Source organism: Muscardinus avellanarius (genome assembly GCF_963383645.1).
Source record: "Muscardinus avellanarius genome assembly, chromosome: 1".
NCBI classification, from domain to species: domain Eukaryota; kingdom Metazoa; phylum Chordata; class Mammalia; order Rodentia; family Gliridae; genus Muscardinus; species Muscardinus avellanarius.
Window position 1 is genome coordinate 135,972,334 of NC_137786.1, and position 72,089 is coordinate 136,044,422.

Here is a 72,089-nt window from a genome sequence, read left to right on the forward strand (position 1 = left end):
GGTGGCGCACGCTTGCAATCCCCGCACTTGGAAGGCGGAGACAGGAGGATCGGGTAGGTTCGCAGCCAGCTTCGCTGGCTTAAGAGACCCTGTTTCAAAATAAAAAAAATATAAAACATAGGTCTGGGAGTGTAACCCAGAGGTAGAAGGGCTTCCAGGAATCCCAGTACCACAAAAAAAAAAAAAGAATCATTCATACTTTCTCTTACTGTGAGCTATATACAATATAATACACAAAACTGTATAAGAGAACTGAAAACTGAAAATGAAAACTACTAGAGCTAGTGGTTTTAGAAACAGGACACAAAATTCTACTGTATTCTAAATATGAGAAAGAAATTAGAAATGATATTTAAAATGATGTTCATAATAGTGTAAATGTACAACATATTTGAAAATAAATTTCACTGAAATATGCAAGATTTTTAGACCAAATTCTACAAAACATTTTTGAGATTAGTTAAGGGTAAATAAATAAGAATAATAAAACAAAAAATTGGGAGATAAAACATGTCTTTGAGTTGGAATAATATATTGTTAAGATGCTAATCTCGTTTTTTTCAAAATGGCGACTGAGGGACACAGTACTCCTCAGTAGCTGAAGCAAATAAAACTTCAGATACTTAGAAAGCTGTGTCTTAATCAACAAAAAAAAAAAAAATACATACCAGGAACCAAAACAAATCCTGGTACCTCGGGGGAACTCTGAACTTGAAGAAGAAGAAGAACATAGACCCGGACACCGGACCAGCTGCAAACGCTGATCGGCGGCCGCGGGCTGCTTTCGCGGGCCCGCGGAGCTGCCTGCCCGATAGCCCCGATAGTCCCGCAGCAAGATAATCCGGGACTGAAAACAGCGAGCAGCTCCCACGTCAGAATTTTGTGTGCCCACCAGCGACTGGATCACAACAGCATAGAGACTCCCACGAATCCTGGACCAAGAAAGACAGGTACCTGCGGGCAACGGGAAGTGCGGACCCTAGCGTGCGCTGCACTCCAACCCCCCAGCACGCCCAAGCCTCAGACCCAAGCACTCCCCTCTGCGCACCTTGTAGGCGCCCCGGTTCCCTGCTAGCAGTCATTGCCTGTCCAACTCTCTCCACTAAATTGGAGCCTACCTGGGTGTCTAGCTCCCCCCCCCCCCCGCCACCTTGCCAGAGACTGCCTTCAAGGCTGCGAAAGCCCTGTGTAAACTGGAAATCTCCTTGGGGCACCCCCAGTTTCTACGTCCCGCGGGAGGCAGAGGCCTTTACTGGGCACCACGCACTGGATCCTTGAGCACCTATCCTGCACTCCTGGCCCACCGCTGGGTGTTCCCACCCTCCTGCTAGCCAGAGGCTTAATTCTAAGCGAGAACGAGAACTCAGCTCAATACACCTTGGAAGAGCATACCAGCAGCAACAGACAGCTGCATCCACTCACTCCTGGTTCCAGTAAAAGCAGCACACCCAGCCTGCACCCTTGGAATAGGCAGAGCTCTGGCAGCAAGCGTGGGCACCCAGGAACCAGCACCCATTTGCCCAGGGTACATCTTGGGACCACACCGGCTAACCCAGCTGGAATTTCCAGAGACACAGGAAAATCCATCGGGCCACAATATCTGCACAGGACCTCAGGGGGAGGTTCTAATTATACCTTGGTCATGCTCCACCCATGTCGTAGGGAAGCACAGGCTGGAGTCTAGGGTGGTGAGTGCAGAGGTACTGACCACAGGTTAGAATTTCGCAGAACCTGTGAATTGTATAGAATCAAATAACAGTGAAACCAGACATCCGGACACATAAACCTAAAGCAGCTAAAGGAGAGAAGGTGTCCAAACACCCAGAGTGACCTAAGAAGATAAAAAAATAGAGTACAAAGAAAACTAAGAGACATTGGATGGTATTCTGAAAGTTACTAAAGCAATCACATACGCACATATTATATAGGCCTGACCCCATATGCGTAAATAAGGAGGACTGTTTATTTTACTTTTAATGTGGATGTTTTGTTTTATATTGCTTTTACAGTGCTTTTGTTTTGGTATGGTTATTGCTGTGTTATTTTTTTTTTTCTTTCACCCCATACTTCTCTTACTTTCACATGTTGTTTTTTTATATATATATATATTGGATAGTTTGCCTTATTTTTTTATTTCACACAGCTGCTAGCTCCTTTTATTTTATTCTTGGTCTTTTGTCCTCTTTCTTCCTCTTTCCTTCCTTTATTTTCATTCTCCTCCTTTGATTGGTCTTCCTCCCTTTTTCTAGGATTACATAATAGTCTTGGTATCTTGTGTGGATTTTTTTTCTATTCTTTTTTTGTGTCTGTCTGCTCCTTCCATCACCCCTATTTACAAACCTTCCCACACTAACCCTACATACTTTCCCCCCCCAAAACTTTTCCACATAATATACCTCCTGGTCTAATACTCTAAGTATCTCTTACATTCATAATTACTCCACGAACGACAAGAGTCCTAGTAGTTAACTCTCTCTCATTCCTAGCAAGATTTCACCTTACGATACTCAAAGTCTTTCTCAACCTAAACATATCCTCTACCTAATCTGACTCCTTTACTAATCACCCCAGCTCCTCCCACATCACCCACCCTCAACACTGGAAAGGCTCTGCTGACTAGCCGATACCCCAACTCCTAATATTAAGATTTGACTAAGCATAATACTCACGAACGATGGGTAGAAACCAGAAAAACAGGACAGAGAACGCTACAAATATGAGAACCAGGAATTACGAAGAGACAGCAGAAATCACGAATACTGACCTACTAGAAATGCAAGAAGGGGAGTTCAGAATCTTGTTGTTCAATATGATGAAAGGATTCAAAACAAGTATAGAGGAGGTTAAAGGTGAATTAGAAACACTAAAAAAGAATCAGAAAGAGGTCTGGAATGAAATGAAAGAGGCAATAAGTGAAATGAAGACAGCAATTGAAAGAAACTCTGGAAGATTAGATGAAATGGAAAACAGAATATCAATATTAGAAGACAGTACATCCCAAACCGAAAACACAGTCAGCGATATACAGAAATCTTTACAGCAACAAAACCTAAACATCCAGCAATTATGGGATAATATGAAGCGCCCTAATCTACGGATAATAGGCATTGAGGAAGGGATAGAGGTACAGACCAAGGGCATCTGTAATATCTTCAAGGAAATAATCTCAGAGAATATTCCAAATTTGGAAAGAGACTTCGATCTTCAAGTCCAGGAGGCATACAGAACTCCACTGAGACAGGACCAAAGAAAGATCACTCCACGCCACATAATAACCAAAATGACCAATATAGAGGCCAAGGAAGGAATCTTAAAAGCAGCGAGAACAAAAGGACGGGTGACATATAGAGGCAAAACAATAAGAATCACCCCAGACTATACAACCCAGGTCATGAATGCTAGGAGAGACTGGTATGATGTGATTCAGACCCTGGAAGAAAATAACTTCCAACCAAGGCTCATCTACCCAGCAAAACTACTATTGAAGATCAATGGTGAATCCAAAGTCTTTCACGATAAACAGAATCTCAAAAAATTCATGAATTCAAAGCCAACACTAGAGAAAATTCTTAAAGAAATAAACCATAAGGAAGAAAAAAGAAGCAGACTTCAGAATCAGAGAAGAGAGGAAGTTAATAAGTGGGCCACTTAAGTAAAGAAGAATGATCACACCACCCAAGAGTAGACAGAACACAAAATGGCAGAAAACAAAAATCATATATCAATAATATCTCTTAATGTCAAAGGACTTAACTCACCAATCAAAAGACATAGATTGGCAATGTGGATTAGGAAACATAATCCAAATATATGCTGTCTGCAAGAAACACACCTCACAGCCAAAGACATTCACAGGCTGAAGGTGAAAGGATGGAAAAAGATATACCATGCCACCAGTGACCAAAAAAGAGCAGGGGTAGCAACCCTAATATCCGACAAAACAGACTTTAAACTAAAACACATCAAAAGAGACAAATCAGGGCACCTCCTTTTACTAAAAGGAACACTATACCAAGAAGATATAATGATAGTAAATATTTATGCCCCAAATATGGGTGCAACCACATTTGTAAAACAAACCCTTCTGGACATAAGATCCCAAGTAGACCCAAATACAATAATTCTGGGAGACTTTAATACGCCTCTCACACCACTGGATCGATCTTCAAGGCAAAAGATGAGTAAAGACGTTTTAGAACTAAGGGAAACCATAAACCAAATGGACCTAATAGACATTTTCAGAGTATTTCAACCAGGAACTACAGAATACACTTTCTTCTCAGCAGCCCATGGAACCTTCTCCAAAATTGATCACATCCTGGGACACAAAGAAAATACCAGCAAATTCAAAAAATGTAATATAATTCCTTGCATCTTTTCAGACCACAACGGAATAAAAGTAGAAATCAACAACAGGAAACTCGAAAGAAAGTATTCAAATTCATGGAGAATGAATGATACACTATTGAATGACGAATGGGTAAGAGCAGAAATTAGGGAAGAAATAAAGAAATTTATGGAAACAAACGAAAACAGAGACACAACCTACCAAAACCTATGGGACACCATGAAGGCAGTACTAAGAGGAAAGTTTATTGCATTGAGTGCCCACATAAAAAGGACGGAGAACCACCAAGTAAAGATCCTAATGACACAGCTCAAGGATCTAGAAATTCTGCAACAGTCTATTCCCAAAGCCAGCAGAAGGCAAGAAATCATCAAAATTAGAGCAGAAATAAATGAAATAGAGAACAAAAAAACAATTCAGAGAATCAATAAAACAAAAAGTTGGTTCTTTGAAAAGATTAATAGAATTGATAAACCCCTGGCCAACCTAACCAAAAGAAAAAGAGAATCAACTCAAATTATCAAAATTAGAAATGAAAAAGGAGATATCACCACAGATAGTGAAGAAATTCAAAATATTATTAGAAACTACTTTAAAAATTTATACTCCAATAGACTTGAAAACCTGGAAGAAATTGATAGATTTCTAAGCACAGTTAACCTTCCTACACTTAGCCAAGAGGACATAGCAAGCCTAAACCAACCAATAACAACCAAAGAAATAGAAATGGCAATAAAAATTCTTCCACCAAAGAAAAGCCCAGGCCCAGATGGGTTCCCAGCTGAATTCTACAAAACCTTCAGTGAACAACTAATACCAATACTGCATAACATGTTCCGGGAAATTGAAAGAGATGGAACTCTTCCAAATTCCTTCTATGAGGCCAGTATCACATTAATCCCCAAACCAAATAAAGATACCTCAAGAAAGGAAAACTACAGACCAATATCCTTAATGAACATAGACGCAAAAATTCTAAACAAAATACTAGCTATACGCATTCAAAACTATATCAAGAAAATAATACATCATGACCAAGTCGGTTTCATCCCAGAAAAACAAGGCTGGTTCAACATACGCAAATCAATACATGTTATTCACCACATAAATAGAACCAAGAACAAAAACCACATCATCATAGCAATAGATGCTGAAAAAGCATTCGACAAAATCCAACACCCATTTATGTTAAAAACACTGCAAAAAATTGGGATAGAAGGAAAGTACTTCAACATCATTAAGGCAATATACTGCAAACCCAAAGCCAACATTATATTGAATGGGGAAAAACTGCAAGAATTTCCGCTACAGTCAGGAACAAGACAAGGATGCCCACTATCACCACTCCTTTTCAATATAGTCCTTGAGACTCTTGCTGCAGCAATCAGACAAGAGAAGGAAATCAAAGGAATTCACATAGGAAGAGAGGAATTAAAATTATCCTTATTCGCAGATGACATGATCCTTTATCTGGAAGACCCAAAGAACTCAACCAAAAGACTTCTGGACCTGATTGACAAATTCAGCAAAGTCGCAGGTTACAAAATCAACCTAAAGAAATCAGTGGCTTTTCTTTATGCCAACAACGAATCCACAATGAAAGAAATAAAAACAACAATTCCATTCACTATAACCTCAAAACCAATAAAATACCTAGGAATAAACCTAACCCAAGATGTAAAAGACCTCTACAACAAAAACTATAAAACATTAAAGAAAGAAATTGAAGAAGACCTTGGAAGATGGAAAGATCTCCCGTGCTCATGGATAGGCAGAATAAATATCATCAAAATGGCCATTCTGCCAAAACTGATCTATAGGTTCAATGCAATTCCCATTAAAATACCAGTGACATTCTTCAGAGACCTAGAAAAATCAATCATGAATTTCATATGGAGAAAGAAAAGACCTAGAATAGCCAAAGCAATTCTCAATAACAAGAAACACGCAGGAGGCATTACAATCCCAGACTTCAAACTATACTATAGAGCAATAGTAGTAAAAACAGCATGGTACTGGCACAAAAACAGATATACTGACCAGTGGATTAGAATAGAAGATACAGAAACAAACCCACACATCTTTAGTCAATTAATCTTTGACAAAGGGGCCAAACACATACGCTGGAGAAAAGACAGCCTTTTCAACAAGTGGTGCTGGGAGAACTGGCTAACCATTTGTAAAAAGATGAATCTAAACCCCTATATCTCACCAAACACAGGAATCAACTCAAGATGGATCAAAGACTTAGAAATTAGACCTGAGACTGTGAAGCTAGTAGAGGAAAGCATAGGTTCAACACTACAACATATTGGCACAGGCAGTAACTTTCTCAACAAAACCTCCAAAGCTCAGGAAATTAAAGCAAGAATAAACAAGTGGGATAACATCAAACTAAAAAGTTTCTTCTCATCAAAGGAAACTATCAATAACCTAAAGAGGAAGCCTACAGAATGGGAAAGGATCTTTACCAGCCACCATTCTGATAGGGGGCTAATATCCAGAGTATACAAAGAGCTCAAAAGACTCTACACTAGCAAAACAAACAACCCAATCAAGAAATAGGCAAATGAACTAAATAGACACTTCACAAAAGAAGAGACACAAAGGGCTAATAGATACATGAAAAGATGTTCTTCATCACTGGCCATCAGGGAGATGCAAATCAAAACTACACTGAGATTCCATCTAACCCCAGTCAGAGTAGCAAGCATAAAGAAATCAAATAACAACAAATGCTGGCGAGGATGTGGGGAAAGAGGAACTCTTTTACACTGTTGGTGGGAATGCAAACTAGTTCAACCACTATGGAGATCTGTGTGGAGATTCCTAAGAAAGGTGGGAATAGATCCACCATATGACCCAGCTATACCACTCCTGGGTATCTTTCCAAAGGAGTTGAATTCAGAGAACTACAGCAACATATGCATACCTATGTTCATAGCAGCACAATTTGTAATAGCCAAAATATGGAACCAACCCAGATCACCATCAACAGATGAATGGATAGCAAAACTATGGGAAATACACACAATGGAATTCTATTCAGCCATAAAGAAGAACAAAATTATATCATTTGAAAGAAGATGGAAAGCCCTGGAGAACATTATGTTAAGTGAGATCAGCCAAGCACAGAAGAAGAAGATACATATGTTTCCTCTAATATGCCCAAACTAGGAAACACAAAGAATACCAGAGGGACTCCAGATATTGAAGGGGAAATACTAGCTAAGTTTGGATGGTAAGATAGGAGAGGAGGAAGGCCGGTCTCGATTAATAAGGGTCTACACTTGAACATGTGTAAAATTATGAATAAGACATGGTTAACCTGGACAACCATTGGTGTGTGTGGGGGGGAAATGTGGGCGGGGGGGGGAGGGCACCAAATATAGTGTAAATGTATACTATTTATGTTCAATAAAAAAATTGTTATATATAAAAAAAAATAAAAATAAAAAAAAAATAAAAGACACACACACACAAAACTAAATAAAATAAAATTGTAAATAAAAAAAAAAGATGCTAATCTCTTCCAAATCAACAAAAGTTTTAATGTCATATGAATTATGAATTATAATAGCAGCACCTGTTTTTTTATAGAAATCAAGAAGTTTATTTCTAATTTATAGAAGAATACAATCAAAGCAAGAAAGAAGGATCAAGTTGGCCAAGTTTTCTTTATAACCGATATACTTGATTTTAAGGCACTGTAATAAAAAATAAATTAGAGTAGATAAATAGAGCACAGAATAAAATAGTGATTTCAGAAACAGATTTACACATAGGTTCCAAGGTAGTTTAAGGGGAACAGACTTTCAGCATATGGTACAGAACCAACTGAAAACCCACACACAAAAATTATAGACTTGTTTTTCTAATCTCACACTGATGCAAAAATAAGAAATCAGAGGTGGATTACCTACTCGAGTATGAATGATAATCTCACAAAACTTCTAGAATAAAATCTAGCAAACTGCCAGGCATGGTGGTGCACGCTTGTAATCCCCGCGCTTGGGAGGCAGAGACAAGAAGATCACGCAGGTTCGAAGCCAACCGCGTGCGCTGGCTTAGGAGACCCTGTTTCCAAATAAAAATGTAAAAATAGATCTGGGAGTGTAGCCCGGAGGTAGAAGGGCTTCCAGAAACCCCAGTACCACCAAAAAAAAAAAAAAAAAAATCTAGCAAACTATTTTTGGGTCTTTTGAGCAGGCAAAAATTTTTTTAATCAAAGAACTACAAAAACAAGAATAAAAATACATTATCATTTGGATTTCAAACTTATAGATGTCTGCTCATTTACTGTTAAGAAAATGAAAAGGCAAGCCACACAATGTTAACAATGTTTCCAATGCACATATGTGACAAAGCACCAGTATCCCATGTAATAAGGACATAAAAAGGTTGTAAATAAATGGTCTAAAGGCTTACATACAAAAACATAATCAACACAATTAGTTATCAGGGATGTGCAAATTAAAATTCATATAAGATAACATCTCACATATACAAGAATAGCTAACATTTAAAAGTATGGAAATAACCAATGTGATGAAGAGACAGGGCACTGGAACTTTCATATCTTGTCAGTGTGAATATAAAATAACATAACATTTGAAAATCACATGGCACTTTCTTACATAGTTATACATTTATCTACTTTGTGGTCCAGTAATTCTTCTTCTAGATACTTATGCAAGGAGAATCAAGTCATATTTTCACAAAAAGCCTTACAGATGAATGTTTATGGCATCTTTATTCACAATAGACCTAAACTGCTAATATCTAGTTTTGTTCGAACATGTGAATAGATAAACAAATTTTGAATATGTCATAAAGGTAGTTCTAGTTAATAATAAAAGGAAATGAGCTGATAAAACACAACAACCTGAATAAATCTCAAAAAAGATGCTAAATGATATATCCTTAGAAACTGAAATGTGCATGCACCGTGGCTCTATTTGTATGAATTTTTAGGACTAGAAAAATTAAGCTAAAATGTTAGAAAGTCAGAATTGCTTGCCAAAGTGGAATAGAAGGCATTTCCTGGAAAGAAGCCCAAAGAAACATCTGGGGTGAGAGAGATGTCCTAAGTCCTGACTGTGCTACTGGTTATGTGCACCCACATTCATTAAGTTACATTAATCCCCATTCTTCAAATGTGGACATGCTATCATCTGTAAATTATACTTTGCAGTATAAAAAGTATTGAATAACCAAATGCACCAACACAAAATTTGCTTAGCAAAGTAGAGTTTACTGAAATACTTATTCATAAATAAGAATTTCTTTTATCTAAATCTATTTTTTATTTCATAGAATGAGAATTGGAATACTGAGTGATACTGTTTAGTTCTGAAGTTATTTTTTAAACATATATATATATATATATATATATATATATATATATATATATATTTCAGTTACTTATTTCAGACAGCAAGATTTTTGAGTGTGAAGGTTTGGTTATGTAAGGGCTACTTGCATTTTAGTGCATTGGATACTAATAGTGACACATTGCTATCATAGACAGCCATCTGTTTTAGTTATCTTTATGCTACTACAACTAAACATATGAACCAACTAACTTTTAAAAAGAAAACTTTTACCTAGCTTACAATTTTAGAGGTTCAAAGTACACATGAGTTAGGGCAGGCTTGGTAAGGGTGTCCCTTACCCCCATCATGTCGTGAAATAGATGCAGTGGCAGAAGCCAGTGTCTAAAACAAGCAAGTGATTTTATCTCCAGTCAGAGAAAAGAGAGAGAGAGAGAGAGAGAGAGAACAGGCTGGGGTCTGATGCTTCCCTTCTGGAGCACACCCCTAGTGATTTAAGGACATTCCACAGTACCCTACCACTTGAAGGTCCTTGGTGTGTGCCGATACCAATACTCTGGAGAATAAACCTTTACAAAGGTAGCCTTGGGTCATTCATCCAAACCATATCACCATCTGAGATTCAGAGAAGTTAAAGGATGGTGATTCCAGAGGGAGAGAAAATGCATAAGGAAATCCTAGCACGGCTCCAGCTTACCCGCTTAGGGGATTCAAAGAGCTTCGCAGACGCCATGGACTAAGGAGAAAGAACTGAGAATGCACAGTCACCAAGTGAGTGGAATTCAGAGGCAGAGCACCAGAGAGAAGAGAGATTTAAAAGTGATAGAGGATAGGAAGAGTGCAAGGGAGAGGGACAAAGAGATCAACCTGCAGAGGGTTCTTGAGTCTTCATCTGAGTACTTAGAAATTACCTGAGGTTAAGGAAAGAACAAACTAGGTAACAAGTGATCCTTACTGACAAATCAATTCAAAATAAATAAAAAATCTAATTCTAGTAGCTAAAACAATAAAATGTCTAAAACATTTAAAAGCAAATGAACACAAACAAAGGAGCTGGGCATGGTGGCACATGCTTATATCCCCAGCGTTTGGGAGGCTGAGACCACTGGACATGGTGGGCTTGTCTATAATTTTAGCTACTTAGAAAGTTGAGTGGGACAATCAAGGGTTCAAGGCCAGCCTGGGCAACATAGTGAGACTGCCTCAAAACAACAACTGTGAATTGTGCAACTATTAACATAAATATGCATTCATTAGTTGGGTATTCATTCTTTTGGGTAGATACCTAGAAATGATATTGCTGGATCATATGGTAGGTCTGTTCCCATTCTTCTGAGAATCCTCCATATTGTTTTCCAAAGTGGTTGCAGTAATTGCAATTCTACCGGCAATGTATTAGAGTTCCCACTTCTCCACATCCTCACAAGTTTTTGTTTTTTGTGTTTTTAATGATTGCCATTCTAACTGGAGTTAGGTGAAATCTCAGAGTTCTTTTGATTTGCATCTCTCTGATTGTAATAGTCACACAATTCACAATTGCCAAACTATGGAACTAGACAAGATGTTCATCAACAGATGATTAGATTACAAAACTATGGTATATGTACACAATGAAATTTTATTCAGCCATAAAGAAGAACAAAACCACATCATTTGTGAGGAAATGGATGGAACTGAAAAATATTTTGCTAACTGAGGTTAGTCAGTTACAAGAAGTATGATATCAGATGCTTTCCCTAATATACAGAAGCTAGGGAGAATATGGGTGAGAGGAAGATCTCTAGACAAGGAAGGAGAAACCATATATTAGCAAATAAGGTGACCTAAGAGAGCGGAATGGGAGGGGGAAGGGCTAAATTCCCTAATGTGCATGATGTACATTAATAAACATATCAAAGTCAATCAGTAAGCCAAATATAAGTAAGAGAGAGGAGGGAGAGAATGAGGTGGGAATTGAGGAAGGGCTAAATAAGTAATGGGTGCATGTATGCCTCTAACACCTTGTACTTTATTAAGATGCATAACTATAATGCATCAATAAAAAATTTTAAAAAATAACAAAAAAGAAAATCTTTATGACCTTGAGTTTGGCAAAGATTTCTCATATATATAGGCATAAAAATATAAATTTAAAAGAATATTCAATAAATTAGATTTCATCAAAATTGAACTTTAGTTCTTCAAAAAGGTATATGCCACTGTCAACATGATCCACATTATGATGTGAGACTATAGTGCACCAATAAAATAAAATTAAAGGTTAAAATTTGAGGACTTCCAGGAAGATGGTGACAGAGAAAAGCAGGGCTTACGAGCCCCGCTAACAACCAATCTCTATTACCACAAAATCAGCGCCTTTCATAGCCAGAAAACACCATCGGCAGAGAAACAAAAAATGTAATTACAACGCCGGGCGTGGTGGCGCACGCTTGTAATCCCTGCGCTTGGGAGGCGGAGACAGGAGGATCGCGCAGGTTCGAAGCCAGCCGCGTGCGCTGGCTTAGGAGACCCTGTTTCTAAATAAAAATATAAAAATAGGTCTGGGAGTGTAGCCCAGAGGTAGAAGGGCTTCCAGGAACCCCAGTACCACCAAAAAAAAAAAAAAATGTAATTACAAGGGACAGAGAAAAAGAGGGCTGGAAAAACGAGACTCCAGAAAGAAACCAGACTGAAGTGCTGCAGCTGGAGCCGTGGCACGAAGCGGCGGGCGCCATTTTCCCATGCAGCACCAGGCTCCAGAGAGGAGGGGCACTCAGAACAGAGCTCAGAGCCAGAGAGGAGATATGCCGGCCTCACAGCTGAGGATGCAGCAGCACCACCTTACTGCCAGCAGCAGCGGCGAGCCCACCAGACAGCACTAGACCAACACACTCAACAGCCCACCAGACTCCAGAGAGGAGCGGCAGACAGTGAGCCAAGGTGAGCCACTGCGGATCAGCCAGGAGGAATTTGGCAGATTTCTCAGTGCAGGGAGCATCTAAAGCTGCCAGAGGCTGGGCTCAGCACACCCTGCAGGGACTCAGATCGGAGCTCAAAAACAGAGAAGAAATACAACAGCCTCATGGCCAAGGGCGTAGCAGCGGCGCCATATTGCCACCGGCAGCAGCAGCAGCGAATTCACCGAGTCCACTACAGCTCCATCCGCATACTCAACAACAGTGAGTCAAATTGTGGCCCCTAGAGGAGAAATCCTAGTACTTTACTCCCAGGGACTTGACCCAGTGGGGGAGTGGTGGTGGCAGCGATATCACACCATAGGAGAACGCCCAACCTGGCACCCCCCACAGTCTAAAGCAGCCTTGATTGACTCCCTGGGTCTGAGACTCTGCAATACAACCCAGTACAGGAGTAGTGGGGACTGAGATACCACAGACTCGAGATCCAGAGCACCTTAAGTGAAGTTGTAGTGACCCAAGGGAAGAACCCAGAGAAGGCACAAACTTCCGAAATCATGGGAAAGAGGAATAACAATGGAGCAATTAATGGCCACAACCCCACAACATCAGAACCTGATAAAACAGTAATCCAGAGATTTCTAGAAGATCAAATCAGGAAAATAATTGTAGAAATAATAGAGGTGTTTCTAAAAGAATTCAGAGAGAGCCAAAAAGAGATAAAGGATGCAATTAATGAAGTAAAGGCCTCAATTCAAAGTAGGAACAACCAATTAGACCACATGGAGAATAGAATCTCGCTCTTAGAAGATGATCATTCAAAAAATGAACGCATAGTTTCTAATTTAGAAAAAAAAATCCAACAGCAGGAATCTGACACTGAAGAAATATGGGCCCATTTTAAGAGAGCTAACCTAAGAATAATTGGAATAGAGGAGGGAAAAGAAGGTAAAACCAAAGGGATCAGCAATCTCTTCAAGGAAGTAATAGCAGAAAATTTTCCAAACATAGAGCAAGAGGTCGATACACAGATCCAGGAAACTTATAGAACTCCCTTTAGACAGGATCAGAGAAGAGGATCCCCACGCCAAATAATAGTCAAAATGACCAATGTGGAAGCCAAGCAGAGAATCTTAAAGGCAACAAAAACAAAGGGCCAAGTCACACTCAGAGGCAAACCAATTAGAATCACTCCAGACTTCCCAAACCAAGTCATGAGAGCCAGAAGGGCTTGGAGTAACATATTCCAAACTCTGAAAGAAAACAACTTCCAGCTAAAAATTTCCTACCCAGCAAAACTTTCTATCAAATTAGATGAAGAAATAAGAAGCTTCCATGACAAACAGAAACTGAAGGAATTTATGTCTTCAAAACCAGTGCTAGACACCAGCCGGGGCCCAGGTCACGGGACTCTGGGCCCCGGGCCGAACTGCGCGTAGCATGCCAGACCCCTGGAGAAACCGGGCCCAGTAAGACGCTGGGTTCTGGGCAGGGGTCGCGCGGGGCACGCCAGCTGGGGCCCGGGTCATGGGACTCTGGGCCCCGGGCCAGAACATGTGTAGCATGCCAGACCCCTGGCGAAACCGGGCCCAGTACCCTGGGACCCGGACAGGGGTCAGGCGGGGCATGCCAGCCAGGGCCCGGGTCGCAAGACTCTGGGCCCCAGGCCGAACTGCACGTAACACACCAGACCCCTGGAGAAACCGGGCTCAGTACCCTGGGTTCCGAGCAGGGGTCACGTGGAGCATGCCAGCCGAGGCCCAGGTCGCGGGACCCTGGGCCCCAGGCGGAGTAGTGCGGATCACTCTGGACCCATGGGGAAACCGACCGGGTTATAGTGCTACTGAGTGAGTGCCTGATCCCACTACCTCCTCAAACCACATATACTGTCTTCTCTTATTTAAAAAAAAAAAAAAGGAACAGAAAAAGAAAAAGAAAAATATTGGAGAGGAGGTAAGAAAGCCATTATGGATCTAGGACACTGGAGATGCAGACAAAACTTATCTAAATGCACTGGAACTTATGGAAAAATTCCCCGTGAAGGAGGACTGCTATTTCTCTATATTGTTAAGAATCTCAGACATCACCTGTAAGGAGAGAGTTTAGTGGAGACCAAGGAGAAAGGCAGTGTTGAAAGAGGTCTCCGTGATGGTGGTGGAGACTTGTATTCAGGAGAAGCAGAAACGGGATCCTACCAACTTTATTTTTTTTTTGGAGAAATTACACCAAATGTCGAATGCTACCATCACGCATGTTTAGGAATACTGGACAACATTCAGAGTGGAAAAAGCCTGGGAAAGATTTGAAATGGTGGAGGCAGTGGCAATGGCAGTGGCCAGTACTCAGGGGAGGCAGATATCTGGTACATTACACCTGGAACTTTGAAATAATAACCACAGAGACAGTGATTGGAACCTGCTGAGGGGTTAGGCAGGCGCCGGGGCCATTGGCCGACATCGGAGCTTGCTGTGAGGCAATGCCACTACTGATGCCTCCGTGGCCTGGATTGGAGCCTGCCGAGGGGTTAAGCCAGTGCTGGGGCCAGCGAGGCCAGCATCAGAGCCTGCCATGAGGCAAGGCCAGTACTGGGGCCTTCGAGGCCAGGATAAGAGCCTGCCAAGTGGTTAGGCCAGTGCTGCAGTCAGCAAGGCTGGCATCGGAGCCTGCCATGAGGCAAGGCTGGTGCTGGGGCCTCCGAGGATGGGACCAGAGCCTGCTGATGGGTTAGGCCGGTGCTGGGGCCAGCGAGGCCGACATCAGAGCCTGCCATGAGGCAAGGCCGGTACTGGGGCCTCCGAGGCCAGGATAAGAGCCTGCTGAGGGGTTAGGCTGGTGCTGGGGCCAGCAAGGCCGGCATCGGAGCCTGCCACGAGGCAAGGCCGGTACTGGGGCCTCCGAGGCCAGCATAAGAGCCTGCTGAGGGGTTAGGCCGGTGCTGGGGCCAGTGAAGCCGGCATTGGAGCCTGCCGTGAGGCAAGGCCGGTACTGGGGCCTCCGAGGCCAGGATAAGAGCCTGCCGAGGGGTTAGGCTGGTGCTGGGGCCTCTGAGGCCAGGATAAGAGCCTGCTGAGGGCTTAGACCGGTGCTGGGGCCTCCAAGGCCAGGATCGGAGCCTGCCGAGGGGTTAGGCCGGTGCTGGGGTCAGCGAGGCCGGCATTGGAGCCTGCCGTGAGGCAAGGCCGGTACTGGGGCCTCCGAGGCCAGGATAAGAGCCTGCCGAGGGGTTAGGCTGGTGCTGGGGCCTCTGAGGCCAGGATAAGAGCCTGCCGAGGGTTTAGACCGGTGCTGGGGCCTCTGAGGCCAGGATCGGAACCTGCCGAGGGGTTAGGCCGGTGCTGGGGTCAGCGAGGCCGGCATTGGAGCCTGCCGTGAGGCAAGGCCGGTACTGGGGCCTCCGAGGCCAGGATAAGAGCCTGCCGAGGGGTTAGGCTGGTGCTGGGGCCTCCGAGGCCAGGATAAAAGCCTGCCGAGGGTTTAGACCGGTGCTGGGGCCTCCGAGGCCAGGATCGGAGCCTGCCGAGGGGTTAGGCCAGTGCTGGGGTCAGCGAGGCTGGCATCGGAGCCTGCCGTGAGGCAAGGCCGGTGCTGGGGCCTCCGAGACCAGGATAAGAGCCTTCCGAGGGGTTAGGCTGGAGCTGGGGCCAGTGAGACCGGCATCGGAGCCTGCCGTGAGGCAAGCCCGGTGCTGAGGCCTGCAAGGCCGGGATCAGAGCCTACCTTGAGGCAAGGCTGGTACTGGGACCTCCGAGGCCAGGATAAGAGCCTGCCGAGGGGTTAGGCCAGTGCTGGGGCCAGCGAGGCTGGCATCGGAGCCTGCCATGAGGCGAGGCCAGCATCAGAGCCTGCCATGAGGCATGGCCAGTGCTGGGGCCTCCTAGACTGGGAGCAGAACCTGCCGAGGGGTTAGGCCGGTGCTGGGGCCAGCGAGGCTGGCATCGGAGCCTGCCGTGAGGCAAGGCCACTCCTGTGGCCTCCGAGGCCGGGACCAAAGCCAGCTGAGGGGTTAGGCCTGTGTAGAGGCCAGTGAGACCAGAACCGGGGCCTCCCATGAGGCAGGGCTGCTGCTTGAGCCAGCGAGGTCTGGATCAGTCCACTGAGTAGCCAGGCCACTACTGGGGCCGTCAAGAGAGGGATCAGTACTTGCAACGCAGCATGCACAGAGAAATATCACAGAAAATATAAATCAGACGCTTCTCTTAATCAGCAATAACTAGGAGGAAAGGAGCAACAGGAAGAGGTTGAGCTATAGAAAGGGCCCTATAGTGAAGCAACTAATGTGACCAATCAGAGGGTATGTAACAGTGGAGGACGGAGCCTCTTTAAAACGCAGGAGGTACATAAACAAATGTATCAAAGTTAATCACCAAAGAAGCATGGGATGGAGGGAGGGGGAGGGAATGGGATGGGGGCTGGAGGAGGGCTAATTGGATGATGTGTGCTTGTATATCCTCTCAAGTCTTGTACTCCAATGTGATTGATATATGACTACAATGCATCAATTTAAAAAATTAATTAATTAATTAAAAAAACAGTGCTAGAGAAAATACTCAAAGAGATTAACTACAAAGAAGAACTAAGTAACACACACCAGAACCAGAGAAACAAGATTATCCATCCAACAGACAACTAAGATTGGTTATCTGTGGAGATTCATTACTTATGTTAGTCTTCTACCTATCTCTAAATTGTATTGTTTGCTTTGTTGTTAATTTTTAGGATTTCTAGTTGGAATATTAATATACCTTCAGATATAGCATTTGGAAATATTTTATCCCATTCTATCAGTAACTTTTAACTCTGTTTACATTGTCTTTGGTTATACAATATTTTTTTTTTTTTGGTAGGGAGTTTGTATACCCTTCTGTTGCCTGTGCCATTGAAATCATATCCAAGAAAACACTGCCAATTTCAATGTCATGAGGTTTCATGACCCAGATTTTCTTCTAAAAGTTTATAGTCTTAAGATTTATATTTAGGTCTTTTATCTATTTTGAGTTAATATTTATATATGGTGTTAGGTAAGGGTCCAATTCTATTCTTTTTCATGTAATTATTATTTTTCAACAATATTTAGTTAAAAGATTATTATTTCCACCACCAAATGTTCGTGGAAACCTTGTCAAAAATAATTTGACAATATAGGGAAGAATTTAGCTCTAGGCTTTTATTTAACTCCAATGGTTTATATATCTGCCTTTAGAACAGTACTACACTGTTTCAATTATTGTAGCTTTATATGGTTTGAAATCAGAAAATATACATCTTCTAGCTTTGTTCTTCTTCGAGATTGTTTTGGGTATCTAGAGTCCATATTCCATATCAGGATAGATTTTTTCTGAAAAATAAATAAATAAATGTATGATAGTTTCACCTAAAAAAAAAAAGAAAAAAATAATCTCTGGTAAGAAAGAAAGCAAAAAGAAATATTGAAATGTTATCTTTAAGTCATCAAAAGCTTGGTATCAGACAAATGAAACTGTTATGTGAGATTATCATCATTAATATTGGATAAATTGCTATAATACTATATGTCAACCACTAAGCCAAGCATGGGAAGGAGGGATGGAGAGGGAACAGGGTGGGGATCGGGTGGGGGCTAACTGGGCGATGTGCGCATGTATGTCTACAAAAGTGTTATCTTTATACTATTATGATGTATGAATACAGTGCACCAATAAAAATAAATAAATAAAAATAAAAAATAAAAAATAAAATTGATATAATGAATAGAAAAAAAATTAAAATTAAATTAAATTAAAATTTTAAAAAGGTTAAAAAGGAGATCCTATAAAGGAGCAAATAAGGGAACCTAACTGTGGGGATCGGAGGGGGAAAGAAAACTCTTTAAAGCACAAGATGTACTTATTCAATTGTAGTCAACTACTAAGCCAAGAATGGGAGGGAATGATTGGGAGGGAGCATGGAGGGGGGTGAAAATGAAAGGAAATACTTCCATTCACTTTATGTACACATGTGAAATTATCATTGCTAATCTCAGTATCATGTTTGTAAAAGAGGAGGAAGTAGGAAGGGGTTGGGGGAGGAAGCTTCCCAAGTATTGCCTGGATGTATGTCCCTATCATTCCAAACTACATTATGATGTGAGACTACAGTGTAATAAAAGTGTAATAAAAATGAAAAGAAATAGCACAGATAGGTAGCATGTACTTAACAAAACATATCTAAAATATTTTCTTTATTTTAACTTTTTTATTGGTGCATTGTAGTTATATATCTTAATGGAATACAAGATGCTACCATCTTGTATTCCATACATGCACACATCACCCAGTTAGCCTTTACCCAATTCCCACCCATTCCCTCCCCCTCCCTCCTTTCATGCTTGCCTTAGTGATTGACATTGATATATTTGTTTAAGTACATCATTTGCATTTGAGAATTTCCCTTTCCCCCCTCCCATTCCCTCAGTTAGATCACCTTATTTGCTCATCTATAGTATCTCCTTCTTCATCTAGAGTTTCTTCTATGACCTATTTTCTTCCTAGTTTCTGCATATTAGGGAGAGCATCTGATCTTATTTTTTTGTGACTGACCAATCTCACTTAGCATAATGTCCTCCAGATCCATCCATTTCCCTGTAAATGACATAATTGTGTTTTTTATGGCTGAGTAAAATTCCATTGTGTGCATATCCCATAGTTTTGTCATCCATTCATCTGTTGATGGAGATCTTGGCTTGTTCCATAGTTTAGCAATGGTGAATTGTGCAGCTATGAACATAGATATGCATGCATTAGTTTGGTAGTTTGGTTTTCTTTTTTTGGGATAGATACCCAGAAGTGATAAGGCTGGATCATATGGTAACTTTCTTCCCATTCTTCTAAGGATACTCCATACAGTTTTCGAAAGTGGTTGCACTAATTTGCAGACCAATCAACAATGTATTAGAGTTCTCACTTCTCCATATCCTCACCAGTATTTGTTGTTGTTTTGTTGTTTGTGTTTTGAATGATAGCCATATTAGTTGGAGTTAGGTGAAATCTCAGGGTAGTTTTGATTTGCATCTCTCTGATTGCTAATGATGTTGAGCATTTTTTCATACATTTATTGGTCATTTGAATTTCTTCCTTTATGCAGTGTCTATTTAGTTCCCTTGCCCATTTTTTGATTGGGTTATTTGTTTTCTTAGTACTGAGTTCCTTAAGTTCTCTGTATATTCTAGATATTGGTCCTCTATTGGAGCAGTAGCTGGCAAAAATCTCCCATTCTGTTGGCTCTCAGTTGAGGTTCTTGATAGTTGTTTTTTTTTTTTTTTTTTTTTTTTTCTGTACAGAAGCACTTCAGTTTCATGCAATCCCATGTATTGATTTGACTTTTAGTTTCTTGTGCCTTTGGGTTCTTGTTAAGAAAGTGTTTATCTGTGTCTATGTGTTGCAGTGTTTGACCTATGCCTTCTTCAAGAAGCCTTAAGTTCTCTGGTCTAATTTCCAAGTCTTTGATCCATCTTGAATTGACTCTTTTGCAGGATGAGAAAAATGGGGCTTATTTCTATTTTTTGACATATGGTTAACCAGTTTTGCCCAAACCATTTGTTGAACAGGTTATCTTTTTTTCAGTGTATGCTTTTGGCCCCTTTGTCAAAAATCATTTGACTGTGTGAATTTGTTCTGAGTCTTCTATTGTGCTCCATTGGTCAATGTATCTGTGTTTGTGCCAGTTCCATACTGTTTTTATTACTATGGCTTTGTAGTATAAAGTCAGGTATGATGATTCCTCCTGCATGGTTTCTGTTGCTGAGAACTACTTTGGCTATTCTGGGATTTTTTTTGTTCCAAATGAATTTAAAGACTGATTTTTCTGTCTGTGAGAAATGATCTTGGTAAATTAATGGGTATTGCATTGAATCTGTAGATCACTTTTGGAAGGATGGCCATTATGATAATATTTATTCTCAGTCCATGAACATGGAAGATATTTCCATCTTCTGAGGTTTTTTTAATTTCTATTTTTATGTTTTATAATTTTCTTTGTAGAGGTCTTTTAATTTTTTGGTTATGTTTATTCCTAAGTATTTTATTTTTTGTGGGAAATCCTGAGTGGAAGTGTTTTCTGGATTTCTTTTCCAGTGGATTTATGGCTGATGTACAGAAAAGCTTCTGATTTTTTTTTAAGATTGATTTTGTATTCAGACACCATGCTGCATTTGTTGATCAATTCTATAAGCCTTTTGGTTGAGTTTGTTGGGTCTTCTAAGTATAGTATCATGTCATCTGTCAAAGTTTGAGTTCTTTTCCTATTTGTATGCCTTTGATTTCGTTTTCTTGCCTTATTGCTCTGACTAGAGTCTCAAGTACTATATTGAAAAGAAGTGGTGATAATGGACATCTTTATCTTGTTCCTGTTTTTAGGGGAAATTATCACAGTTTTTCCCCATTTAATATGATGGCTGTGGTTCTATTATAGATTGCCTTTATGATGTTGTGGTATGTTCATTCTATTCTGATTCTCTGCAGTGCTTTTATCATAAATGGATGTTGGATTTTGTCAAATGCTTTTTCAGTGTCTATTGAAATGATCATGTGATTTTTGTCTTTGATTCTGTTTATATGATGAATTACATGGATTAATTTTAATATTTTAACTTGCCTTGCATCACTGGATGAAACCTACTTGGTTGTGGTGTATGATTTTCTCAATGTGGTTTTGAATACGTGTTGCTAATATTTTGTTTAGCAGTTTCGCATTCATGTTCATCAAAGATATAGGACTGCATTTTGCCTTTCTTGAGCTATCTTTATTTGGTTTAATATTAACATGATGTTGGCTTCATAAAATGTATTTGGGAGCCGGGCGTGGTGGCACACGCTTGTAATCCCCACGCTTGGGAGGCAGAGACAGGAGGATCGTGCAGGTTCGAAGCCAGCCGCATGCGCAGGCTTAGGAGACCCTGTTTCCAAATAAAAATGTAAAAATAGATCTGGGAGTGTAGCCCGGAGGTAGAAGGGCTTCCAGGAACCCCAGTACCACAAAAAAAAAAAAAATGTATTTGGGAGAGTCAATTTTTTTTTCTATTTCACAAAATGTATTGAGGAGAATTGAATTAGCTCTTCTATAAAGGCTTTTTAAATTCATTTTCATTGGTGCATTGTAATCATATAACACATTGGAATACAAGACTTGAAAGGATATGCAAGCACACATCATCCAATTAGCCCTCATCCACTCTCCATTCCATTCCCTCCGCCTCCCTCGATCCCATGCTTATTTGGTGATTAACTTTGATACATTTGTTTATGTACCTCCTGCAGTTTAAAGAGGCTCCATCTTCCCCTATTCCATACCCTCTGATTGGTCAGCTTAATTGTTTCGCTATAGGGCCCCTTCTATAACTCCACCATTTCCTGTTGCCCCTTTCCTCCTAGTTATTGCTGACTAGGGGAAGCAGCTGGTTTTTATTTTCTGCAATATTTCTCTGTGCATGCTGCATTGCAAGTACCGATCCCACTCTTGACGGCCCCAGTAGTGGCCTGGCTACCAAGTGGACTGATCCAGACCTCCTGACTCAAACAGCGGCCTTGCCTCAAGGGAGGCCCCAATTCTGGCCACGCTGGCCCCCACACCGGCCCAAACCCCTCGACAGACTCCTATCCTGGCCTCAGAGGCCCCGGCACTGGCCTTGCCTCACAGCAGATTCTGATCCCAGCCTCGCTGGCCCCCGTACTGGCCTAACCCTTAAGCAGGCCCCAATCCGGGCCTCGAAGGCCCCAGTAGTGGCCTTGCCTCAAGGCAGGCTTCAAGGCCAGCTGCTGGCCCCAGCACTGGCCTACCCCTCGGCAGGCTCCGATTCCGGCCTCAGAGGCCTCAGTAGTGGCCTTGCCTCACAGAAGGCTCCAATGTCAGCCACTGGCCCCGACACCGGCCAAACCCCTCAGCAGGCTCCAATCACGGCCTTGGATGCCCCAGCTCTGGCCTTGCCTCACGGAAGGCTCTGATCCCGGCCTCGCTGGCCCCAGCACCAGCCTAACCCCTCGGCAGGCTCCGATCTGGGCCTCAAAGGCCCCAGCAACGGCCTTGCCTCAATGCAGGCTCCGATCCCAGCCTCGCTAGCCCCATCACCAGCCTAACCCCTTGACCCAGGGCCTTGTGACCAGGGCACGGTTTCTCCAGGGGATTGGCATGCTCCACGCAATCCTGCCCGGGACCCAGAGTCCTATGACCCAGTCCCTGGCTCTTCCGGGCTCCAGTGTGCCCCGCCTGACCCCTGCCCGGGGCCCAGGGCCTTGAGACCGGGCCCCGGTTTCTCCAGGGTTCTGGCATGCTCCTCGCAATCCTGCACGGGGCCCACAGTCCTGCAACCTGGGCCCCGGCTCTTCCGGGCTCTCTATAAAGGTTTTATAAAATTCACTTGGAAAACCATATAATCCTGGGCTTTTCTTTGGTAGTAGACTCTTTATTGCTGTTTCAATCTCTTTGATTGATATTGGTTGGTATAAATTTTCTATATCTTCTTGACTCAGTTTAGGCAGGTTGTATTTATCTAGAAAATTGTCAATTTCTTCCAGATTTTTCATTTCATTTGAGTATAGTTTTTCAAAATAGTTTCTGAAAATTCTTTGGATTTCTACACTGTCAGTAGTAATATCTCATTTTTCATTTCCTATCTTGATAATTTGGGTTGATTCTCTCTTTTTTGTTAAGTTGGCTAGTGATTTATGTATCCTGTTAATTTTTTCAAGAAATCAGCTTTTGGTTCTGTTGATTTTCTGTATTTTTTATTCTCTGCTCTGATTTTAATAATTTCCTGTCTTCTACTGGATCTGGGGTTAAATTGTTCTGCTTTTTCAAGAGCTTTCAGTGTGTCATTAGGTTATTTATTTGATGATTTTCTGCTCTGCTTATGTGAGCACTCGGTACTATGAATTTTCCTCTTAATGCTGCCTTCAAAGTGTCCCAGAGGTTTTTATATTTTTGTTTGTTTCTAGAAATTTCTTGATTTCACCCCTTACTTCTTCTATGACCCATTCTTCCTTTAGCAGTGTGGTGTTTATTCTCCACATGTTTATTTGGTCTCTCTGGGTCTTCTTATGGTTAATTTCTACTTTCATTCCATTATAGCCAGAAAAGACATGGAAGTATGTCACATTTTTTGAATTTGCTAGTGCTCATTTTGTGGCCCAGGATGTTATCTATTTTGGAGAATGTTCTGTGAGCAGCTGAGAAATATGTGAACTCTGCTGTAGTTGGGTGCAATATTCTATATGTGTCTAATATGTCCATGTGGTTGATGGTGTTCTTTTAGGTCTGAGGCATCTTAACTGACCTTTTGTCTAGAAAATCAGTCTGATAGTGTAAGAGGTCTGTTGAAGTCTCCAAGTATTTTTGTATTGGGATTTATTTGGGACTTAATGTCATAAAGAGTTTGTTTTATGAAAGTAGCTGCACCTATGTTTGAGGCATAAATGTTGACTATCATTATTTCCTTTTGCTGTATTGATCCTTTTGCCAGTAAATAATGACTTGCTTTGTCTCTTCTAATAAGTTTGGGCTTGATGTATAACTTATCTGATATCATAGTTACAACTCCTGCTTATCTTTGAGTTCCATTGGCATGGATTACTTTGATCTAGCTCTTTACCTTAAGTTTGTTACTATCTTTACTTGTAAGGTGTGTTTCTTGCAGACAACAGATAAATGGATTCTGGCGTTTAATCCCTTTGCCATGTTAGGTGTTTTGATTGAGGCCATTTATGTTCTGTGTGATTATTATTGAGAGATGATTTTTAATTTCTAACATATTGTGATTTAACTTCTGTTTGAGGTACTATTTGTTCTTCTTTGCTTAGTTGTTTGCTTGATGGAAATTCTTATTTCTCTGGTTCTGTGTGTATTATTTATTTCTCTTTTGCAGTTAATTTCTCTGAGAGTTTTCTCTAGTACTGGTTAGGGAGATATAAATTCCTTTAGCTTCTGTTGTCATGGAAGATCTTTATTTACCCATCTAATTTGAGGGATAGTTTTGCTGGGTAGGAAATTTTTGGCTATAAGTTGTTTTCTTTCAGAGTTTGGAATATGCTACTCCAGGCTGTTCTGGCTTTCATGACTTCATTTGGGAAGTCTGGAGTGATTCTAATTGGTTTGCCTCTGAATATCACTTGGCCTTTTGTTTTTGTTGCCTTTAGGATTCTCTCCTTGGCTTCTACATTGATCAGTTTGACTATTATGTGGCATGATGAACTTTTCTCTAATATTTTTTAAAGGGGGTTTTATAAGTTTCCTGTCCCTGTGTATCAACCTCTTGTTCTATGTTTGGAAATTTTTCAGATATTACTTCTTTGAAAAGATTGTTGATCCCTTTTGTTTCCCCTTCTTTTCCCTCTTCTATGCCAATTATTCTTAGGTTAGCTCTTTTAAAATGTGCCCATATTTCTTCAATGTCCAATTCATGCTGTTGAATTGTTTTTTCTAAGTAACATACTATGTGTTCATTTTTGGAGTGATCATCTTCTAGGAACAAGATTCTATTCTCCATGTGGTCTAATAATTTTTTTTACAGTTTGAATTGATGCCTTTACTTCAATGATTGCATCCTTTATTTCTTTCAGACTACCTCTAAATTTTTTGGAAGTCCTGTATTATATCTACAGTTACATTCCTGATTTGACCTTCTAGAGATCTCTGCAATTCTGTATTTTCAGGTTCTGTTATTGTTGTGTTATGGGAGCTCATTTTTTCCTTCTTATTCCTCCTTTTCAAGATTTCAGAAGTTTGTATATGTTGCTTTTGGTAGATTTTTCTCAGCCTCTAGGTGTCAGCTGGTATATCCAAGGGCAAGTTGTATTGTATTCAACAGTGAAGGTTGAGTGAGGATAAAAATAAAGTCATAAATAGAAGAGTAGGGTAAAGCCTCAGATAGTATTGAATAGAATGAGAGTATGAGTTTGGCATGTTAGTATAAATTGGAGATTAGAGATAGTGAATATGTAGTAGAATTCTAATAACCAATGTAGTTTCTGGTATAGTGATATGAAGTGGATTTAATACAAGACAAGGAAGAGAGAAGAAGAGAGAAACAATAAGAAAACAGAAAAAAGGGATAGAGAGAAGAGAATAGGTATGTACAAGGGAAGAAGCTTGGGAGAGGGTTTGGGAAGAGGGTAAAAGAATAGCATACACACACACAAAAAAAAACAAGAACAAAATGTCAAAACAACACCAACAACAAATTAATACAACTCTACAAATATATGAATATTGAGCAGACTGGGTCTCTGTAGACGCTCTCTGTGCAGACACCAAGTACCACAGGCACCTTTCCCACTGCAAGCCTGGTTCTCTGAGTCTTTCTCAGTCTATGCAGATGGCCAGTATCAATGGGGCTGGATCTAGTGTTAAGCACAGGTCACCCTCCATGCTTTCCACAAATGTGGAGTCTCAGCCTCTCAATGCCTCTGTAGGGAGCAGATGCCTCTGAGACCATACTCAATATAAGATTCTGTTCTCCACAGCTAGGGCTGAATTGGGGTGTCTTCTCCCATTCACTACCATTGAGTTGTCTGTAATGATCTTGAAGATCTTACTAGTTGGGTCTAGTGTTAAGTATAGGTCTCTCCCTACACTTTCCACTGATCCAGATCCTGAGTCTGTCTAAGGCTCCGCTAGTCCAACAGCGGACTCTAACCCCACCTTCATCAGGTTGAACCATCAAGTCTTAGACAAAGGGTGTTTACTGTGGCTGCACTAGTCCCCGGGGGTGCCACACTGGGGATTCTCCCACAGGGACTGCAGCTTCACTTAGTGTTGTTGAGCACCACTCTGGATCTCTGTAAGGTATGATAAGCTCAGCCACCACTGCTGCAATTTGTAGACTCTATCCCTCCTTCACTGGTTGAACCACAAAGTCTCAGACCCAGGGAGTTTATCACAGCTGCAGGAGTCCCTAGGGGCGCTTCACTGGGTTTTCTCCCGGGGAATGCTGCTTCATTTACAGTGTTACTGCATGTCACTCTAGATCTCTGGAGAGTGTTTTTAGCTCAGCTGCCACTGATGCAAATTGTAGCTGGTGTTTGCGCAGAAGGAACTGATGACTTATAATTCCAAAGATCTGCAGCTACTTACTTCAAGTCCTTGGTTGTTTTCCTTTTTGTCTCTGGAGTCTGGTGCAATGAGGCAGATGGCGCTGTTGTGGTACCTGTGGACACAAGGCGGTAAGGGTGTGGGTTTCTTTTCTGGTGTTGTTGAGCACCACTTTGTATCCCTGGAGGGCGTGGTGAGCTCAGCTGGCACTGCTTGAAGTTGTAGCAGGTGTTTGCACAGGAAGAACTGATGGCTTACAACTCCAGTGATCTACAGCTGCATATTTCAGGTCCTTGGTTGTTTTCTGTTTGTCTCTGGAGTCGGGTACAGTGAGGCAAGATGGTGCCACTGCGGCACCTGCAGCCACAAGGCAAGCGGGTTTCTTTTCTGATTGGTCTTCTAACCTTTTTATCCCTGCCATCTTCTACCTATCATGTTATTCCTCTACTGATAATATTTTAGAATGCTGTTTTTAAGGCAATGGTGATCAGGTGTCAGCAGGACTGGTATGTGCTGCTTCCCTCATCTGCCATCTTCCCAGACTAAAATATTTTCAATGAAATAATAAATATATAAAAGAAAATAAAAAAGGAGAAGTACAGATTGGAAGCATATGTCTAACAAAAATTTTGTATCTAAAATATTTTCAATTGCCCATTTCTTGATTGGGTTGTTTGTTTTGCTAGGGTAAAGTCTTTTGAGCTCTTTGTATATTCTGGATATTAGCCCCCTATCAGAATGGTAGCTGGTAAAGATCTTTTCCCATTCTGTAGGTTTCCTCTTTAGGTTATTGATAGTTTCCTTTGATGAGAAGAAACTTTTTAGTTTGATGCTATCCCATTTGTTTATATTCTTGCTTTAATTTCCTGAGCTTTGGAGGTTTTGTTGAGAAAGTTACTACCTGTGCCAATATGTTGTAGTGTTGAACCTATGCTCTCCTCTACAAACTTCACAGTCTCAGGTCTAATTTCTAAGTTCTTGATCCATCTTGAGTTGATTACTGTGCATGGTAAGATATAGGGGTTTAGATACATCTTTTCACAAAAGACGAGATACAAAGGGCCAATTGATACATGAAAAGATGTTCTACATCACTGGCCTTCAGGGGGAGGCAAATCAAAACTACACTGAGATTCCATCTAACCCCAGTCAGAGTGGCAAGCATAAAGAAATCAAATAACAACAAATGCTGGCGAGGATGTGGGGAAAGAGGAACTCTTTTACACTGTTGGTGGGAATGCAAACTAGTTCAACCACTATGGAGATCTGTGTAGAGATTCCTAAGAAAGATGGGGATAGATCCACCATATGATCCAGCTATACCACTCCTGGGTATCTTTCCAAAGGGGTTGAATTCAGAGAACTATAGCAACATATGCATACCTATGTTCATAGCAGCACAATTTCTAATAGCCAAAATATGGAACCAACCCAGATCTCCATCAACAGATGAATGTATAGCAAAACTTTGGGAAATACACACAATGGAATTCTATTCAGCCATAAAGAAGAACAAAATTATATCATCTGCAAGAAGATGGAAAGCCCTGGAGAACATTATGTTAAGTGAGATCAGCCAAGCACAGAAGGAGAAGGTACATATGTTCCCTCTAATATGCCCAAACTAGGGAATGTAGAGGATACCAGTGGTACTCCAGGTAATGGAGGGGAAATACCAATAAAGCTTGAATGGAAAGATAGGGAAAGAGGAAGACTGAACTTGATTAATGAGGGTCTACATCCAAATATGTGTAAAATTATGAATATGGCATGGTTAACCTGGACAATCATTGGTGGGAGGGGGAAAGGGAAAACGGGCAGGGGGAGGGAAAGGGCACCAAGTATAGTTTAAGTGTATACCATTTATGTTCAATAAAAAATTAAAAAAATAAAATCTACTCTCAGTAATTTGAAAGTATATGCCATCTTATGAACTTCATTCACTGTTGTACAATAGATTTCCAGAACTTATTCCGAGCTGAAATTCTGTACCCTTTGAGCAATATCTTCCCATTACCCACCCAATTCAGCCCTTCAACCACCATTCTATTCTTTGGTACCATGAGGTCAAATTTTTAGATTTCACATACCAGTAAGATCACATAGTATTTGTCTTTCTGGGCCTTTCTTGTTTCATTTAACATAGTATCCTCCAAATTCATGCACCTTGTCACAAGTGACAAGACATTCTTTCTTTTTAAGGCTGAATAATAGTCCATAGTCATTCATACACTGATATTTAAGCTGTTTTTATATATTGACTTTTATGAATAACCATGAAACATGGAAGTACAGATGTCTCTTTCACAGAAGGAGAAGGTACATATGTTTCCTCTAATATGCCCAAACTAGGAAACACAGAGGATACCAGTGGGACTCCAGATAATGGAGGGGAAATATCAGCAAAGTTTGAATGGAAAGATAGGAGAGGAGGAAGGCTGATCTTGATTAATGAGAGTCTACATCTGAATGTGTGTAAAATTATGAATATGACATGGTTAACCTGGACACCCATTGGTGGGAGGGTAGAAGGGAAAACAGGGGTGGGAGGGAGAGGGCACCAAATATAGTTTAAATGTATACCATTTATGTTCAATAAAAATTTGTTAAAAATATTTTCAAAAGCTCCTTTAATTCCATAAATTGATAATAAGATAAGCAACTCAATGAAAAATGAGCAAATGATTTAAATAGATATTTCATCAACAAAAGGTATATGGTTGATAAATGAGCACTTGCAAAGGTGCACTTTTCTATCCCCTATATCTCCATTTTAATCTCTAAGATCTGCCTTCAAAAAGCAACTCAGTTTCCCAACTTTAAAAAATACATTTTGTGTATTTAATGTACTAGAATTTTTTAGACTGTACCAAATGCAGTTTGAAGAATTATATCTTTTTTTTGTGTGGGTCTGGGGGGTGGAACCCAGGGACATTCAACCTCTGAGCTACACCCCAGCCCTAGTTTTTATTCTTTATTTTGAAAAAGGGTCTCACTAAGTTGTAGAGGGCCTCACTAAGTAGCTAAGGCTGTCTGCGAACAGTGATCCTCCAGTCTCAGCCTCCCTAATGCGGGGATTACAAGCGTGCGCCACCATGCCTGGCATATCATATCTATTTTATCAAATATAAATGTATATATTATATATGATATAGCATATATGTCACATATATATCGAAGGTAGAGCCTAACCACTCTGAGATGTCAAGGCCTGATCTCACCTCTAACTATGCTGAAGCCCCCACTATATTCCTGTCAAGCTGCCCATCCCTCCCTGTAACAACCTCTTCACCACCTCACAGGTTCTACATTTTCAGTAAACAAGCTACTAGGTCATAAAATCACAATGGAAAACTCATTCTGACTCCTCACTCCTGGAAAGAAGTCAGGGGGCCTCCTGGGTAGGCTGTTGCTGCTGTTCTTCCTCCTCTTCTTCCTCCTCCTCTTCCTCCTCCTCCTCCTCCTCCTCTTCCTCCTCTTCCTCCTTTTTCTTTTTTTCTGGTCTGTTGACTTCTAAGGACCTACCTTGCAAGAAGCTAGGGAAGCCAGGGCTAGAGAAGCTGAGCTTTATCACTCAATGCCCCTTGAGATATCCAAGCAGCACAGTTGACTTATGCATCTGGGAAAAAGCAGTTGGCAAAAGGCATGGTGGCACACACTTGTAATCCCAGCATTTGGGAGGCTGAGACCGGAGGATCGCAGTTCACGGACAGCCTCAGCTACGTAATGAGGCCCTCTGCAACTCAGTGAGACCCTGTTTCAAAATAAAGAATAAAAAAAAATAGGGCAGGGGGTGTAGCTCGGAGGTCAAATGCCCCTGGGTTCCATCCCCAGACCCGCAAAAAAAAAAAAAAAAAAAAAAAAAAAAAAAGCTGGTGTGGTGGTGTACACCTATAACCCCAGTACTCTGGAGGCTGGGGCAGGATAAAGACAGGTTAAAGAGCAACCTCAGCAACTTAACAAGACCCGCTTCAAAAAAATATATATATATTAGCTGGTTGTGGTGGCGCACGCTTGTAATCCCCGCGCTTGGGAGGCTGAGACAGGAGGATCGCGCAGGTTTGAAGCCAGCCTCAGCTACTTAGTGAGGCTTTCAGCAACTTAGTGAGACCCTGTTTCCAAATAAAATATAAAAAAATGGGTCTGGGCATATAGCCCGGAGGTAGAAAGCCTCTGGGTTCCACCCCCAGTACCACCAAAAAAAAAAAAAAAATTATATATATATATATATATATATATATATATATATATATATGTGTGTGTGTGTGTGTGTGTGTGTGTGTGTGTGTGTGTGTGTGTATATGTGTATATATGTATATCTTTATGAAAAATATAGATGTTTCTTGTCTTACTATGGGACTATATTCTGATAAAGTCATCATAAACTGAATATATCATAAATCATAGGTAGAAAATACATTTAGTGACTCTAACCTACTGATCATCACAGTTAAGCAACACAACATGCTGTAATGTCAGTGGTTCCTGCTTGGGATTCCCAGAGTAGACTGGGAGCTGTGGCTCACTGTATCTGCCCAGCATCACAAGTGTGTCCCATACATAGCACATTGTTAGACCTGATGAAGATCAAAATTCAAAATTAGATGTCCATCCTCTACTGACTTCACGTTACTTTTGCACAATTGTAAGGTTTAAAGTTCCTAAATCCAACCCTCAACCTTCATAAGTCAGGCTGATCTGCATACTGCCCCTAGACCCTGAATCATCCATTCTCCATTCTCCCTGCTGACAGCCTGTATTGCCATGGCAGCAGAAGTTCCTCTTACCCACTTAAATTCTCCCAAGATTTTAAATGCTTCTTGCTTCCAGAAGGAGAATTAGAGGTGTTTGGGAGGCTATCTGACACCATATGATGTTTTATTCTTTTCCTGACTTGCCTTGGAGGAGGTGACAGGAGCCTTTGTTATCTAATCTATAAAAATATCTCTGATACATACATATTTTCATTAAGGTATTATCATCTTTGTCTTCTTGGCAGCTTAACAAACAGAAGAAAAAGCCATGGGAAGTCTATAAGGGGAGGTACTGTAGACATCCCTGAGACAATGTTAGAATACCTAATATCAGTATCTGACTACCGGTGCCTGTCATTAAATATAATTTTGTCTGATTTAGGGAAAGTTAATTGCCCTTTCTGAGCCTCAGTTTACATTTTTTTAACTAGAGACTGAACCCAGGAACATTCTACCTCCAACCTATATCCCCCAACCTTTTTATTATTATTTTTTTTTTAATGAGGTCTCTCTAAGTTGCTGAAACTAGTCCCCAAACCCTGTGGTCCTCCTGTTTCAGCCTCCAAAGTACTGGAATTATAGGCATGTGCCACCACATCTAGCTTCAGTCTATGTGTGTGTGTGTGTGTGTGTGTGTGTGTGTGTGTGTGTGTGTATGTGTGTGTGTGTGTTTGTATGTATGCTAATGGGAATAAAACTTAGAGGCATTCTATCTCCTAACTATACCCAGCCCTTTTTATATTTTGTTTTGAAGCAAGGTCTTCCTAGTTGCTAAGAGTCTCATTAAGTGGCTGAGGCTATCCTTGAACCTGAGATCCTACTGTCTCAGCCTCCCAAATACTGGAATGGAACTACAACTGTGTACCACCATACCCAGATGATTTTACTCTTATAAAATTGATTATGTTGAATGACCTGGGCCCTGAGGTGAGTGCTAGTTTTATAGCCCATGGTTCCGACTCAAAAGCATCATGGTCACATGGGCCTACACAGGCAAGTTGCTTAGAGACACCTCATGTCTTCTCAGTGAAAAATGTTTGACCAGCAGAGAGAGAGAAAGGAACACTTTCCTCCTTAAAGACCTCATTTCAGCATGTCCCAAGGGCTTAGTGAGCCACCTGGGACCCAGACATGGCCCGAGTTCCCCAAAATCTGATTGCTATTCCCATTTTTCTCACTGGTCCTTCTCCAGCCTAAAGCAGATGTTTGCTGACTCTCTGGTCATTATGTCGGTTTGGCTTTGGGGAAAAAGGGGCAGAGAAAAAGATGTCTAGAAGCCCAGAATGCCAGAACTCAAACTGACTGTATAGAAACTGTAAGCCAACCTGCCCACCTAGGTCGAATTGAGAATAAGGTCAGCAGGATGGGGTGAGACAGCAGGGAACAAGACTTCCCCCAGCTTTGGCCCCCACCTGCTCCCATCAGCTCCTTGTCCTTGGTTATAAGGTAAGCACAATAACACCCAATTCCTTGGGCTGTTGTAAGGCATAAGAAAGACAGTGTATTTTTAGCACCTGACTCAGAGTAGATAGTTAAATGTGATGAGCAATTTGAACATTCAAATTTTAAAACTAGGTAATGAATAGCAGGGAAGGCTTGTAATAAGAGTCCTGGTCTCCTGATTACCAATCTCATCTTTTCTTTCAAAAAGAAATTATCCTGAAAAACATACATACACACACACACACACACACACACACACACACACACACACACACCACTGCTATGGAGAGCATTAAGTAGACCAAATGCATTATCTGACCTAGAATTTGAGTGAGGGAGGCAGGGCGTGCCCTGGACCAGGAATATGAAGGCCTGGCTTTAGTGTCAGCACCAAGGAAAACCAGAATGTGGAGAATGCTGACACCATCGCCACTTCCTGCTCTCGACCATCCTACAGAAAGAACATGGGCCTCACTAGCATCACAGAGGTATATGTATTTCAACATATAAAATGTACAAAAATGCTGATCCATTGGAAAAGTCTGATAATACAATTATTTTTTGTGTGTTGTGTTTCTCAACTGCTGTGTTGAGGATCAAAAAATGTATAAAAGAAGATTTTTGGTTTTTTTTCATTTTTTTTTATTGGTGCACTGTATTCATACATCATAGTGGGATACAAACTTTTGTAGACATACATGTACACTTCACCCAGTCAGCCCCCACCCGATTCCCACCCCATTCTCTCCCCATCCCTCGCTCCCATGCTTGGCTTAGTGGTTGACATCTAGTATCATAGCAATTTATCCAAAATTAAAAATGATAATCTCACATAACAGTTTCATTTGTCTGATACCAAGCTTTTGATGACTTAAAGATAACATTTCAATATTTCTTTTTACTTTCTTACCAGAGAATATTTTTTTTCTATTTTTTTTTAGGTGAAACTATCATATATTTATATATTTATTTTTCAGAAAAAAAATCTATCCTAATATGGAATATGGACTCTAGATACCCAAAACGATCTTGAAAAAGAACAAAGCTAGAAGATATATATTTTCTGATTTCAAATCATATAAAGCTACAATAATTGAAACAGTGTAGTACTATTCTAAAGGCAGATATATAAACCATTGGAGTTAAATAAAAGCCTAGAGCTATATTCTTCCCTATATTGTCAAATTATTTTTGACAAGGTTTCCACGAACATTTGGTGGTGGAAATAATAATCTTTTAACTAAATATTGTTGAAACATAATAATTACGTGGAAAAGAATAAAGTTGGACCCTTACCTAATCCCATATACAAATATTAACTCAAAATAGATAAAAGACCTAAATATAAATCTTAAGACTATAAACTTTTAGGAGAAAATCTGGGTCATAAAACCTCACAACACTGAAATTGGCAGTGATTTCTTGGATATGATTTCAATGGCACAGGCAACAGAAGAGTATACAAACTCCCTAAAAAAAAAAATATTGTATATCCAAAGACAATGTAAACAGAGTTAACAGTTACTAATAGAATGGGATAAAATATTTCCAAATGCTATATCTGAAGGTATATTAATATTCCAACTAGAATCCTAAAAATTAACAACAATAAAGGCAAACAATACCATTTAGAGATAGGTAAAAGACTAACATAAGTAATGAATCTCCACAGATAACCAATCTTAGTTGTCTGTTGGATGGAAAATCTTGTTTCTCTGGTTCTGGTGTGTGTTACCTATTTCTTCTTTGTAGTTAATCTCTTTGAGTATTTTCTCTAGTGCTGGTTTTGAAGACATAAATTCCTTCAGTTTCTGTTTGTCATGGAAGCTTCTTATTTCTCCATCTAATTTGATAGAAAGTTTTGCTGGGTAGGAAATTTTTGGCTAGAAGTTGTTTTCTTTCAGAGTTTGGAATATGTTACTCCAAGCCCTTCTGGCTCTCATGACTTGGTTTGGGGAGTCTGGAGTGATTCTAATTGGTTTGCCTCTGAAAGTCACTTGGCCCTTTGTTTTTGTTGCCTTTAAGATTCTCTGCTTGGCTTCCACGTTGGTCATTTTGACAATTATGTGGCGTGGGGGTCCTCTTCTCTGATCCTGTCTAAAGGGAGTTCTATAAGTTTCCTGGACCTGTGTATCAACCTCTTGCTCTATGTTTGGAAAATTTTCTGCTATTACTTCCTTGAAGACATTGTTGATCCCTTTGGTTTCACTTTCTTTTCCCTTCTCTATTCCAATTATTCTTAGGTTAGCTCTCTTAAAATGGGCCCATATTTCTTCAATATCAGATTCCTGCTGTCAGATATTTTTTCCTAGATTAGAAGCTATGCGTTCATTTTTGGAATGATCCTCTTCTAAGAGCGAGATTCTGTTCTCCATGTGGTCTAATCGGTTGTTTGTGCTTTGAATTGAAGCCTTTACTTCATTAATTGCATCCTTTATCTCTTTTTGGCTCTCTCTGAATTCTTTTCGAAGCACCTCTATTATTTCTACAGTTATTTTCCTGATTTGATCTTCTAGAAACCTCTGAATTTCTGTTTTATCGGGTTCTGATGCTGTGGGGTTGTGGGCATTCATTGCTCCAGTATTATTCCTCTTTCCCATGATTTCGGAAGTTTGTGCCTTCTCTGGGTTCTTCCCTTGGGTCACTATGACTTCACTTAAGGTGTTCTGGATCTCGAGTCAGTAGTATCTCAGACCTCACTACTCCTTTACTGGGTTGTATCACAGAGTCTCCGGCCCAGGGAGTCGATAGAGGCTGCTTTAGACTGTGGGGGGTGCCAGGTTGCATGTTCTCCTATGGTGTGATATCTCTGACACCGCCCCTCCCCCACTGGGTCAAGTCCCAGGGAGTACAGTACTGGGAAATCTCCTCTGTGGCCCGCAATTTGACTCACTGTTCTTGAGTACGCAGATGTAGCTGTACTGGATTCGGTGAATTCTCTGCTGCTGCTGCCGGTGGCAATATGGCGCTGCTACTACGCCCTCGGCCGTGAGGCTGGCGTATTTCTTCTTGGTTTTGATTTCCACTCTGAATCCCTGCGGCGTGTGCTGAGCTCAGCCACTGAGTGCTTTAGATTTTACCTGCGGTGAGAAATCCCACCTGGCTGTTCCGCAGCGGCTCACCTCGGCTTGCTGTAGCCGCCCGGTGAACTTGCCACTGTCGCCGCCAGTATGGCGCTGCTGCCGCGTCCTCAGGCGTGACGTCGGTGTATCTCCTCTGTGGCTCTGAGCTCTGTTCTCAGTCCGCTTTCTGTCTGGAGCCTGGTGGTTTTTTTGTTTCTCTGGTGATGGTGTTTTCTGGCTATGAAAGGCGCTGATTTTGTGGTAATGGAGATTGGTTGTTAGCGGGGCTCTTAAGCCCCGCTTTTCTCGGTCGCCATCTTCCCGGAAGTCCAAAAGAAGATTTTTGTGAATGTTAAAGTGCTGATCAAATATTACGAGTCTTTTTTTTTTTTTTTTTTTTTGAGAGAAGACTTACTATCCACAGAAGGAGGACAAGTTCAAAATTCACAGCAGAGTCCTTTGGAGACCAGATCACAAGATTCTGGCTTTCCCCCTTGGGTGACTTCCTAAAATCTATGCCCAGAGATGAGAGAGCTAGAGAGCAAGAGCCTAGGACTGTGCACTTCTACCTCTTTTGTTGCAACCCATGTATCCAGGCAACTTCCATTTGCAGAAAAGGCAACTTTACAGTAATAAATCACAGGCCTAATCAATATCTTAATCTTCAGATTGTTTTTAATTTGCTGTGATTTTTCCTCCTGACAGCACAGACCTTCCTTTTTGCCTCTCTCATGTCAGATACTTAGAAACCATGCCTGGAACACACACATGGTCTTGCTGACCCTCAATGCTGGCTGGTCACAGAGGAAGCACAGTGCAGCACTGGTGTAGAAAAGATTATGCTGGATAAACTCTTCACATAACCAACTTGGCTGCTGGTTGTTACAATGAGGTCCATACTACATCCTTTTTAATGCAAATAGAACACACTGTTCTGTGTATGTGCCATAATTTTTTTTTATGGGTTCTTCCCTGAGGATTGAGACCAGCTTCTGATCTGCAGAGTGAACTTGGACAAACCATTTAAATCATGAGTTTCAGTTTCTTCATCTAAGAACTGGGATGATGATCCTCTGCTCACCTCATAGAACAAGTGCCAGACCTGATAAAATAACAAATAACAACATTGACGTCAATGATTGCTTTTTATAGACAAATTTCAAGAGACAGGCACTGTAATGAGTGCCCTACACAAATCAAATTACAGAGATCCCTCAGCAATGCTGTTAGTTACAGAGGAGGAAACCAAGGCACAGAAAGCTTGAATAGCTTGTCCAGAATTACATAGCTGGGGAGTAAGGTGGCTGGGCCAGTAGCAGTGGAGGTGAAAATTCCTTATCAGACATGGTTTTGTAGGTCAGAGATAGCACAGGTGGAGCTGGGGCTACCCAGTGACTCATTGCAGATGCCCTGCTCTACTGAGTAGAGAAGCAGCCCCGGTGACTGGAAGCTAAATGAAAGAGAGACTCATAAGAGCTCTCTTAATCCCTGGGCCCAGAAGCTATGGCATTTATCAATGTAGACCATTCAGGGGAAGATACTACTAGCCGGGCCTGGTCCAAGACAGAAGTCAACCACATGCTTCTGTGCTCTCAGCTTTCATAAACACCTAACTTACCCGCCTACAGCATCTCCACTACCTGTCCACAAGCACCTTGGACATTAAACCCAAAGCATGTAGGGTAAAATTTCTCTACTTCCCAGTTAGGCCCTGTCTTAATCTGTTTTATGTCATGGTAACAGAAAGCCACAAACTTGGTGGCTCTGGTCAGACTTTCTTGCAGGTTATCAATTGGTAGAAGGCATCAGGTAGAGAGAGAGAGAGAGAGAGAGAGAGAGAGAGAGAGAGAGAGAGAGAGAGAGAGATCAAACATGTATTAACAGTGCTTTTATAATTAGCATTACTCTAGGAGGTGAAACCCTCATGAACTAAAGCCTCCCATTAAGCACCACCTCCCACTATTGCATTGGGAATCAAGTTTACAAAAAAAGCTTTGGAGGAAATACATTCAAATCATAATGGCCCTCATGCAGTTTCACACCTGTATCAATAAATAGGTGTTACAAAGAAAACGTGCAAATCTACCTGTGGACTGACTGGGGAAATACATATGGTAAAGAAGAGATGAAGATTCCTCTCTATAGTACTGAAATGTTTGGCAATGCAGCCCCCTGGAATCTCCTGTTAAGATGGGGATAAGTCACCTAATAGGGTCAAGTCAAAAAGTAAGATGCAGGCTCAAGAGGAGGTTCTGCCAGGGAGTCAAGTTGCTGTTCTATACTGGCCCTGATACCTCACAGAGCTGGAACAAAGACATGAGACTCCCAATTTTATGTCAGGCTTGATCCTTCTCTTTTTCTCTCAGAGACAATGAGCCTGGAGGGCACTGAGGAGGGGAAGAGCTGGACCATGGGGACTTCAACTTCTGCTGTCAGTGGCCCTAGGCTCACCCTTTCTTCTTTTTTTCTGCTACTGTGAGCCTTGAAACAAGGGCAGACCAGGGCACAGGGGTCATTTTTACTATATCTAACACAGGAATAGCAAGGCCAGTCACAGAAATATATGCTACAAAAAGCTATGGCACAATGATTTTGTCACATTGAATTTTCTCTCGATTCTAAAGGAAAGGAAAACCTCTGAGAGAGCTTTGGCACCTTTCTGTTTGGTACTCCTCCCTGTGCCATGAAGTAAATCAATAGGTATGCATGGACAGCAATTCCATGCATTCCATGAAGTTCACAGTTCACATGGTATTTTCACATCATGGGCTCATCTGAGCTCCATGAAGACTCTGAGGGAGAAACTTGTCATTGGTGTTACCAGACTCATTTATAGAGGAGATAACTGATGCTCAGAGAAATGTTAGAAAGCCAGAAGGCAGGCCTCTTAGAACTCAAATCTTTGTACTACATCTCTCAACCTGTAGCACCATGGGGGACCAGCTGGATTGCTGTATATTTGTGCAAGTGGCAAGGTAACCTGGGATTGGATGGTGTGTGGTCTTGAGCCTTAAGACAGTTGCAGTATAATGAGGTTCCTTGGCTGGAGGGACAAGGGAAAGCTAAGCATGAATAGCACAGAAACCCATAGTGGAGAGAAGAAAGCAGAGTTGCAAGGAAGCTGGGTAAGCAAGACCTAGTGAGGGAAAGGGGAGGAGCTTCCAGACAGGAGGACATTCAAGCAAAGCCTCCCTCTGAAACTGGCCAGGGCTCTGATCCATCCCCAGAGTAAAGACTACTCCCTGGACAATGTCTGGGCCTCCAGAATTCTCTGATCTGCAGCAAGTGGCTTTGACAAAATCAAATTCAGCCATTTGCTCATTCAACCACCCAGGGAGCACTCCAGAAAGGTCAGAGAGTTGCAGCTGTGGACAGATTCCTATGCAGGGAAAGAGGCAAATTCCTTAGATGCAGTTGGCCACAGTGTATCCTAGCCCTCAGGTAACTGTGGAAGGAAGTGCACTGAGAGATCTCTGGGTACCCAGAAGGGACCCATGGACAGATGACCACCAAATGGTCACCTATGCCTTTTTGATGGCCAGTTAGCTCAGCTGGGGTCAAGCTGGAGTCTTAGGATGCAGAGCACTGAGAATAGATGAGCCCTTCCTGGCCTCCCCTGGCCCAATCTCACCAATACTTACAGGCTCCTGCACTGTACAGAAATTAAACCTCCAATGAAGAGGAGGGATTTAAAAAATAGCACTGCATAATTAAGAAGCAACTGAAATTCTCTCTAAGTTAATGAATAAATAAACCCTTGACAACTTCCCCCAACTGCTGTTGACAGGATAATTGGACCTAATGTCTTAATTTTAATGCTCTCGTGCAGTTGACTTTTGTTAATGGGACACCGTCATGCATTGCACTAGTGTGGGTTTGCTTGTTGCAGAGCAGCTGGTCTGTGATCCACAGAACTCAAGTGCACTCCAGCACTATATCCCCAGACTTTTTCATTTTTTTACTCTTAGGGAGGCTCTCTCTAAATTGCCTTGGTTGGCCTCCAATTTGCAGTCTTCCTGCCTCAGCCTCCTGAGTCACCGGGGTTACAGGTGTGCATGATCACATCTACATAAGGTTTGTCTTTTATTAACTTTTATTGTTATATTGCCCTTTGGGTCAAAGAAAGCAGACTTAGGGAGGGTTGTTCTGATATTTTTGGTTGGTGCTATTTCTGTTTTCTTATTGTCCATGGGGAACAAAAGGGATACCTGTTACTTCTGGTGGGGCTGATGTCTTGGATGTGGGGATGTAGGACAGGACTCCAGAGTTGCTGGAAGTTTCTCTCATCAACCCAGTATGTTGTCACAATCCTCATTTATCAGCTCATGGGAATAATTCTTACCTGTCTTACAGAGAACATTAAGCAGGAAGAATTGGACCTGAATGAAGGTACTGTCTGGGCAGAAGAACAGCTCCAGGTCCAGTGGCCTGTCTGAGAGACAATGATGACAGCTGGATGAGTCCAGAGAACAGCAACTCAGGAAGGAGAGGTGCCTGGGAGCAGCTGGTGTGGCAGGAGGGGTGCAGAGGAAAGCATAGCAGGTGCCTGGTGCCTACTCGCTCCAGACATGTAGCAGAGCCACCCATAGAGTGTCATCTAAGAATAGCATAAGGGCCGGGGGTAAAAAAGAAGCCAGTCATCAGTTAGGACTACCAGTGACATTTCTACCCTCACCTTCCTGGTCTGTAAATTGAACTAAGACTTCACACCTAATTTGTCGTGAAGATCAACAATATCCATGAGGTCCCACCATTTACTATCAATGCCATTTAATGTGAGAGCTGTTACTGAAAACCACACCTATCACTGTTCAGTTAGTGGGCTCTGGGCTGAGGTGTCCTCGAGTCTTGGGATGAGAGAAGGATGTCTTGTCTTCAGACATGGTTATCTTCTGAAAAGGCTGGGCCTCAGTTCAGAGACTGGGTGTCCTTCATCTGCCTTTGCAAGTCAGCCTGCAATGTATAGCAAGCCTCCTGAGAACTCTCCTCTGTTCTGCCACCAGAGCCCCAAGGTAAAGAGAATGACAGTGAGGATATGATTCTGCTTTAGGCTGCATGTTCTGGATTTAAGAACCTCCTAAGTGCTTTCCTCAACAGAGGTTTGGCAAGAAGCTCAGGTCAGAAGCCAGTAGCAGCAGGAAGCACCTTCTCTGCTTGGGTGCAGTCAACAAGCACCCAGCCTGCCAGGGCTCAGCTAAAGGCTGCCCAGCCTTCTCCTCAGGGACACATTCCTTTTCAGTGAAGGAAGGACCCTCAGGTTTGGACACCCCAAGCTGTCCAGCATATGTTCAAATCCCTTTGGTTCACAATGCCTAAAATGGCCCGAGCATTCTTTAACAAGCCTATTATATTACATTATCCCAAAGGTGTGGTTCATCTCCCCAGAGCTATATAGGGCAAAGATTTGATTAGGTCGCATAAGGTATTTACTTTAAACATCTTAATACAAACATTTAGTAGGTGTTAAATGCACACAGAAAAGTTCACAGTTTGTTGAATTTTCACAAACAGCCCAGATGGAAAAGAACACCATCCATACCCCCTGAAGTCCCTCCTGTCCTAGACTCTACAGATGTTAACCAAGCCTCAGATTTCCACTAGCATAGACTAGTATTAGTGGATTTCCAACTTCACGTAAGTGGAATCACTCAGCACTATGCTATACTAAGATAAAACACTTCACAAGAAATTCTCTACTCTCTCTTTCCAGGCAACCACTTTAACTTTTCAGTCCCAAACATTAGTGTTGTATGGCCACACCCATATATTATTGGAACTACAACATGTGCTGTTATGGACCGGCTCCTCTCAATCAGCATATTTTTTCTGAGGTAAATCTGTGAGATTGTATGTATTGTATGTATTAGCAGTGTGTTAGATTTTATTGCTAAAAATCTTTCTATTGTCTATGCCACAATTTTTTATTTATATGTTAGTAGATATTTGGGAAGTTTAAGATTTGAGATTTTCATTATAATCCTACTGATACCATAACAATACCAAAAATGTAGCAGCTTAGAATTTTTTGCAGTTCTAGAGATCAGATGTCTGAAATCAGTATGTCACAGGGTCATGCTCCCTCTCAAGGCCATAGGAAAGAATGCTTCTTGTCTGCTCCTGCTGTCAGTGGTTGAAGCCAACATTTGGCATTTGTTGGCTCATTGATGCTTCTGTCTTTGCGAAGTGTTTTCCCTGTGTGTCTCTGTGTCACAGGACATCAAACATATTTAATTTAGGGGTCACTTAATCCTATATGACCTCATTTTAACTTATCTAATAAACTGCAAAGACCCTACTTCCGAATGAGGTTAGCTTCTGAGGTTTCAGGTAAACATGTTTTTTAGAGGAACACTGTGCAACTCAGTACAGAAATTAAACGAATAGAAATTAAACTGCCATGAGCATTCTTGCACAATTTCTTTTGCAGATATGTTTTCATTCTCTCTTGGGTAAGTACCCTAAAGAGCAATTCCTTGTTATAGGTAATATCTAGGTTTAACTTTATAGAAAATAAGCAACTAAACTTTCCCTAATTGTTGTTTTGTTTTGTTTAGGCTACTGGGAATTGAATTCAGAGGTATTCTACCTTTTTGAATATTTTGAAACAGGATCTAAGTTTTTGAAGGCCTTGCTAAGTTCCTGATGCTATACTCAGACCTTCAGGGGGTCTTATATCGTTTTTTTTTTTTTTGTCAGAAAGACCTATGTCCCCTAAGCCTGGGTCCTCACTCTGCATTGGTGGCCTTGGGCCCTTTGTCTTCCTTTGTCTCAGGCATTCTTTCCTGGGCACTACAGCATATAATCTAGAACCTTTATACAAGCACATTCCTGATACGTTCCAAGTAAAGAGTTCACTCAGAGCAAAGATGCTTTAACTAAACTTATGTACAGGAGGCTAGAAATCATGCATATTAGATTTCAACCATAGAAAGGCAAAAGAAGAGAGAACCTCAGTATCTAAAGTGCTGTGTTTATGGGAAGTAGAGAACATTTCCAGCCCTTTAACACACACACACACACACACACACACACACACACACACACACACTTTCCACTTTGTTGGATAGTTTGCATGGCAGTCACAAACTCCTACCTCCCTGACTGAGCCCATCCTTTATTCCTGCCTGAATCCCACCAATTCTCAAATCTAGTTATTAGAACACTTGGTTTCTGAGAGGTCCTGTTCTAAGTACAGTTATTAGTCAGCTGCTCCCAAACAATTGGCTTAGGCCTTTATTACTAGCAAGAAGGTATGCAGTGGGTTTGGCCCTGGGGATGCTGGTCATATCCCTAAGTACAGAATACAATATGGACATCGTCAGAAACACCCCAAATGGTATTTGAGAGGCACAAGAGGGCAGGCAGTGTGCCCTAGCCCGCAGTGTGCTGGACAGTAGGCCCTGGACCGGGTTTCAGTGCATGTGCTCTGCTCCAGCCAGCTTTGTATGTGTGATTACAGTTGTCCCCTGTGCACTCCTGCCTCTGGATGCTCTGACCCCTGGAAAGGGGGTTTGGGAATAAGGTGCATGTCTCTCTGTACTCTAATGTTTGGGAAGGGACACAGTCCCTGAGAAGTACTCAGTAGGTATTTTGGACTATATAGCATGACTCTCTGCCCAGTCTCCAGCCTCCATGTGTCTTTTACCCAAGGGGCAGGTAAAGAAGCATTGATGGGGAAGAGGTGGCTTGCCAAGGCTTGTTTTAGCAGTATTCACTTCCCTAAGACTGAGAAGCCAGCGGCACTGGAGGCCTAATCACAGAGTTCAAACCAGCAGAACTCAAGGGCTTTCTGAGAACTCAAGGGCTTCGTCTTATCTTGGTCCATTTGGTATCCTAAATAAAATACCATAAATGATGTGCCTTATGAACAACAGAAAAGTCCTTTTTACAGCCCTGGGGGCTGAAGAGTTCAAAATCAGCTGGTAGATTTTGGTGTCTGGTGAGGGCCCTTTTCATGGTTTACAGCTGGTGCTTTCTCACTGTGCCCTCACATACTGGAGAGAGGAGGATGACCTCTATGATGACACTAGCTCCATCCATAAGGGCTCTGATTTTATTATCTCCCAGAGGCCTCACTTTCTAATATCACCTCATTAAGTGTTAGGATTTCAATATAGGAATCATGGAGGTGCACAAACATTCAGACCATCATATTTTGCCCCTACCTCCCCTTCAAATCCATGCCCTTCTTTCATGCAAAATGCATTCATTATATACCAATAGCTCTAAAAGTCTTACCTTGGGCTAGCATCAACTCAAAGTATGAAATTCAAAGTCTCATATAAATACCATCTAAATCAGATATAGGTGAGATGCAGAGGTGTGATTCATGCTAAGGCAAGCTACTCTCAATCCATGACCCTGTGAAATAAAGCAAGTTATATGCTTCCAAAATATAGTAATTGGACAGGAATGGGATAAACATGTCCATCCCAAAAGTGAGAAACAGGAATAAAACAGGGGTGATGATTTCCGTATTGCTTCAGGGATAATTCTTCCACTGTCTGGTACATTAGGTGTTGGCTTTTATTTTATTTTATTGGTACTTGGGGACTTAACTCAGAGGCATCTTACCTATAAGCTAGACCTCAGCCCTATTTTATTTTATTTTTATTTTTGAAACAGAATCTTGCTAAGTTGCTGAGGCTGGCCAGGAACCTGTAATCCTCCTGTCTTAGTCTCTAAAGCACGCCACCCCACCCAGCTGTTGGCTTCTCTTCAGATGGCTGGCTAACTGCACCACTGTTTAGATGGATACCACCTCACTTCCATCAGATGCTGACCCAAGTATTCAGATTGGTGATGGTTTAAATGCAATCAATCCCCAGTATAACAAAAAGTAAAGAAAAAAGAGAAAGGAAAAAAGGATGGGGAAAAGAAAAATAAATGCAGTCAAGTGAAGTGAGTGGTATACACATTCAAGGTCTTAATGGCTGGCCAGGTGGGGGCTTCACTTTAAGGAGAAAAACAGGACCACAGGACCAACCTTCTTATTAGGTTGCTAAGGTGGGCTGAGATCTGATAATTTTTTTTTTTTACTGGTCATGGGCATTATTTCAAAAGATTTTTTGTTTTAATGTACAATCATACTGGCCTTAAGAAATGGTTAATTAGTAAATGCTAAAATTTTCTTCCCCGGGCACTTCTATTCTGCACAAATATCCTGGCTTTGTGATAAGTTTGTAGCTGTGGAGAGAGCACATGAGGCTGGTGGGGAGACACATATTATGCTTTTAACAAGTAACAGATTAAGGGACAGGAACTTTTTTTCCCCTTGTCCTTACCTGGTGACCCCCAACAGTCTCATTCTCTCATTGAGTTTATATTGGAGATGTGGCGAGAGCATCCTAGGTTTAGTATGCACCTGGTGTCTGTAGCTGACAAGATTGTTTGTTTAAAAGAGGGAGGAGAAGCCGGGTGTGGTGGCGCACACTTGTAATCCCCACACTGGGGAGGCAGAGACGGGAGGATCATGCAGGTTCAAAACCAGCCGCACTGGCTTAAGAGACCCTGTTTCCAAAAACAGAAAAAAGTATAAAATAGGTCTGGGAGTGTAGTCCAGAGATAGAAGGGTTTCTAGGAACCCCAGTACCACCAAAATAAATAAATAAATAAATAAATAAATAAGTAAGGGAGGAGGTTGGGGAAGAACACATTCCATGCTTACAATGGGCAGTATGTCCTGAGGTAAGGCCTGGGAGTTCATCTTCCCATTGTCTTGATGGTGGACCCTGACAACCTCAAGGTGATTAGGCCATGAGAGTGGAGCATATGGATGGATGCCATTATCAGGAGGGTGGGTTTGTTATGAAAAGGAGTACAGTCCCCTTTAACTCTCTTTGTTCTTCCACCTTCTACCAAGAGGTAATGCAGTAAGAAGGCACTCACTAGATGCCAGTTGTGGACTTCTCAGCCTCCAGAAATAAATTTCTATTCTTTATAAATTATCCATTGTGGCCGGGCGTGGTGGCGCACACTTGTAATCCCCGTGCTTGGGAGACGGAGTCAGGAGGATTGCGCTGGTTTGGAGCCAGCCTCGCTGGCTTAAGAGACCCTGTTTCCAAATAAAAATATAAAATAGGTCTGGGAGTGTAGCCCAGAGGTAGAAAGGCTTCCATAAACCCCAGTACCACCAAAAAAAAGAAAAGAAAAGAAAAGAAAGAAAGAAAGAAAGAAAGAAAGAAAGAAAGAAAGGGGGTGTAGCTCGGAGGTTGAATGCCCCTGGGTAACATCTCCAGACCTTCAAAAAAAAAAATCTATTGTGTGGTTTTCTATTATAACACAACAAAACAGGCTAAAACAGGTATATGGCAGAGTCCATACCCATCTCTGCCCTCTGCAGACCCCTCCTCATTCTGAAAGGTCAAGCTGTGCTCTGAGGGGAGGTGCTGTTCTGAGCTAACACAAACGATGGCTCCAGAGATGGTAAAGCTCCAGATGAGAAGGGGCGATGATAGTGCTTGGTGAGAAGGAAGGAAAAACTGTCTCAAAAATACAGTTTGAAGCCAGGAATGGTGGTGCATGCTTTTAATCCCAGCATTCGGGAGACCAAGATCAGAGCATCACAGTTCACAGAGAGACTCATCTACTTAGCAAGGTCCTTTGCAACTCAGTGAGACCCTATTTCAAAATAAAGAATAAAAAATAGGGCTTGGGGTGTAGCTCGGAGGTAGAATGCCACTGGGTTCCATCACCAATACTGAAAAAAAAATACAATTTGAGCCCTCTGAGCAGCAGCAATTTACTCAATTCACCTGTGTAGAAACCCTTTTTGATGCTGAATAAAAAAGAACATTCTCCTCAGCCCCCACTGGTCCTAAGTAATGAACACGAGGGAAATGTGAGTTAAGGAGAAAACCAGTATGAGATTTTGACGTGTTCATCATTGCTCCCCATGTGTCATCACTTTCTGATTTAATGTTGCTTTCTTGAAAGATCACCAAATTCCTCCATTGACAGAAACTTGCTGGGTTGGCAATAGGGGAGCAATTAGGTGTGTATGCAATGCCACTTTCCCTTTAAAATAGAAATATAGTAGTTATCATTAGAATTATTCCTGACTCTTGAGAGCAGATGGAGAGGTAAGAAGTAGAGAGGAGGGAAGAATTGCTCACCTGGGTCTGGAAAGAAAATAATGTGGCCCCCAAGGCTCCTGCTCATTGCTCCACCTGGAGAGGTGAAATGAGTTTTGATGTCCTCACCACCTGCAGCTCCATGCAGAGAACTAAATAGCTATTACTAGCTGCAGCCAGCTCAAGACAAAGCACTGGTAGGAGGCTGGCGTCAGCTCAGGAAGCTGTATTCAATAAGCTCTAGGAATCATCAAGATTGGTCTTAACGAGCAATTCCAAGGGTACAGTCAACACTTCTACTCCCTCCCCTGACTAGGAGGATTCCCATGAAACCTACTGTGCCCTGAGTTCCAGAAGACAGAGGATTGAATTACTCCTTCAGTTCCAGATGTATCTTTGAGGCCCTCCCCACTTTCTTTTCTCCTTCCTGGAGAAGTGTTTTATTCAGCCCTCCCTCTTGTGCATGAAAATCCAACTAGAAGATGGAAACATGAGCCAGTCCAAGCATTCATCTGTTTCCTAGCGCATGCCTTCCTGCTTTGTGGTGCTTTTGAGAAGGCAGTAGGGCCCTCCCCAGTGAATAACTGGGTGCCTAAACATCTGACAGATAGATAGACTTTGCCCTCTAGGTTTCCTTATTCTGATCTCCACAGCCCAGCTCCTCACTCCTGGGCAGACAGAGAACCTGTGACCATGAGAGAGGGTTGAGAGCTTCAGCCAGCCTCACATCTGAGCCCCGATGAGAGGATCAGCAAGCTGAGGCAATGGGAAGCAGACAGCCTTGGCGGAGGAGAGCCCAGCGGTCTCTAAGAGTAACCAAGGTAGGATTCTGGATCTGGGAGCTTTCCACTGTGTCCCAGCCTTACCTGCAGAATACAAGGAGTTCTTGTTTGCCTCAGCCTTGAGAACAGGGCCTGGACAGATTGAGGATGTAGTTGTTATGATACCAGATAATGGCCTTGAGTGTGGCATGAAACCTACAGATTTTAAATCCAGGCTCAGGCTTATATGCCAATTGCGTTTCTCCCTTCTCCTCCTCCCCATGATGTGTAAGGACACTTTATATATTAGGACAGAAGATATGCCCATTCTTAACTTATCATATTTGCTTAAAATACCTTCTTAATTTGTTGTTTCCCATCTCACTTCATTGATCACGTTCTTGCAGCACATATATTTAAAATATTGTCATCATATATAGAGCTTGCAAATGCTTTCTCGTGCTGCATAGGCTGCCTCTTCACTGTTGGTGTGAGAGGCTTGCAGTCTGAAGCAATTTCAGTGGTCTATTTTTCTTTCAATGCCTATGCTTTTGGTGTCATATCCAAAATATTATTGCCCAGACCGTTATCAAGAAGTGTTTTCCTTGTAGTTTCATGGTTTCAGGATTTACGTTTATGCCTTTATCCATTTTGAGTTTCTGTGTCTGGAGTGAGATTAGTGCCCCAAGCTACTCGTTTGCATATGGATAGCCAGGATTCCAACACCTTTATTTTTTTTTAATCATAGAAGCTGTTCTGTTCCTGAGATAGAAGAAATTTTTAAAAATAGGTAGAAAGGAGACCTAAAGGAAGAATGGAAAAATGTAACTTTAATATGGAAGCCCATGGCAAGATATGTTAAACTCAAAAGTTCCTAAGGAATTTATAAGTGACTCTGAGCACTGTGGACTGCCCTTAGGGAGGGATTTGTTTAGACTGCAGAGATAACACACGAAAAAGAGTCCCCTTGGGTACCCAAAAAAGAGAGTCTCCTTGGGTACCACCCAAGAGAACAATCTCTTCAATATTCTTGGTTGTCCTTGAATAGTTTAATAGAATACTTCCTAATATGATGGTGAAGGGCAGGACCAGGGACACACTAAATTACCTTGTGACTACCAGACTGAGATCATCTTTACTTACATCCCCTAGCCACTTCTCATGAAAATTCCCTGTAAAGAAAAGAGCCTGCACTCCCTAATATGCCTCTTTCATTTTGAGGGTGCCCATATTCTCCCTTGATCACTTCCTACTTTCCCCAAAAACCACAAACCATGTCTCCAACGGGTAGGTGATAAAATTATTTCCTGCCACATTAGCCAAGGATCCTGCCAATCACGAGTTTCTGAATTGAGGAAGCAACCCTGTCATCCCCTGACATTCCTGTTCTAGGCATCTGTATTAAAGATCAATTTACTATAAATTCATGAATGTATTTTGAAATCTTTATTCTACTGGCCTATATGTCATTTTCCATGACAGCTAAAATCCAAAATACATGAGGAAATCAAAAACTCCAAAACAAACAAAAAACTTGATTTAAAAAATGGGCAAGGGACCTGAATAGATATTTATCAAAAGAAGACACACAATGGCCAGGTGTGGTGGTGCACACTTGTAATCCTAGTGCTTGGGAGACTGAGACAGGAGGATGGCACAGGTTCAAAGCCAGCCTCAACTACATAGTAAGGCTTTTAGCAACTTAGTGAGACCCTATTTCCAAAAAAAGTATAAAATATGTCTGGGAGAATAGCCTGGAGGTAAAAAAGCCCCTGGGATCCACCCCCAGTATCACCAAAAAAATAAAAAAGACACACAAATTACCAACAGGTATATTTAAAATATATGCCATCATTAATCATCAGGAAAATGTAAATTAAAGCCACTGTGGAATAGTACCTCACTTGTTAGGATTACTATGATCAAAAAGATAAAATGTAATAAATGTTCATAAGATGTGAAGAAAAGTTAACCCTTTTGTACTGTTGGTAAGCATATAAATGAGTGTAGTCATTATGGAAAGAATGGATGGATATTTCTAAAAAAATTAAATAGAGTACCTACTTTGAAATATGTCCAAACAAAATGAAACCAGTATGTGAAAGAGACATCTGTACTTCCATGTTTCATGGTTATTCATAAAAGTCAATATATAAAAACAGCTTAAATATCAGTGTATGAATGACTATGGACTATTATTCAGCCTTAAAAAGAAAGAATGTCTTGTCACTTGTGACAAGGTGCATGAATTTGGAGGATACTATGTTAAATGAAACAAGAAAGGCCCAGAAAAACAAATACTATGTGATCTTACTGGTATGTGAAATCTAAAAATTTGACCTCATGGTACCAAAGAATAGAATGGTGGTTGAAGGGCTGAATTGGGTGGGTAATGGGAAGATATTGCTCAAAGGGTACAGAATTTCAGCTCGGAATAAGTTCTGGAAATCTATTGTACAACAGTGAATGAAGTTCATAAGATGGCATATACTTTCAAATTACTGAGAGTAGATTTTATTTTTTTAATTTTTTATTGAACATAAATGGTATACACTTAAACTATACTTGGTGCCCTTTCCCTCCCCCCGCCCGTTTTCCCTTTCCCCCTCCCACCAATGATTGTCCAGGTTAACCATGCCATATTCATAATTTTACACATATTTGGATGTAGACCCTCATTAATCAAGTTCAGTCTTCCTCTTCCCCTATCTTTCCATTCAAGCTTTATTGGTATTTCCCCTCCAATACCTGGAGTACCACTGGTATCCTCTACATTCCCTAGTTTGGGCATATTAGAGGGAACATATGTACCTTCTCCTTCTGTGCTTGGCTGATCTCACTTAACATAATGCTCTCCAGGACTTTCCATCTTCTTGCAGATGATATAATTTTGTTCTTCTTTATGCCTGAGTAGAATTCCTTTGTGTGTATTTCCCAGAGTTTTGCGATCCATTCATCTGTTGATGGAGACCAGGGTTGGTTCCATATTTTGGCTATTACGAACTGTGCTGCTATGAAAATAGGTATGCATATGTTGCTATAGTTCTCTGGATTCAACCCTTTTGGAAAAATACCCAGGAGTGGTAGAGCTGGATCATATGGTGGATCGATTCCTAGCTTTCTTAGGAATCTCCACAGAGATCTCCATAGTGGCTAAGCTAGATTGCACTCCCACCAACAGTGTAAAAGAGTTTCTCTTTCCCCACATCCTCATCAGCATTTGTTATTATTTGATTTCTTTATGCTTGCCACTCTGACTGGGGTTAGATGGAATCTCAGTGTAGTTTTGATTTGCATCTCCCTGATGGCCAATGATGTAGAACATCTTTTCATGTATCTATTGGCCCTTTGTATCTCTTCTTTTGTGAAGTATCTATTTAGTTCATTTGCCCATTTCTTGATTGGGTTGTTTGTTTTGCTAGTGTAGAGTCTTTTGAGCTCTTTGTATATTTTGGATATTAGCCCCTATCAGAGTGGTGGCTGGTAAAGATCTTTTCCCATTCTGTTGGCTTCCTCTTTAGGTTACTGATAGTTTCCTTTGGAGAGTAGATTTTAAATATTTCCACACACACAAAGAAAAAAAAACACATATGTGAGGTATTAGATTTCTAATTAGCATGATTATGGTAATCTTTATACAGCATATACATATATCAAATCATCACATTGTACACCATAAATATATAATTTATAGTTATCAATTATACTTTAATAAAGCTGGAAAAACATTGTATTCAAGTCTATCAGTCTTTCCTCTAATTATTTTCTTTTAATGTCGTGATAAAAACGACTTCCCCATTTTGTAATTAGTCACCTACATTTTCAAAATCTTTATTACAGGTACATTTACAGGAAGTATATGTACCATTTGCACAATGAGCATATATTACATCTCTAATAAGAAGCGTATGCTATTTGTAATCACAGTAATAAAAGGAAGTTTAATAATAAAAAGAAAAAAAACAGACAAAACCCTCAGAGTCAGCTCACATGATTTCCCTTAAACCACTGGCTGAAGTTAAGCTCCAAGTATAGCTTTTGGGATGAATTTTGGTAAAGTAACAATTTTACTGGTAGTTGTAGAGAGAGTCTACCATTCCTTGGAGTAATATCTTTTCTTCTCTCAATGCTACCCACTCATATACGATTGACAGATAAAATACAGGAAGCCTAGTACATTTTAATTTAAAATAAACAACAAAGATACCTTGATTATAAGTATGTTTCAAACATTTCATGGTACATGCTTCTACTTGTTTATATAAAACTGTCAATGGATATGATCTATGCATATCCTATACATGCATGGAAATATAATATATGTATGTATCCCCATGTATCCATGAGATACATGTATTCCACTAATATATATAACTAATATGTGTTAACAAAATGTAAAATAAAATTCAAAGTAAATTGAGGTTCCCAAGTTTTTAATAATCCTTTTATTTTAGAATAGTTTTATATTTACATAAAAATTGTGAAGATAGTATAGAGAGTTGTCATATACTCCATGCCCTCTATTCGCAGTTTAGCATAGCACATATGTCACATAATTAATGAACACATTAGCACGTTGTTATTATTGACACCATATTACTAACTAAATTCATACCTTGTCAGATTTCCTCAGTTCTTCCCCTCCTGTCTCTGCCCCAAGATCCCATCCAGGAAACACTATTGCACTCAGTCATTATGTCTCCTCGGCCTCCTCTTGATTGTGATAGAGTTTTAGTCAGCTCTTTCACTGCTGGGATTAAAATATCTGAGAAGCACAACTTAGTGAAGGAAAGGGTCATTTGGGCTCACAGTTCTAGACATTCATTCTATAAAACAGCTTGGTAGAGGGGTGCTGCTCTCACATCATGGCTGCCAGAAGCAAAGAGACAAAATTAGAGGAGGGGCCAGAGACCTATACAATTCCAAAGACCATATCCTAGTGACCTGCCTCCAGCCATACCCTATCTCCTAACCTGGCTGCATAGCGTAATACATGAGCTTTGGGGGGACCTTTTAAATCCGAATATAATGGCCATTTTTTCAGCCTTTCCTTGTTTTTGATGACCTAGGTAGATTTGAAGATGGGTGTTTTGTTAAGCTTTCTGTAACATTCTTTGGTACTTTTCATTTAGCACAAGTAGAATTTAAAAGCTCTTAGCTAGGCATGGTGGTCCATACTTGTAATCCCAGCATTTGGGAGGCTGAGACAGGACGATGTGGGTTCAGAGACAGCTACAGATACTTAGTGAGGCCCTTTGCGACTCAGTGAGACCCTGTTTCAAAATAAAGAATAAAAAATATAGGGCTGGGTATTTCATTTAGAGGTAGAATGCCCCTGGGTTCCATCTCCAGTACCTCTCACACACACACACAAAAAAAAAACCTTTTTGCCCTTTGTTTCATCAAAGTGGAGTTCATTTTCTCTCTGAGTGTCCACATATGTTTCTCTTCAACTTCACCCTCTTCTCTTAATTCCTGCACCAATCAGAGGGTAATGGTGGGTAAACATCTCAAATGGTGAGCCTGACAAATACTTGAAAGAAAGGGAGGATACTGTGTGAAAGAAAAGCAGAGCACTTTAAGAGCTCATGTGGTCCAGGCAAGGCCCAGACAGCCTGCCCAGGGGAGCCCAGGGGAGGTGGAAATGGACAATGAGGCTACTTTCTCATTTTACCCATGCTGGCCAGGGAGGATGACATCTTCACCTGGTCTCTAAAGACAGCCTGTCTGGGCTGTCCTGTTTACTCACTCTATACCTCACCTCTGTCTATCACAGGAGGATGAGCATCAGCACCTGGTGGCCCTCTCTGTCTGTGAATTGAAAGAATCTTCAGAAAGTCTCTGTTGGTAGCCAAAGAGTTGTCTTGTCACTCGGAAAGAAAGTCATTGTGGACAGACATCTGCATGCTTATAGAAGCCCCATAGCCAAAGAAAAGTTAACAGTGAAGAGAAAAAAAATAACTAAGATCATTCACTCAGCCTGGGGCCCTCCAGGAGAAGGAGTGAGAGCTGTAGTCATGGGGCACTATGAGACCTCTCTTGTCCATCTTTAAAAGGACCTCAGCACTAGGACTCACTGAGTATGAGAGGGCATTCTTCCAATGTCAGTGTGTTTGTCCTGCGATAAATAAGAGTGGATTCTACATCTCCCAAAGCTCACTACTCCACTTTAGATGTGACCAAGCTCAGAAATGTCCTGTGTCCTATGTCAGCCCTGGGGGCCTAGGCTCTGAGAATTTGGGGACTAGACCCAGCCAGCAAACATGAGCCTCACTTACTCAGAACCATCATGGGAGAAACCTGTACCTTCTCTCCAAAATATGTGGCCCAGTTTCCCCCCACTTCTCCCAGGGTAGTTAATTCTGCATTTCTCTTCTTTACTGAAACCTGGCCTGCAGGGCTGTCAGTGAGGCAAGGGCTGTGGTGCCAACCCCACTGTGAAGGAGAAAGGTGATCATTCCTGAAAAAAACAAAGAAAGGTCATGGCATGTTTGGCCTGAGGCTGAATGAGAACCCTGCACCTGTGGTGCTGGGGATTAAGTCCAGGGGCATTCTACCTCTAAGATACACCCCAGCATGATTTGTTATTTGTTATTTTGAAACAGGGTCTTTAAATTGCTGAGAACCTCATTAGGTAGCTGAGGCTTGCTGCAAACCCGGAATCTCCTGTCTTAGCCTCCCAAGTACTGGGATTACAAGCATGTGGCACTACACCTGGATATATATATATATATTAAAGGACCCTTAAGCCAGGTGTGGTGGCACACGCTTGTAATCCCAGTACTTGGGAGACCGAGACAGGATGATCGCAGGTCAACCTCAGCTACTTTGTGAAGCTCCCTTCACCTTAGTGAGACTCTGTTTCAAAATAAAAGAACAAAAAATAGGGCTGGGGATGTAGCTTGGAGGTGGAATGCCCCTAGGTTCAATCCTCAGTACTACAAAAAGGGGGACCTTTAAAGTAAAGCAAGAGATTGCCATTGTGGGGGGATCTATAGGACTACCTTGGGGATAAAAAGTAGTGAATCTCCTTTATTCTTACCCTGGTATACATAAAATAACCACATACCTTTCTGGAACATATGTATTCTGATTTTTCCATTATATTGTAAAAATCTATTTCTAATGAGACACACATTTAATCTACCCAGGACATGCCACTGAATTGTGATCACTCACCTCTCAGCTTTTTCTTTCTCTCTGGGGACTTTCTCTGCAGGATTCTCTTTCTTCTCGTATTTGCCAAAGCCTTTCCTCCTTTGCCAGTCTGGTTCTTTACAGGGCCAACATTTTACACTTGTTAGGAATGGTTATTGAGTCCCAGCTTCTCTTTTATGTCTTAAGAAATGTCCTTGAAACAATTAAATGAACGCATGGAATGGTCTAATTCCCTGACGGAAATGAGACTGGAGAAGAGAAAATGTTAGGAAAACAAACATAGATTAATTGTCACATAAATTATCCTTCAAAATGTGGATAGTAACAAATGAGTAATAATGCCTGTCTGTTCGATTGAGAGAAATCTGAATTCATACCCTGGCACTTTGTGACCTTGAGTAAGTTGTTGGCTCCTTCTGAGCCTTTATATATGTGTGTGTGTATGAAAGGATTACTTCCTATACTGTTTCTATACATCCTATGTTGTGAGAAGTAAATGCAATATGATATATTGATATGCCTAATATGCTTTCATTCACTTATTAGTTATTCTATCTTTGTTAGTAACCCTTATGTTATAGATTATACTGTGGAAAAATCAGCATGAAGCCGGGCGTGGTGGCGCACGCTTGTAATCCCAGAATTTGGGAGGCTAAGACCGGAGGATTATGGTTCACGGACAGCCTCAGCTACTTAGTGGGGCCCTCTGCAACTCAGTGAGACCTGGTTTCAAAATAAAGAATAAAAAATAGAGCAGAGGGTGTAGCTCGGAGGTTGAATGCCCCTGGGTTCCATCCCCAGACCCGCAAAAAAAAAAAAAAAAAAAAGAAAAGAAAAAAAGAAAAATCAGCATGAACAAGACTGAGGTCTCTTAGCATTGACTTGCAAGGATGAATTATGGCTGGCACCAAAGTCATTCTTAGCACTTGCACTGAGGATGGGTTTCTACTAAGGCCCATTATAGACAGTAGATACAAATGCCCCACTCCCATCCACTATCCCTGTGTCCTCCAGGTAGAATCTGAACAGATCTCAAAACCCACAGGACATTTCCTGGAGCAATTGCACCATTACATTTTATTCATGGAAATTGCATTTTGGTGATACTTCTAGGGAATGGGTTTAAACACTACCTTTCCCCTGGAACCCAGCAGGTGACCCTAATGGTTCTGCATCTGGAGGGAGTGTCATGCTCACATGGTCACTGATGGGGTCCCCTGGCATGATTTTTCAGATCAGGTAAGCTGAGAGCTATACTTTGTGCTAGAGCAGATTGAAAAAACCACCTGGTGACAAGCACCATGCTCTTTTGCTTCTGTGATGACATTACTAACTTGTGGCCTGAAGGGCAAGAGGGGGAATTAATAATCTGTTTCAAAGTAAATTAATAAATGAAATGTAATGAGAAGTGTTGACTTTGCATGATATCACTTTGTGCTCCTGTGGAATAATTAGATTTGCAAACTCTGTCATTGGTCTGGTTCTTTAGGAAATGACCCTGGGGAAATTGGAAACTGACAAGATCAGCACTGTCTTTGCAATGCGGCCTTTTCAGATCTTAGGGAGGCTGAGAGAAAGGCTGTGAGATTGTAGGATCCACATCAGGAATCCACAAGGACCCAGCAAACTGTTCCCACCCCTTGTGGATTGTCCTTCCTCTCTACCTCACTAGCATATACTTCTTTCTGTAGTATGATCTGGAATTTCCCAAAAGTCTATTCTAAGCCTCACAGGTTGCTGGGCTCTTGGCCAACTGACTCTAAATTCCACTCAGGTAGGAAGCTCAGGGTGAAATTTATTACAAGGCTCATGCAAGATGGAAATCACAGCACCCCAAAAGCTTACTACTAGTAGGAACATTATAGATTGCCAACTCACCAGCTGATGCTGAATACTCTTTTAAAAGATTGTGATATTTTTATGTAAACCACAGTTATACTCCAAACAGATGGTTTTTATTTTATCATGTGGCTCTGTGAAAATCCCTGTGTGTGTACATTCAGTTGTGCTCAAATGCCTGTGGACAGAAACCTACGCTTGTATAGCTGAGTGAACAAATTGGAACAATGTGGCTTTGCCCTTCCTTCTCTTCTACACTTTGGTGACTGAGTAGAGTGCATGGCTCTTCTGCCTCCTGCAGAGAGAATTTGGAGTGGGAGCTGGACTTTGACTACAAGATCCTTCCCAATTTCAACATTTTGTGTCTAAACCATGCTCCAGCCCTGAGATTCTGAGCTGCTTTGATAGGTGCTAAAGTTTTCACCATTGAAAGTGAGGTGAATACAATACTGAAGAAACTATAGCTTAGGTTTTCACTTGAACAGTGTCACCATTTGTAATTCCATGGCTGAATGAAGAACTCAGCTCTGAGAACCAAGATCAGAAGGAAAAATATGGTTCAGAGAAAAAGCTGGGACAGACAGAAATGTAGGGACCGCCCCATAGAACCATAGCAAATCATTTTTCTTTGCTGGGTATGCCAGAAATTTATTTTTCTGTCAATCTCTAGGCTGAGATGTTGAAAAGAGAAGTATAAGTGCATCTTCCTCTCCCATCATGTGAATGTGCATGCATGTGTCTTTCTTACACACACATCAAACACATGCACATGCACAGTAAGGTGTGTGCATCATTTTAGGGAGCATCAGACAGTTCATGAACACTCCAGGTCTTCTGCAATAACCCTGAAAGATGAGGAAAGTCTCATCTTAACATACCTGAGCATTGACAGACACCAAAACAGCTGACTTTAGGCTCACTTGGAAGAAAAATTAGAAATTGATCTTTAGAATGGAGAAGTCTAAAGCATAAGCATATCAAAAATACTGCATCAGCTATGCCGCCTGATAACAGTGCATTTGTCTGGGTTTAGGTCCTTTGTAGACAGCTTAAGGCTGAGCAAATTGACACCATAGGGCTCCTCTGAGGATGGTGGAAGTTTGCATAGAGCACAAGGAGCAACTCAGTTCTTGTCTAGTCCTTAGAAAGCTCCCCACCACAGGACTAGGTAGCCCATCACTCAGGAGCCAGGGGCCAAGGCTAGCCCAAGGTCAGATGACTTTTCCTTTGTGTTCTTCTCACAGTTTTATGTTTAAGCTTTACATTTATTTCAGTGATTCAAATCTGACTTCAGTATGTGCTGACAAATTATGAGGCCACAAAGTTCATTAAAAAATATACAGCCAGGCGTGGTGGCGCATACTTGTAATCCCAGCATTCAGGAGGCTGCGACCGGAGGATCGCAGTTCAGGGACAGCCTCAGCTACTTAGTGAGGCCCTCTGCAACTCAGTGAGACCCAGTTTCAATCAAAATAAAAGAATTAAAATTAGGGCAGGGGCTGTAGCTTGGAGGCCGAATGCTCCTGGTATCCATCCCCAGACCTAATATATATATATATATATATATATATATATATATATATATGTCAACCACTCCATCTGTTGAATGATACCTTTCTCAGTAACTTGCTTTCTCACTTTTGTAGAAACTCTACTGTCCATGTACATGTATGTTTATTCTTGGATCTCTTCTCATGGATATATTTAGCTGTGACAATGTCACACTTTTTTTTAATTGAGCTACATTCCCAAACCTATTTATTTATTTATTTATTTATTTATTTATTTATTTACTTATGTTTGCAGTACTGGAGATTGAACCCAGGAGCATTCTACTTTTGAGCTACACCCCCAGCCATACTTTTTATTCTTTATTTTGAAACAGAGTCTCACTAAGTTGCAGAAGGCCTCACTAAGTAGCTGAGGCTGACCAGGAACCTGTAATCCTCCTGTCTCAGCCTCCCAAGTACTGGGATTACAAGTGTGTGTCACCACACCTGGTTTGTTTTTTATTTTGAAACAGGGTCTCACTAAGTTACAAAAGTTGGTCATGAATTTGTGATCCTCCTTCCTTAGCCTTCTAAGAACTGGGATTATAGGCATGTGCCACCACACCTGTTTAATACCATATGTTTTCAAATAGATCTTATTCTAAAGAACAATTTTAAAATTAGCATAATGAAGCTGGGCATGGTGGTACACCCTTGTAGTCCCAGTAGTTGGGAGGCTGAGACAGGAAGATTGCAGGTTCAAAGTCAGCCTCAGCAACTTGTGAGGCCCTCTGCAACTTAGGGAGACTTTCTTTCAAAATAAAAAATAAAATAGTGTGGGGGGTGTATCTTGGAGGTTGAATATCCCTGAGTACAATCCCTAGTGGTCCATAAACACACACACACACACACACACACACACACACACACACACACACACACACAAAATTAGCAAAATAAGAATAAAGTAAATTCCTATATACCTGTTCCTTGTTTCTCTTGTTAACAATAACTTGCATTGTATTGTCATAATTAATGGCCCTGTATTGAGGCGATATTATTAACTACAGTCTATAGTTTATTTCAGTTTCTTTCATTTTCCCCTAATGCCCCTCATCTGCTCCAGGATCTCAGCTACTTATTTAGTTTTCATATCTTCTGTGCTTCCTGCTGGCTGACAGTTGCTCAGACTTTCCTTGTTTTGAATGACCTTGACTCTCTTAAAGAGAACTGGTCAGATATTTTATAAAATGTCCCTCATTGGCATTTGCTTGTTTTTTGTTTCTTGTGATTAGATTGAGCTTGTAGATTTTGGAGAGTTTGCATGATCACAGAGTGTCAGTCTCATCACATCATGTCAAGGATACAAATGATCTGCCTGAGTTGTCAGTGTTGTGATTACCCTTCATCTTCTGGTCGAGGTAGTGTTTCTCATATTTCTCCATCATAAAGTTGCTACTTTCCCTCTTTCATATGGCACTTACTGGAAGGCCATTATGCACAGCCCACTTTTGGGAGTGGGACTGTGCTATCTCTGCTTGAGAGCAGAGTATCCACATAAAGTGTCTGGAATTCTATATGGGAAATTTGTCACATCTTTCCAAATAATTTACTTATTGAATCATTTTTTCAATATAAACCCACAAAGATTTATTTTATACTTATAATCCAACAATTTATTTTTTCTTGATTTTGTTCTAATGTTGGCCATTAAATGTACTATCATTTAGCTCCAGTTTCCCTTTGACGTGTCCCCATAAATGTTTCTGTTTTCCATTTGTTTATTTAGTACTTTCTTACTTTCTGGCAAGGCAGGATGCTCTAGATTTATCGTGTCTATTTCTTGCCCCTATCTTAACACCAACAATTTCACCAGTGAGCTCTAATTCTTTTTTGGAGAATGATATTTAAAATCAAAACCTGAGTTGTTGTGTACAATAGATTTTTGTAATAAATATGTATGTATTGCAAACTTTTTAGTGGTACTAAGGATCAAATCCAGGGGTATTCTACCTTTGAGCTATACCACAAACCCTATTTTTTAAATTATTCTTTGTTTTGAAACAGGATTTTACTGAGTTGCAAAGGGCCTCACTAAGTAGCTGAGGCTGCCTGAGAACCACAATCTTCCTGTCTCAGCCTCCCAAATCCTGGGATTACAAGTGTGCACCATCATGCCTGGATTATTACAAACTTTCTAAACATTTTTATTATTTCTAGAGTGTGTTACATATTTTATATTTTAAAACTTAAATTAGTATATTCTCTTTGAAGAAAAACGGTTTTACTTATTTCTGTTCAATCTGGCTGCTATGTGTTTAATTAGTTTTGCTTTTTTAACTCAACAAGTCCCAAATAATGTTGTAGATAAAAGCCATATAGTCCTGTTATTAATTTTAGGGTAAAACTATAAGTTTTTTGTATATTCCTTTTCTTAGGTTGATAGTGGAGACTTTTTATTAGGGTTATATATTGGATTTTTTTTTAGATTCTTCTTAAGCATCAAGATAATCAAAAGGCTCCTTTATTTTAATTTTCTGGTCTGGCAAATTACATTGGATGATTTTTTAAAATGTATTCAGACATTAACCACCTCCACGTTAATAGCTGAGTCCTCTGTAGATCTGCCCTCCCTTCAGATACCTGCCACATCGCTGGGTCTCAGGCTACCTGCACTTCTAGGTAGGTTATATGTCCTCTTGGTTCAGTTTAGGTAGGTTATATGTTACCTGCACCTTTTTTATAGTACATTCATTTTCATCTTTATTTATTTATTTATTTATTTTTAAACAAATTTGTATTGAACATAAATGGTATACATTTAAACTATATTTGGTGCCCTCTCCCACCCCTGCCTCCATTTTCCCTTCCCCCCTCCCACCAGTGGTTGTCCAGGTTAATCATGTCATATTCATAATTTTACACATAGTCAGATGTAGACCCTCATTAATCAAAATCATCCTATCTTCCCATTCAAACTTTGCTGATATTTCCCCCTCCATTATCTGGAGTCCCACTGGTATCCTCTGTATCATTTGCAAGAAGATGGAAAGCCCTGGAGAACATTATGTTAAGTGAGATCAGCCAAGCACAGAAGGAGAAGTTACCTGCACTTCTAATGGCTGCAAATCCAGAGGACTCCACAGTTTTCCTTAAGTTAGTCATTACCTAAAGTGACACACAGAACTCAGGTATTATTAGTATAGATTTATTAGAAAATAAGCAAATCAAGACATACAATGTGAAAGCCAAGATGGTCCCTAACATGAAGCTTCCCTGTTCTCTCTCTGGAATCAGGCCGGTCACTGTCCTGGCACAATACAGTATTCACAAGTCAAAAAGCTCCAGTACGCTTCAGTATTTATAGCTTTTTTGAGGCTTCATCATTGTGATTAGATTACTGATTGAATCATCCACCAGGTAATTAGACTCTCTCTTCAGCTTCTCTTCCCTTCCAAAGATCAGTCCTCATGATTCCCCAACCCTCTAGTCACAGAGTTCGTCTTTCTGCTAAATAGTCCAATCCTGGGTCCCCTCATCTCTCAGCATAAACTCAGGTGTGACCAAGAAAGCTCAACAATACCAGAGACACTCATTACTTGGAAAATTCCAAAGATTTAAAGTCTCCCTAAAAGGAATCAAGAAAAAAGGCTAGTTGAATCATTTATTTTAGAATACAATGTTAAAACAAGTATTTAGCTAGCATTCCTAAAGTAAATTTCATTAGATTATGATGCATATTCTTTTCTATATTGTTGGGTTTAAATTGCTAACTTTTCTTAAAAAATGTGTTTGTGTTCAGGTAGGATTTTGGTTTACTTTCATTTTCTTGTTATATCTTAGTGTAGTTTTGGTATGAAGGTAATTCTGGCTTTAAAAATATGTTGAGAAAGTTGATCCTTCTTCGTATGTTTCTAAAGTGTTTCTTGAAAATTGGTATAATTTTTTTAAGCACATCATAGGATTTATTATTCAGTCTACCTGGGTCTCTGGTTTTCTTTATGGGAAGATTCTTTTATACAAATTCAATTTCTTAAATAGATACAGTCCTATTCAAGCTATGTAATTCTGCTTGCATTATCTTTATCTTTGCTAGCTTGCATCTTTCAAGGAATTTATCTATTTTATCTAAGATAAAATTTATGGTTATAAAAGTATTTATAATATTCTATTATTATATTTTTATTTTTAATCTATAGAAATTATATCTCCCTCCTGCCTCATATTGGTAATTTATTGCTATCTCTTAACAGCCTGATGAATTTTTAATGAAAGCTTTTTCATTTGATCAAAGAACCAGTTTTTGGCTTTCTATATATTTTCATGATTTGTATTTCATTATTTTCCTCTCTCATCTATATCATTCCCTATTTTTAAATTACTTTGTATTTAATACTGTGTTTTCCTTTTCAATTGCCTCAAAATAGTTTCAAATTTCAATTTTGATTTCTTTGACTTCTTTATAACTTATAGTGTGGTATTTAGTTTCTAAATACTTGGAGATATTCAAGACATACTTCTCCGATCAATTTTAATATCATTTCATTGTAGCCAAAAACATATTCTGTATATTACTTTAGTTCTTTTAAGTTGATTGAGACTTTTTATGGCATATAATACTGTCTATGCTGGGAAATATTCGGGATGAAGTAGAAAATAATGCTTACTGTGCTGTTTGGGGTATACTATTCAATAAATGTCAATTAGATCAAGTTAGTTTATAGTGTATTTCAAATTTTCTATATTCCCTTTTTCTGTCTACTTGTTCTATGAATTATTGAGAGAAGGATATTAAAATATAATCAAATGTGTCTTTTTTCTTCTTGCACCTTCAACAATTTTGCTTAGGAGATTTCAAAACTCTATGTCTAGTTACAAAAATGTTTTGGATGGCTATGTGCTCCTGATAAACTGATCATTTTCTCATAATGAGTCATACAGTCTTGTTTCTTTGTATGCCAGATGAATGTTACTGGATGACAAACATTATTAATTTTACATTGTTAGTTGTTATATCATTTCTGTACATATTATTTGGATTTGTTTAGAATGTTATTTTACTTGGAATTGATTTTTTCATCTTGGGTCTTTTGTATATAAAGGTATAAAATTATTAAATGTCTGCTTAAAGCTGAGAGACATTTAAAAATTGATAAAGATACATGAATAGGCATTTTGAATTTTTTAATATTTTCCATCTTGTGAAATAAATAATTCTTACACTTTTCAGCATATTTTATTAACTTGGTGCATAGATCTAACTGCTTAAAATGCATTTTTCATCTTAAAGTTTCTTCTGTTTTGTTTAAATACTTTTATTAATATTTCTTGGGCTGATCTAGAGATCTGCTTAGTCCAGAGGTATTATTTTCTACTACTGAGACAAGTCTCTTCTGTGTACTGTAGCAAGTGTCTCATGTATTATAAGGTTTTTCCAGTCTGGCTGGTACACGTGGTCAGTATTCTGTTTTCTGTGTGAGTGTTGGGCAATGTAGACTCTCATCATTTTGGATAGTTATTTCTTTGAGCTGGGGTAACTTTCTCAAACCCATGCAGTGAGTAACACTCAGCTTTTATTTGTAATGCTAAGTAGGTAAGGTGAACCTTCCAAGGAGGGGAATCAGCTTATGTTTTCCAAAGCCAAATGTAAATTCTCCCTTCAGAGTCGCTGAGCCTTTGAGTCCCTTTTCCTTCACTATACAGTTATTGAGAACTAGCAGGGGGTATGAATGGGATGTACTCTTCCTACCATAAGAGGACAGACAACTTGGGGCCCCAAATCATTTTAGGGTTGGTTCTGTTTAAAGCATGTGATTTGTGCTCCTGCAAACTGAGCTGGTCCACACACAGGATCCGTTTTCCAGAAGATAGTCTCTCGGAATTTATTAGTTGCAGACTATAGTATTTTTTGTAGAGAAACCCCCAACCCCTGTTTTTTATTCTTTATTTTGAAACAAGGTCTCACTGAGTTGCAAAGGGCCTCACTAAGTAACTGAGGCTGTCCACGCACTGGGATCCTCCTGTCTCAGCCTCCCAAATGCTGGGATTACAAGTGTGTGCCATTATGCCTGGCCTCTCTTCCCTTTAAGCAACACACTTTTCCTTGAAAAAAGACAATTGTGCTTTCTTATCTATATTTTATTTCTTGCCCTAATGTACAAATTAGGACCTAAATATAGTGCTAAATAGAAGAGGTGAGAGCTTATATTCTTACCTTATTCCCAAATACAAAGGCAGTTACAAATTGAATAAAAATTAGAGCACAACACTTAAAATTGTGCTAGGTAGTTAAAATAAATAATGTTTCTTGCAAATCTATATATTTTCCTCCTTATGTTAGGGAAAAAAATGAAATCAATACTTCCAAGGTGGAAAAAGAAGGACAAAGTGCACCCAAAGTAGCAGAACAACAAAGAAAGAAAAGAAAAAAAAATGCTCCAGATCTCATACTGTTAAATTTTTTAACCATTACATATTATGGACAAGTTTGTATCATTATAGGTTTGGCAAATTTAGTGAAATAGCTAGATTCTTGGAAGGACATAAAGAAGAATGTATAGCTATGTTTGGGTGGAGTTTCTTTTTCTTCCTACAGAGCATCTTTTCCTCCAGTTGTCACACTTAAGAAGGTCTATGCCAGGGCTTTCCAGTGTTTTCTGTTAAGTGTCCATTCAGGTCCACAGAGAAAATACATATACAAGAAACCAGTGGTCTTGCACTATATTTTCCATAACAAGGCTTCCCCCTCTCTTGCCAGAGCATAATCAGGCTGTTTCAATTCATCAGTCACCCAAGATCAACTCTCCACACTGGTTTCCATTACATCTTTCCCAAGTCATTTTTTTGTACTTTTATTGGTGCATTACAGTCTTATGGTCTCACAGTGATGGTGATGTACATACACAGCACTTGGTAAAAGCATTCATCAACATTTCACAGCTATAATTTAAAGAATTTATTAAAAAGAAGATTTATTTTCTCACAGTTGGTAGGCTTTTAGTTCAGTCTATATGAGGCCAGGGACCACAGATCTCAGGGCAAGGCAATGTGAATCAGAGAAAGGGTGAACACAGGGCTTTGCTCCTCACATCATGGAGGCTGGAAACGAGAGAGTGTGAGGAAAGAAGGAAACATATATAATCCCCAAGGCTACAGCTTCAGGGACCCAACTTTGCCAGACACACCCTACTAATATAGGCCACCACTCAGATAAATTCATTGCAATGAATTTATCCACTGCTAAGATTAGAACCAAGTCCAGCTTTCAACACTGCTACCCTGATTCCAAGAGGGCTAAGAGACAGCCCCAAATCCAAATAATTATATTGCATCTTCCCCCAACTCTCTCCATTCTCTCTTCCCTTCCCTATACATGATTGACACTGGTATCCTCACATATGGACATAATATCAATGGAATTGTTTCCTTCATTAATTTTTTCTCTTCCACCCTCTTCCCCTAAACTATCTTTCTCACTCTGCTCCATTGGGTTTCTCCTCTATTATCTAATGTCTCTCTAATATTTCAATTATTCCTTAGCTTCCAGATATGAGACAAAATATAAGATAAAATAATTTGCTTTCTGGGACTGGCTAATTTCATTCATAACATTCTCCAGGTCCATTAAATTCCTTGCAAATTACCTACTATTGTTCTTCTTTATTGATAAGTAGAATTTCATAATTTCGTAATTCAATAATTTTCTTTATTGCTGAGTAGAATTCTATAATTTTGAAATTCATTCATTTGTTGGTGGACACCTAAGTTGGTTCCATAATTAGGCTACTGTGAATTATACTGCTTATAAACATGAATATGCATGTATTAGTATAATATTTTTGCTTTAGTCACTTTAGATAAATAGCCAGGGCCTGCAACAGTTTATCATTAAGTTTGGGACAATGGGTTCCCCCAGAAACCTCAACAGTCCAATGGGGTCAAGAAAGACTGTGAACTTGCTCTTTATCTGGATATTTTCATTGCAAGTTTGGCAGCAGTGACTTTCCTATTTCTCTAATCAGAAACTAGAAGGTCTCTGCATTATTTTGTAGTATTTTCCAGTTTCATTATTTGCTTTTAGATGGAGGCTTATAAGCTACCCACTTTATATTTCTTTACATATGAACACTTGGTCCATTAAATTTATTTTCCAAGTGTAGCAATGTACTTGGCCTCAGTACACTTTCAATAAACTGACACACATGTCTGAATCTTTTAACATTGTATTTCCATTCTTCCTTCATGTTTTTGTATTATTATTTCTCATCACACACACACACACACACACACACACACACACACACACACACACATATATATATTCTTCAAATATGTTGCTGTTATTTTGGCTTTAAATTTTTCTTCTCCTTTACTACAAAGCTAAAAAAGCTCCTAACTTATGTCTTATTTTATACTATTTTACATTTATTTTATAACTAAAATTAACATATGCTATAATATTTTTTAATCTGAAGAAATTCTGCAAGTATATGGCAATATATTTTCTCAGAACTTTTTGTGTTAAAATGTCTTTACTTTGCCTTCAGTTTTGAAGGATATTTTTACAAAATATAGAATTTTAAGTTGATTTTGGTTTTCTTTTAGTAACTTTAATATGTTTCCATTTCCAATCTTTTCAGGCTTGTGTTGTTTCTGTTGGTAATCTACAAACATTTTAATATTTTCTCCTTCTTAGAATAAGTCTTTTTTTTCTGCCCCCTCTGGCTTGTTTCTAATATTTTTTCTTTATCACAATTTTTCAGCAATTTGAATATAATTCACCATAGTGTGGTTCACACTGGTTATATATTGCTTGGGTTTTTATCAGATTTTTTTATGTTGCCCCACATGACTGTGCTTTGAAAATACCAGCAGCCTCAGGCTGTCTGGATGCTATTTTCTCAATCCCTGAGACAGCTGTTCTCTGCTTGGACTTCCTCTCCCTGTGACGCCAGCAGGAATGCTACTCCAGGGAAGATGCTCCTTCTCAGGCCTCATTGCCCTGTGCAGTGTTTTTTACCAATTTGGGGAAAAGAACTATTGTTTTATACTTCTTGTTCAGTTCTCTCCATGTGCTCACAGCAGGTTGAACCTGCCACCAAAGCCAGAGAATTCTTAAGTCACTCATTAAGGATTCATAACTTAGGCACATGTGTGTATGTGTAAGACACTCTTATACTCTGTAACTATTGTATTTTAATGTGTACACAGAGCACGTGAAATCTTTCCACTATATAAAGAGTGACTTTAAAATTAAATTGATATACAACTCTTCCCATGCCCTTGAATTCCCTGTTTTTTGTATTGTTTGGCTTAGGTCTCGTAGCTTTGTTCAAAGGTGCCGTCAGATGAGACACTGGACCATGAATCCATGGTATGGCTTAGATTTTAAAATGTCCCCAGAACCTCATGTGTTGGCCAGGTGCAGAAAGGTTGAGTCCTTAGGGACATGGACTTGATGACTGTATCTGTACCTGGACACTTCCTTTCTCTCTCTGTTTGCTGGCAGCCATGCTCTGAGGGTGGCCTTTTCTCTCTACCATATTCTAAAACCCTCCTACCAAGCTATTTTGACACTTCAAGCCAGCCTACCATGTACTGAAACCTCTAAAACAACTAGCCAATAAACCTTTCATTCTTGAAGTTATACTTGGTAGAAAGTTCAGTCACAGCAATGAAAAAGGTAATTAAAACACTCCACATGGCTCCTCTCCACCTGGGCCTGTTTTGCTAATTTTGAACCCTTCTCTTGAAAGAAACCTATTTTTCTCTGTTTTGATGGTAATGCAAATACCCACCCAAACCCATGACACACAAAATAACCTCACCCTGTGTTCACTGCCCCTGTTCAGAAGGCTCATGGGTCTGTCATACTTTGCCAGGGTGGCCAGAACTCAATCTCAGCATGAATGAAAAGAAGACAAGAAGAGCAGAAAGCTTTTTAAGTGTGATAATATCTCAACAGGTTTATTCACTTACCATCCCCATCTTAGACTGAGGACATATGATTAACTGAGTTCAGCATGTGGTGGCTGTAAGACCATATACTGGCATGCGAGATCAATGGAGTCTCTCACCACATTTTAGTTTAGAATCTAGAATCTAGTCCAAAAAAACAAAACTCACTTTAATATCATTTGTCAGTAAAGTTGACTTTGGATTAGTAAATGTCATTTTCCTTCTTTAAAAATGTTCTTGAAGGTATTTGACCAGCAGTTGGTATAATCCTCAAAATCATCTGATATATCATGATATATATGATCCAATAGAACTTTCATTGTCTAAACACATCATAGATTCTTAGAGTACATCTCTGGTATATCACTGGGAACAAATATATGAGAGCATTAGATTATCAAGCATCCATGGACTACAGAGTCTGAAGTATATCGAGAAATCCTGGGCACATTCTGAAAAAAAAAAAAAAGCATATCCATAGTGTTTCTGCTCTGCATCACCATCTCTGGAGGGCACTTACACAATGAAGCCATACTAGTTCATCAGTCCATGCCAAGAAGACATTCTGACTAATACCAGTGTTCCCAGTTAAGTGTCATGACCAGCATATCTAGTGTTCTGTGAAGTCAGCATGACATTAATTTTCAATGGTCAACAGGTTTTTATATTTCCCAGCAAGAGTCTAATATGATAAAAAAACCCAATCACATTAGGATAAAAGAATTCTATTTTTGTCTTTTGAGTAATTTAGCATGCATGTAAAGTTCAAACTTCCAGTAGAGACAAATGATAAACATTCCAGCCTTGTATTTTTGAAACAAGCACAGCTTCCTACATCTTTATTTGCTCCTGAGAGTCATCTGTCTTTTCAAAATGCTTCCCAGAATGCTAAAGCAAGAAACTAACACATTCATGGAGAAAACGGGGTGCTTCACTGAAAAGTAACTGTGTGTTTTTATATCTTCCTCTGTATTTTACAATTGTCCCCTAGTTTCCAATATATTTTCCCCTCATTCTAATGTGTTTCTACAGCTTTTCTCTGTATTTTTCTCAGTAAGTGTAACAAACTCTCTTATAGATGTCTGTTGGAAGTCTGCATGTGAGCAAAGGCTTTGCATTAGGTATTTGTCATCTTATGATATTGGCCATCAGAACTGATTTTTCACTACCAGGTCTCCTTTTCTCCTTTTGCTAAGCAGCGATAGCTATAGTCTTATTGGAATTATTATTATTTTTCTTTATTCTTTTGTTTTCTCATCCTTCCTTCCTCCCTCCCTTTCTACTTTCCTTATGCCATTTCTTTTTTAAATCTGATGACTCAGGCTATGAACTGGATGGCATAGTATATTTATCACTTTTATCTCTCTGTTTATTGTAGTGTGAAATTGTTTTCCAGGTAGTGATTAATTTTGCCAAGACTTCCACCTTTTATTGGGAAATTTGCAATATTTGTGAAGGAGATGCTAATTTTGTTGACCTATTATTAGATTGTCATTATTGTTTTGTCAAACATCGATTCCTATATTGTCTTCTGTCACTCATGCAAGCCCATGTTACATTATTCATTCTTCATGGATGCTTTTCCTGTGAAGATGATCAATGAACCTAACAGCTTCTCTGAGATTAAATGTGTGACTTTGAAAACGTTGAACAAGGAGAATATGCAGGGTCTTTTATCTACTATAGAAGTCCAGACGAATAATATGTTCCAGGATGTCTCTCCATCTCAATTAATCGTGGATGAAAAAGCATGAAATGTCTTACAAGTTAGTGCAGGATACATCAGGTGAGGGTCTCAGGGGTCTTCTGTGCTTGCATGGAGCCTCCAGATAACTATCCAGGATATAGTGAGGTGGGTATAATTTACCTGGCTATCTCACTTAATGAGTTATTATATTTATATTCATCAGGATTAACTCTTTAGAGCAGTTCTTGGGGGATCAGTAACACATTTTAACTAGACATTCCCACTCAAGTGAGGAGTGAGTAACTAGTTATACAGATGGGAAATTATTCTACCTGGCTGAACAAGGACAGTGTCCAGGTGAATATGGGGGTGGTAGACCTGGTAGAAATAAGCCAAGCAGAGCTCAAGATAAATTGTAAAGGATGATCAAGCACACTGTGAGTGAGAAGCTCACAGTTATTGGTATCAAGAAATTATCTCCACATGTAGCATGGCGTCTGACACCAACCTGTACATAAGTGCTGAGCACTCAGGAAAAGCTGACAATAGCAGGTGGGTCTGAGGCTCAGGAGCACTCTGAGGGATGAAGATCTTCTGTAAATATGGTCCGGGGTAGTTATTCAGCCATGAGAACTGGAGCTAGGATAGGAACCCAAGGGGGTATCATAAGAAACAATAACATAGAATCATGTGGGAAATCCCTAAGCAATGGACAAGGGCTGGAAGTGACAGAAGACTAGACTTTGAGCCACAGCCAAGGTGTGTTCTGGGAACTAGGAAAAAATCCAGAGGCCTCGCTTCTGAATGGCTGTATATAAAGGCTGACTATTCGTATGGGACCTGATGTTTTGTGTTACTATTCTTGACAGCAAAATCATAAGTTTTGGTCTCCTTGAACCCATTAAATTACCATACCATATGGTCATAGACCTTATACCTGATACTTTCTAATTCACTTGAAAAAATGTATTGAAAATGCCAAGCAATTGAATGGCTGATAGAGAATGACCAGAAAAATCAATGTCTGGCACCTCATATCATATTTGTTAACACAACAAATGCTATACAATGGATGATCACTAAAACTCTACCATCAGGAAAGATGATCAGTGTACTCCCTGACTGTTAGGATGGTATCATCATTCTGAAGTACAGGTGACCAGGCTGACCTGAAATGACCAGAATAAAAATCCAGTAAGTGATGCATGTGTGTACTGAATCTCTAAATGATACTCCATTAATATGTATAATCTTCATGTTTTTACACATCAGTTAAAAATAAACTTAATTTAAAAAATTCCGCTGAAGGAAGATCAATTTTCAAAACACTGAATACAAGTAAAACATAACATTTTTGTGTTTTGCAATTCTTTTCAATGTACATTTTATTTTATCTATGGGACAATCCCCATTGTTGTTGGAATTGTTACTTACACTGTATACCTTAGAAAAGTGAGAGTCAAATGAACTGATGACTGTCACACAGCTGTTGGACAGACAAGACCATGCAGTGAGAGTGAACACATGATAGGAGTTTCTTTACGATAGGACATGAAGGTCAGTTCTGTAGGAATAAGCTGGCAGCCAGAAAGATGAAGGCATCAACACAAGTGACTTTGGGAACAGACAGAACTGTTGAATACACCAAGGCCAGAGGTGTTTGTTCTGAGGAAATGCACAAACCTGAGTCCCCGAGCACAAATTCCATCAAGAAGTAGATCAGAAGCTATCCTGTTTTGAATTAGGAAGAGAAATTTTAGGGATACTTCTAGTTGAATTTGCTCTACAGGAAGCTTTAGCAATTTTTTGGGGGGTGGTATTGGGGTTCCTGGAAACCCTCCTACCTCCAGGCTACACTCTCAGACCTATTTCTTATACTTTTTAATTTGGAAACAGGGTCTCTTAAACCAGCGTGGCTGGCTTTGAACCTGCGGGATCCTCCTGTCTCTGCCTCCCAAGCTCGGGGATTATAAACCTGTGCCACCACACCCCGCAAGTTTTATCATTTAAATTGTAAAATCAAGTTTCTTAAATGTTTATGATGTTTTTCCAGGTAGTATATCCCTGCAATATTGTGATTAAATAGGGCAAATTTGAAGAGTTAAAGGGAAAGCTAATACATATTGCTTAGGATGATAAATATCTTAGTCCATTTTCTGTTGCTAAGAACACAGTGCTACAGACTAGGGAATTATGATGAAAAAAAGTTTATTTTGGCTCAGAGTTCTGGTTCAGGGTTGAAGTATTTGCATTGAGT